Below are 72,089 nucleotides of genomic sequence, written 5' to 3' on the forward strand. Positions count from 1 at the left end.
TTGGTTTTTTTACAAAATCAAATTTCCCTTCAAAGAATGGGTTTGCTATCACTGAAGATATTCATAAGCCTGCTTGGCAGGCCTAGAATAAAGATAAGAAGCAGTTAGATGAATTCCTGAAATACTCTGTGCTCTGACAGGGCACCGTGATGCTGCACATGGACGGCCTTGCTCGTCTGCCTTCTCCTGGCCCCTCCTTGTTCCTCCAGACTAAGTCCAGCTATGCCCCCTAAGAAGACCCCCTCCTTCCCTACCATGTCCCCTACACAATCGTGTTAGGAGCTCCCAGCGTGTAACTTTCCATGCTATATAATAATTGTTCTCGCCAATAGACCGTGAACTTATCCAGAGCAGGAACCATGTTATTTTTGTGTCATTTTGCTTTTACCTTTATCTCCTTCAGGACTTAGCACAATACATGGCATGTAATAGTCACTCAAATATTTACGGAGTAAAACTTCATAAATAGAACAGCCCTAGAATACTGGTCCGGGAGCTAGAGATTTAGCATACAGGTTTTTCCATGGCCAGCAGAATCTACCAATTCTTACCTCCAGCACCACCTTCTTAGCAATCCTTTCTGACTTTAACATATTTTTTTTTTGTCTAGGCTTGGTGCTCCTTAAGAGGCACTTCTTTCTTTTCTTTTCCTTTCTTTCCTTTCCTTTCCTTTCCTTTCCTTTCCTTTCCTTTCCTTTCCTTTCCTTTCCTTTCCTTTCTTTTCTTTTCTTTCTCTTTCTTTTCTTTCTTTCTTTCTTTCTTTCTTTCTTTCTTTCTTTCAGTTAGTTAACGTACAGTGTAGTATGGTTTCAGGAGTAGAATTTAGTGATTCATCACTTATATATAACACCCAGTGCTCATCACAACAAATGCCCTCCTTAATGCCCATCACCCACTTAGCCCATGCCCCACCTACCTCCCCTTCAGCAACCTTGTTTTCTATAGTTAAGTTTCTTATGGTTTGCTTCCCTCCCTGTTTTTATCTTTTTTTTTATTTTTCCTTCCCTTCCCCTGTGTTCATCTGTTTTGTCTCTTAAATTCCACATATGAGTGAAATCCTATAACATTTGTCTCTCTCTGACTGACTTATTTTGCTTAGCATAATACACTGTAGTTCCATTCACATTGTGGCAAATGGCAAGATTTCATCCTTTCTGATGACTAGCATTTCATTATATATATATACATATATAATGCATGTTATAGATGTAATACATACATGTAAAACACACACACACACACACACCCACATCTTCTTTATCCAGTCATCAGTTGATGGACATTTAGGCTCTTCCCATAGTTTGGCTATTGTTGATAATGCTGCTGTAAACATTGGGGTGCAAGTGCCCTTTTGAATCAGCATTTTTGTATCCTTTAGATAAAGACCTCGTGGTGCAGTTGCTGGGTCATAGGGGAGCTTTATTTTTAGCTTTCTGAGAAGCCTCCATACTGGTTTCTAGAGTGACCGCACCAGTTTGCATTTCCACCAACAGTGCAAGAGGGATCCCCCTTCTCCACATCCTGTTGTTTGCTGGCTTGTTGATTTTAGCCATTCTGACAGGTGTGAGGTGATATATCATTGTGGTTTTGATTTGTATTTCCCTGGTGGTGAATGATGTTGAGCATTTTTTTCATGTGTCTATTGGTCATGTGTATGTCTTCTAGGGGGCACATGTTTCTAAAGAGAGAATGCTATGAGAACATGAAATATTTGGGCCTAAATCCTACTCTGTAGCTAGTTTCTAGCTGTATTACTTGGATTCATTTATTTAGTCTGAGTATTGATTTCCTTCACTAAAAATATGACAATAGTACCACAGGGTTGCTGGGAGCACTACATGACATATAACCTGACAAATAGTAAGTACTTAATAAATGCCAGTCTGCACTCCCCCTTGCACTTCCTCAGCACTCTGCACTTGTCCCATCATCTTCCTTATCTGCCTTCCCTTGGATTCCAAGTCAAAGATTATATTTTTCCTACCTGAGGACTCATGGGGATTATTCAATAATTCCTCCAGAATTGCTTGTTCACTGAATACAATCTCCCATTTTAGAAGCTTAGAATGTTAAAATGACCCACTCAACTCATAGGTAGGAAATTGCCAAGCCAAGGACCACAACACAATTCTAATGCTTTTCTAAAAAGTATTTATTTATTTATTTATTTATTTGTTTGTTTTTTTTATTTATGAGAGCAAGCGAGCGCATGAATTTGGAAGAGGGAGAAGCAGACTCCCCACTGAGCAGAGAGCCCAATGCAGGGCTTGATTCCAGGACCCCAGGATCTGACCTGAGCCGAAGGCAGAAGCTTAACCAACTGAGCTACCCAAGTGCCCCACACAAATCTCATGCTTAAGCCAATACATTCTGGTCCCACTGCATGAAACCATGAAATTAATGTATACACATATCTGTGAAATAGGATCTGTGCACACCTACACATGCACATCTTCACAAAGACTGATCAAATATTAAGCACAATCTAGCTTCCCTTAATGGAAGAAGAGGAGTGTATTTATATTCATTACTACCACTTCAATCTACCATATACTTCACTCTTTTTGTTCTGCTATCTTCCTGAAATAACTGTATCATAATTTTGCTGAGCAGATAGTCAGAGTTTATATTGTGTTGTGTAACTACTATTCCCAACTTAGTCTTGTAGAATTCCATAATTTCCCCATTTTCTGTGCAAAATTTTATTCTCCCTGGTCTGAACATTTTTGTTTGGATGGCTTGATTTTCTAAGGTCTTATTTATTCAACCCCAAATTCTCTGTCCCGGCCTCCTCTCAAAATACTTGAATATACCATGTCCTGCCAATCACATTTTCTTGGAGAAACTTCTTCCAGAACATTCTGACTTCTCCAATCTGACTGATTAGAGAAGTAAACAAGTGGAGTGCTGGGTGGTACCTCACCATCATCCCTCTTTCCTGTGTGCAATGATTTGCCCTATGTTTTCTTCTTTTGTGGTGTTCTCCCTTGTTTTGATAAAGTCTTTTCCCTAATAGTTTTTGAGACAGAGCCCATGGGGGGAAAATGTCAGAGACCTCTTATACCTGTAATTGACTTCGATCTCCAATTGCATAACCCTTCAGGGTGTATAGGCATTCCTCCGTGGTCTTACAGTTTCCAGTATTACATCTGAAGTACAAAGACATTCTCATTCTTGTATAATGTGTGCAACTTTTTCTTTGGAAGATTTTTCGGATATTCTTTTTGATCCTAATAGTCTCAAATTTCACAATAGTTTACCTTAATATAGATCTTCTCTTCATCTCCTGTGCTAGATATTCAGAAGGCCCTTTCAGTCTACAAACTCATGCATCTCAGTTGTGGGGAAGTTTCTTGGATTATCTTGTGGATGGTTTTCTTTCTAATCCTCACCCCTCTTTGCTCTGTTCTCTCCTGTTAGAATTTATTACTTGGACATTGGCCCTTCTGGGCCTGTCCTCTAACTTTTATCTTCCTCTCTAATTCTCTCTTTGTTTTGCTTTCTGGGAGATTTCCTCAACTTTTTCTTGCATTCCTTTTATTTTATTTTTAAAACTTCTATAATCACAATTTTAATTTGCAAGAGTTCTTTTGCACTGTCTTGTCTCTGTCTCAGGAAAATAACTATAATTTTTTAGGTTTTCTTTTCCCTGCATGGTCTGTGTTTCCTCTATATTTTTTTTAGGGTTTGTTTTTGTCTTCATATTTCACATTACAGGTTTTCCTCTTATGATATCTTCTGACTTTTGGTTGTCAGCTCATGTTTAAGAGTGAATGAAGCACTACGGAACTGATTGGAAACTCCAAGTGTGTGAGTGGGCTGACTATGGGTTTCAGGGTAGGGCAGTGCTACTGGCATATGGTAGGTGGATCCCAGGGAGGCTGCTATACATTCTTCATGCACAGGACAGCCCCCACAACAAAGAGTTCTATCCAAAATGTTAGTAGTTTTGGTTGAGAAATCCTGAGTATCTCATAGAGCGATTTAGTTAAAAACCTCTGATTTGGGTACTTTTCTTCCCCCTCTTTCTCCTGGGCTGGTTAGATTCTGTCAACAAGAATCCTTCCTGGGGGGGGGGGAGGTTTAGACCTGGCTTCCAACATCCTGGGTGCCAGTAGACAGCTGGCGGTTTTAACAGTCAGAGTGCAAAGGTCACTTAATCACTCCATTGGCAATATTGTCTCCCCGTCATCATCTATGAGTAAATTCTCCCACTCCAGAGACCCTCTCCAGAGGCTAAGCATCCAGTTTTCTGCCAGAATGGAGGAAAGGCAGTTACTCAGCTGTATGGAGTGGGGAAGGAGACAGTAGAATTTAAATATCTCCTTAAATAGACTTTTAAGTAATCATCCTGATTTCAGCATCCTTTACCCCCTCTTGACTCTCAGCTCCTAAACATTTATGAGGCGGAGAAGAGAGGTGAGTTTCTGCTGAATAAAAGAGTTGGTGCTCAGTTTTTTCTACAGCTGACTGCTAAGATATTATCACTTGACTATCTGCTTTCCAGTTTTCAATTCTCTTTATCTTTATAGATTATGTCTTCTTAAAAATCCCTTTACTGGGCAGCCCGGTGGCTCAGCGGTTTAGCGCCGCCTACAGCCCAGGGCGTGATCCTGGAGACCCAGAATCGAGTCCCACATCAGGCTCCCTGCATGGAGCCTGCTTCTTCCTCTGCCTTTGTCTCTGCCTCTCTCTCTCTCTCCTCTCTGTGTATTCTCATGAATGAATAAATAAAATCTTAAAAAAAATCCCTTTACTATCTCATTAGTGAGGTCTCAAGAGTAAATGTATGTGCTCCCCCATCTATTATGTGGCGGTTTCACAATTGTCTTTTTCATGTTGAAGAATTCTCCTGTATTCTCCAATAAGAAAATCCCACAAACAATGCATCTATACCGAATTCAAGGTAAAATGTCTGCATTCTGTTAACTTTTTCATGGCCAGTTTGCAGGACATGTTACCAAATAAGTTTTGATGTCAGGACTGGTTTGGCTGGGTTCTTTTTCTCTTAAAGAAATCTACTGACTACAAATATGAGAACCTGATTTAGAGCTCACATTATCTACAGGATGCAGTGTGATAGGAGCCAAAAAAAAAACACAATTTTTTAAAACCTAAACCCAAGAGAAAACAGGAATCTAAACATAATCTGCTAAAAATAAAATACCAGTGTGGTTTAATTGACTAACTGAAATTCTGTGTGAAGAGAATTCAGATTTCTACAGCTGACCTGCTCCTCAAGCAGCTGGAAAAATGATGTTAACTCAGTGTCACTGGCTGCGATTTCTCCTGGAAATCTAATTTTCACTGTTGTTCTTTGAAATCTGGTGACTCTGGAGGGGACCTGGATTGTGCTCTGGATTTCTATCCCATGCACAGATGCTGCTTTCACTGCCAACTGGAGCATCACTTGCATTTAAAAAAAAAAACCTGCTTTGGAAGCAGAGGGAGGATATAGCCACATTTCCTAGGTACAGTGAGTGCTGGCTATGATTCTTTACACTTCAGCCTCAAGTCTCACATGAAGGCAGACATTCATTCATTCCACCACTAAGGAAAATTTCTAGTATCAAGTAGAAAGCAGGATTAAAGACACATTTGCATTGAAGTTGTGCAAATAAATGCAGCCCAAGAGTAACTGAAGCCGGAGCCTAGAATGAGGTGACTCTTCCATTTTAATATCTAAGGGAACTACTTATATGGTGCCATGGCAACAGCATCACCTTCAGTGGTTCTCCTAAAAAAAAATCTTGCAAAAACATGATTAGAATACATGAAGATTTGGCATTGATTTGATGAGCCAGTGGTCAAAGTATTTCGTGCCTTACTGTATTTCATTGGGTACTTTTTAACTTTTGAGAAACTACACAAAAAATATTCAGCTTAGAAAAATTAGAATATACAAATAGCTAAAGAAAACTCCCAGTAGTTTCTTCATTCAGATATGAACACTGCCTTGCGGTGATTTTTCTATGCCTATATACCCAACTATATATAGAGAAGTATGTTTTTGAGACAAAGAATGAAAGGGCTTTCTCTTCATAGACCTTCACTGAAAAACTATGAAAAACTATGAAACTATGAAAAAATTTTAAAAACTATCAATCAAGAAAGAAATTAAGTCCAGAGTGGAATGTGAGAAAAAAATTATGAAAAAAATAGTTTTGTTTATAAAGGTAAGTACATACTGTAAATACTGTGGAGTCCAGGATCAAGCTACCAGTCTATTCAGTTCCTAGGAAGGGCTCTCCTTCTGGATTGCATATGACCACCTTCCTGCTAACTCCTCAGATGGAAGAGAGAGAAAGCAGGCTCCCTGGTGTCTCTTCTTATAAAGGCATAAATCACATCATGAGGACCCCATCCTCATGATGTCATCCAAATCTCATTACTCTTAAAGGCCCTATCCCCAAATACCATCACACTGGGGATTAGGGCTTCTGTATATGAATTTTGGGAGAACACAAACATTAAGTCTATAATTGTCAGTAAAGGAAGACAAGGAAACTAAACAAAACAAAAAGCATAGTAAATGTAAAAAAAAAACCCCACAGAATTCAATGACAGAAGCATCAAAATGTGATTTAATCATTAGATGCAGAGTATCTAGTAGAAAAAAGGAAATAAATTGATTTTCATCTATACATCTCAATAAAAATAGATCTCAAAAACTAAATGTTGAATGAAAAAAGCGAGATGCTGGGTGATAAGTGGAATGTGACTTAATCGGTTTAAATGTTATGCACAGGAAACCATAGCCTGTGTTTTCTACAGGGATATTTAGCAGATAAATGGATATTTGGGAAACCTATAAAAATCATAGAATCAGAGGCACCTGGGTGGCTCAGTCAGTTAAGCATACAACTCTTGATTTTGGCCCAGGTCATGATCTCAGAATTGTGACATGGAGGCCCATGTAGGGCTCTGCACTGAGGGTGAAGCCTGCTTAAGATTCTCTCTCTCCCCCCTCTGTCCTTCCCTGTATCCCCCACTCAAAAACAAACAAACCAAAAACACAAATTCATAGATCAGAAAAGCAGGCATCAGTTTCAAGAGAATGGAAACAAAACAAAACAAAACTGAAGAAGAGGGCTGAAAAGGAGTACAAAGGAACTTGGTACTGAAAAAAATTTTTTTATGTGAAAAAAATTTAAACACCTGTATGGTATCCTGTTAAGGGTCTGTCAAATGTTAAAGATGATATAATGAGCAGAAACAGACAGATTTATTGTCCTCACAGAACTAATGGTCTGAAGGGAAGGCAAATAATTACTCTCAAAAACATAAATCATAACTGTGGGTAAGCTCAAGGAGGGCAATAGGGGAGTGCAGGAATGAGGAGGAAGGCAGCACTCTCAGTAGAGAGGCCACCATATGCAAAACCCTGGCAGTGGGAGTAGACATATACAAGGCAGTGGGGTTAGAGCTGGGGAAGGGGTACGAGAAGGGGTTAGGACAGGAAGAGAGAGCCACTCTATTTTGGTCTTCCAGGCTGCTTGAAAGGTCTTTATCTTGAAAGCAGCAGAAAGAAAGCCATCAAGAGGTTTTATGTGGTAGGGGGAGATTAATCAGAGTTGCAGTATTAAAAGATTGCTCTTGGTTCTGTGTAGAGGGAGGATAGAGGAGCAAGAGAAGATATGTGGGAGTTACTGTAGTGTCAGGTGAGCCTGGGACTGTGAGTAAAAGGAGAAGAAGGAGATGAAATTCATTCCACCAGAATCAAGAGATTTTTAGAAGAACATTCAAAAAGATTGGCTGATAGGTTGGCCATAAGAAGTGAGACAGAAAGAGGTGCAAAGATGAGTCCCTGGCATCACTGTATGGACTCCTGCCATTTAGAGAGATGAGAATAAGGCCAGTTTTGGAGGTGAAGATTTTGAGTTTGCTTTTGGACAAGTTGAATTTGAAGTGCCTTTGAGACCCAAGTGGAGATTCACGGAGGTAGCTGAATATAAATGTTTGGAATATAAAGGTGGGAGTCAATCCTTGGGGGCATGAATAAAGTAACTTGGGGACACACTGGAGGGGAAGAGGACCTGTATAATTGTCCTGACAAATTCTGTTATGGCTGGTAGGTGGAAGACAGACCTGCAAAGGATATGGAAAAGCTACAAGTTGGAGGAAAACTAAGAGTAGAGCCAGGGAAGAAGATTTTTCACCAAGAGGCAGGCGTCACTTGTGATGAGGGTTGACAATAGCTCTCTGGACGAGGCACCATGGAGGTCATTAGAGATCTTCACAAGAGCTGTGTTGGGGGGTGAAGTGAGAGATTGGAGTGAGCACTAAGGAAAGAGAGGCAGCCCTTTGGAGGTGTCTGACCTGTGGAAAAGAGAAAGAGAACAGCAACTCCAGTGGAATGTTGGGTTGAGGCCACATGGTTTCTAATGGAAAGATTTAACTTTGCATTTTTGCTGAAGGAAATTGAGAGAGTTTCAGTCTCTGGCTTCTCTTTTCTTTTTGAAGTTGGCAGAGCATGTCAGGAAGAACAAAGAAGACATGGAGAGAGCAGTAGGAGTAATTGTTCATAAACTTAAGGCATCTAAAAAAAAACACAAACAAACAAACAAACAAACAAAAAAAAAACAACCTTAAGGCAGAAGGTTTAAAATGGCTCCCGGTTGCTAAATATGTGCTCCATATAGGCACTTCGCCAGTCTATAGCCTTATAGGCATTATGTCCTTACATAGGGGCACAAATGATTTCTCCTACATTATAAGGTCTTCATTTAATTCAGTTGACTTTGTTTCCTCCAGAGGAGCTCAGTCCCTAGTTCAAATTCTACACTGCACTTAGAACTGGAGTTTGTGAAGGGATGGCCAAGTACTGTATGCAACTTCTGAAACCATCTAGAGCATTCTTGGGAACACGCTGGGTGGTGTGGTAGTGGAGCAAGGAAAACCCTGAATGTGAAGAAGGGTATGGAACAACACTGATAATGCAGCAGGTCACTGCTGTCTGGAAGTGACCTCGGAGAGAGGGACAGGGACCACAAGGGAAACTGGCGACTCCCCCATCCTGGTCCATCCCTCCCTCCCCACATGGAGTGTGTACTCCATGTAAATGTTGACAAAAATGTCAAACATTTTTTTCACCATGATCCACACACATATACACAAAGAAACCATTTATGTTGCAACCTAGTGCATACACATATAGACTACAACAGAATTCCACAAAACATTATCTACCCTCACTATACACAGTATACTCTGGTATTTTGTTTTCTTCCCTGCTTGGTTCCTTTTTTTTCAATGTTGATTGGAATCTACTCAACTAATTTCAAAATTCATTTAATGGCTCATGACTTAACAGTTTGAAAAACATGGTTCTAAACAGCATCAAATCATTCTGGTGGACAACTGAATACTTGCCTGTTGGCCTGAGCCAAGAGAAGGTAATGGCTATTTGGGGAAGAATGGAAGAGAATAAGCAGTTATGGGTATTTGTCCAGCCTTCCTAGGAAACTCTGACCCTGGTCTGGTAAGAGTGTCACCAGGGCTCAGTAAAATGAGAGAGTTTCATAAGCTACCACTTCTGTGTGTGGCCCAAGTTTTCTTATGTGGGTTTGTTTCCTTCTAGAATTTGTACTACCAACCAGCGGTCATGGTCTAGGCAGCTTCCTCCCCTCTCACCTCCTGTTTATGTATTCTCTAAGGCACAGGCCAGTCTTCAAGCATTTTTTTTCTAATTTTCTGGGGTTATGAATTTATATCCTGTCCTCTCTCTCCACTGCCCATCTCCCAAATGGTGACTGCCCCCTAAATTCAGTGTCATTGGCACAAGCCACATCTTCCAAAGAGAAGGGATGAGGACAGGGCTAAGATTTGTTTGGTACTTAAATCCCGTTTGAGGACAGGTCAGGCCCAGCAAGCAGAGGACAGACAGGCTCTGTCTAGAAAAGAGAAAGGCTAGGGTATGTTTGACTTCAGTATTTAAGAATGAAGTACCAGCTGTTCAGTTCTTCAACAAATAGCAATCGAGTGTCTGCTGTGGAGGAAGGCAAGAATTTCAGGAGGGAGTCATTAATTCAAAGGACATCCAGAAAATACAGAGTAGATGGCACCTTGATCTGCTATAAAAAATAAATAAATAAATGACCCTAGGGATGAAATTTAATAACTTTTTATAAAAAAAGGTCTACAAATCCAGGGGCATCATATGTGGGAAATATTCACTGACTGGAAACAAACATTTATATTGGATAAATTAGGTCCTAAAAAGTCCATTTCCTCTGTTCACGCAAATGTTGCTCTTTGTGCTGAGTGGAAGGGCATTTCCACTTCTCCCACCGCAAAAGCTGTATTTCTTTCAACATTAAGGTTAATGAGGGCTGGGGCCCCCTAATCTACATGAGTAGGTTAATTCTCATGTGTCCCAGATAGTTGAGAGAGAAAGAGATTTAGAACTTCGGCTGAAGGGAGATGCACACACTGCCCACAGCGAATGCACGCCAAGAAGCCAGAAAGAACACCCCATAGAAGGGTCTCTGTCCCACAGTTCCTCCATCTACAAGGTAGGGGTGCTGAGCCTGACCCCACCCTTCCCTGTGTGTGAATGGGAGGCGCCAGTTCCTAGGTATGTGCTTCAAGGTTTGATTATATTGTAGTAACAAAAATATTTGGTCAAAAGTTGGGGTGCCTGGGGGCTCAATAGGTTAAGCGTCTGACTCTTGATTTTGGCTCAGGCCATGATCTCAGGATCCTGAGATAGAACCCCTTGTCAGACTCTACACTCAGTGGGGAATCTGCTTGAAGATTCTCTCTCTCCGTCTGTCCTTCTTCCCTGCTCTCTCTCTCTCAAATAAATAAATAAATAAATAAATAAATAAATAAATAGTCTTAAAAAAAAATCCCTGATTCCCCCTCTTTGGGTAGGCAGGATTTTAAGAACTATTTTGTCAAAAATTAACAGAGCTGCCATGACATTGCTGGTAGGACACCAATCTTCAGTGTATTTTCAGAAGTAAGGATGTGGTTTGAGGTGGTCTCATATTCTGTTGTCAAGGGCATGGATGGATTTCCAAAAAGCCCTTAGAAATGTCTTCATTGACTTAGTTGAAAGTTCAAAGTTGAAAGTCACAAAACATTACCAATGAGTGAGGCTATTCCAATCCTTTCATTCAAAATGATAACACAGAGGTGCCTGGGTGGCTCAGTCAGTTAAGCATCTGCCTTCTGCTCAGGTCATGATCTAAGCATCCTGGGATTGTGCCCCATATCAGGGTCTGCTCAGTGGGGAGCCTGCTTTTCCCTCTCCCTCTACCCTTCATGCTCTCTTGCTTTCTCTCTGTCAAATAAATAAATAAAAGCTTTTTAAAAAATGATAACACATTATGTCCAAAGGCAAAAGAATGCGACTTCTACACCGCATTCTTGCCCCCCTCACCTTTGGCTACTTTTGACATTGTTGTGATAAAAAAAAGGGGGGAGGGCAGGGAGGACAAGAAAGCAAAAGAGATGACTAAGAGACTCCTGTTTGTTAGCCCTCACAAAAAAGTCCTCACTGTTACCGTCAAATACTCAGATGCTTCAACATTTAAAAAAAATTTAAGTTGATAAATAGAATGATTTGGGATTCATTCATTCTGACACTGTCTGGCTCTGTGCTAGACATGCTGTGCTAGAAAATGATGGTTTAAAAAAAAAGTCTAGTAGTAGAGACAAAAGAAAGAAGTAAGCTAACAAGTTATGATCAGTATGAAATTCAAGAACAGACAAAACTAATCTATAGTGATAGAAAGGGTCACCTGGGATGGAGGTGGAGAGGGCTGTATTTGGAGGGACAACAAGGAATTTGGGGGGAATGGAATGTGTGATGTATTTTGATTGAGGTGGTCGTTACTGGGTATACACATTTGTCAAAACTCATTGAATTGCTTGCTTAAAATGGGCATGTGTTATTGTACATAAACTACACCTCAATAAAGTTAAAACAAAAGATAATATAATAGGTGATACAAAGGACATGAACCAAGGGTGGAGGCGAAGGCAGGAGGAAAGAGGCCCATGTGGAAGAAATCCCATGAGCAAAGGCCTGATGGTTTTCCTTATTTTTCTTGCAATAGAGGACTTTATGAAGACAAGGTCATGATTTTACTCTTCAAGAAGAGTAAAGGAATATGAAAAGGAATATGCAACTGAATCATCCTACCAGTCCTTCTAAATGTAGAAATAAGAGATAAAGGGCATGAGATTTCTTTTTGAGATGATGAAAATGTTCTAAAATTGACTGTGCTGATGGCTGCCTCTGTCCGTGAATATACTAAAAACCGATTAAATTGTACATTCTAAACGACTGAACTGTATGGAATGTGAATTATATCTTGAAGCTTTTGTTAAAAAAAAACAACAACAACAACAAGATAATTTAATTCAATGATGAGACAGGTTTGGGAGGAAACTTTGGACATGGATTAAAGCAAAGTAACCTAGATGAGATCCTTCATGTTTACTTCCTTAGCCTGCTGCTCACATGTTGAACAAAAAAAGAGGTGACTTCTGATAGATCTTCAACTTCATTCATATGCTAAAGAAAAACACTGTCCCCCCACCCCTTCCACCACTAAATAAAATTACCCAATACTAGACTTCCATTTCTGACAGGGTAGCACTTTGGATACCAAAAAACTGTCCCATGTAAAATAACAGAAATCCTGGATTACAGTTATTTTTTTTCTTAAAGATTTTATTTATTTATTCATGAGAGACACACAGAGAGAGGCAGAGACACAGGCAGAAGGAGAAGCAGGCTCCATGCAGGGAGCCAATGCGGACTCCATCCCGGACCTGGGATCACGCCCTGATGGACCTCAGTCGAAGGCTCAACCACTGAGCCACCCAGGTGTCCCTACAGTTATTATTTTAAATGTATTGTTCAGCTGGCATAAAGTCACCTCAGAGCCCTAAAGCCAAGTGAAGTCCTGGGGAGGTCAGTGCGAGAAGCTGGTGCTAACAGTCAGAATAGGCTTAGGTTATTCCTGAGGCAAATAAGCTTATGGTTAACACTTTATTTCTCATTTATGCATCGTGTCCACAGGAGGCACTAATCCTAATCCTTGTGGGGACTCCGGCCTACAGAGGCTTCAATTCAGAATGTGAGTGTTGTAGTAGATTTTCAGTTCCTTGTATCGTGCTTCTTTCTCTCTAGTTTCTCAAACTATTAAGTTTGGGTATATATTTTATATTTTATATCTTCCCTATTAAGATTTATATTTGGAGTAAACACTCGTCAAGTTCTTCCTGCTGAAACCCTCATTCCTACCAACCTACGGTTTTCTTTTTAAAGACTGGAATCCTCATACTGTATTTCAGTGACGGAGCTCCCTTTTATGTATTAAAATCAAACCAGTTATTATAACACAATGAAATTGACACTTCAGAGTAATGGGTATAAAAGAGAACATGACTTCGCTTTACTGTAAGGTTCAAACAGATTTAAAATAAGTTGCTTCAACTTGAGAGGAGGCTCAGTGTGGTACAAAAAGGGCTTCCTACACGAGAATTCAGGAAGCCAATTTAGATTTTTTTTAAAAGGCCCTGTAATGTAAGGCCATGGTGATTATTAGTTTAACTCTTTGAACCCTGTGTCCTGAAGTTGTGACGTTATTTAGGTCCATCTGTCCTTTGGCAGAGGAAGGGGAGTGTATAGCTTCACATTCTCAGCCTTCAGAGTAGTGCTCCCTGAATTCTCCAGTTGCTCTTGGATTACTATTGAGTTGCTCAACAAAGATCTCTGCTCACTAGACCCTTCTGGATCCAAATGCCAGAGTTCACCTTCTTTAAATATTATTCAGTGGATCACTTCTCAGGAAGCACATCAGGAGAGACCACATGTTCTCTCAAGTCAAATCCAAATTTCCACATTTGTCTTTCAATCATGTGCTCACACACACACACACACACACGTATGTATAATGCTTATTAATATACTAATATATAAATGTATGTAAGTGTGAAAATATTAATAACAGTGACTATAGAGCACTAATTAAGGTCCTCCTGTGTGGCCTGAGCATAGTATCCCATTTCATCTTTCTCGCAACTTTGTAGGGCCGTTTGATCATCATTTGTGTTTATTAGGCAAGAACACTGCCCTCCTGTGGCTCCAAAACCCTCATTCTCCTGGGTCCCAACCTACCTGACTGCTGCCTCCCTGAGCATACTCTCTGCTCTAGTCGAGTCTCCCCACCACTTTCATGTTCCCCAAACCACTCTACTCATTCAGTCTCCCTTCCCTCTCTCCCAAACCCTAAACACTTTTCAAGACTTAGGGCAAGTCCCATCTTTCAGTGATGCCTTCTCTCCAGTGTAGGACTGGAGCTGCATTTGAATCACCTTGAAATTGTAATTTCCTTGAAAACGCATAGTCCGTTCAAGCTGGCAGCTCAAAGCTTGAAGCTTCAGTGGTTCTGTCATCTTCTCGCCTGCCCCATCCAACCCACAGCACCTCCTGGCATTGCTGCTTGTGAAACCCATCTTGACTCTATCTACACTTCTCTCCATCTTTACAGTTTCCTTCATATCCAAGACCCAGCATCTACTGCCTGCATAAATCTAAGGAGTTCTTAGTGGCTCATGTGACTTCACTCTTGCTTCTCCACTCCAGTCTCACATGGTACTTAGAATAAGGTTTTAAAATATGTTTTATAAGTTTAAAACCCTTTGACATCATTCTGTTACTTTTAGAACAGCATCCAAACTTTTATCACTGTCCAGAGGCCCTGTATGATGGGTGTTAGGACTACCTCTCCAGCGGCACTTACTCCACCAACCCCTTTACCCTCATCACTTTCCATCCACCGGTTATTCTCACTGTTTTGAACATGATAGACTCTTTCACATCAGAGTCTTTGCAGATGTTATTTCCATTGCCTGCTTTTCCCATTTTTCAGGTCTCAGATTTAATGATACCTTTTCAAAGAGGCTTTCCCTGATGGTCTTACCTAACTAGAATCTTCCTCTCTGCTAGAATCTCCTTTCACTGCACCATTATTCCTTCCATGGGCTGGGATCAAGTTCTATCTGTGTATTTGTAGATTTAGACATTTGTGCCTCCCCCTTCCCTACCCCCAACACATACGCACTGGACCACTGGACTGTAAGCCACGTGAGTACTGTGGCCATGCCTGTTTTGTCTCCTGCACTCAGTAGAAAGACACCAATAAGCATATGTTGCCTTAATCAATCAGTCAATCACAAATCAATTCTTCCAAATAGAGTTAAACTTTTTGACAGTATTATATTCTTTTTCTCCTTAAAGCTCCCTTGTAAACACTGAGAATATGACAGGAACTCAACTTCTTACCAGTGGGTTGAATACACACTGAAAGCATGCCCTCGGATTTCCAGCTATTGTCACTGTAAATGAGATCCACTGGGCTGCTGACAGAGATGGGGAGCAGCCTCAAGAGCTCTGACTCTGCCACTTATTAGCAGCAGGATGTAAGGCAAATAGCCTCTTGAGGTCTCAGTTTTCAACGATAAAATGGGGATAGTAGCCAATGGGCTGGGTGCCTAAAATGATACTGATATTAATAATATTATTTAACAATGCTTGAGCACTTGTACTGCACTAAACCCTTCCAATATATTATCTAATCTAACAAAATAATGTAGTAGGGTCTACTATTAACCCTTACTTTCTGTTTTCAGATTCTAGGAGTTCCTCTATACATTTTTAATAAACTCCCTTCCTAACTTGAGATAGTTTGAGGAAGGTGCTGTTCCCTACGACTTGAATAGCACGGATCAGAAACTAGGGCCAAAGAGCATAGAACCCAAGGCTCCAAAGAAGATGAGAGATTCGGGGAGGTGGACATCAGGCTCAGAGCCAGGAAGCTGAGTGGGAATGGGGCAGGGACAATGTTTCTCCCTAAGTGCCCACTCCTACACCGGCCTCGTTGGTAAGAAATGAGTTAACTGGGAGACTTAGACTGTGGAACCAAATTCTCTCAGGCCAACTTTACTTGAAACCATTGTGCATCTGTTTCTCCATCTATGCTAATTTCATAGATGCAAAGTGAAAAAGGGGGAAAACCAGGCTCTTGAACAAGAATGAGAAAAAGAGAAGGGATCATGGTGAGAATCAAAAAGCACAGAAGACAGGTGCCTGGGTGGCTAGTTGGTTGAGCATACAACTCTTGATTTCTTCAACTCAGGTCATAATCTCAGAGTTGTGAAATGAAGGCCTACATCAGGCTCTGCATTCATCGGGGAGTCTACTGGAGACTCTGTCTCTACTCTCTCCCCTTCTGCCCTTTCTCTCTCTCTCTCTCTAATAAGTAAATAAATCTTAAAAAAAAAATAGCACAGAAGAACAGAAAGGAAATCCTCTTCACATGGCCAAGGGCCCAGCTCTCTGTTGATGGTGCAGACCTGTGTTCTCTGTGGGAGTACACACACACACATGTACACACACACACATTCGTGATGTAGCCTCTTCCCCCTGACACCACAACTTGCTTTGATTTGTCTTCAAGGTCTCCAAGAGCTTGATTTGTCTTCAAGAGCCTTGGTTTCCTCTTTGCCATCCTTCATACAAATCCGCTTGAACCCTTTTCTTCCTCCCCAGCTTTTGATTCCTTCCTTTGTCCTATTCTTATTCTTTGGCTCATGAAAAATTCAGGATCTATGGAGAAAGCATTTCAATGGGATTTGAAGGGACCCTTACAACTCATGTCCCCCTCTGTTCATCCCTTGGGGCCCAGCTTTCATAATCTGATCTAGAAAGAAAGTAAACGGATAGAGAAGGGAAGTCAGCAGCTAGGTTGAAGCTTACTTTGAAGCACAGGCATCCCTGTACCAGGCACTGTGCTTGGCGTCTGAAGTATGTGATATCACTACAGTTGCATGACAACTCTGGGAGCATGATTTTAGTTAGCTTCTTTGTTCTGACGTTCAGAGAGGCTGAATTATTTACTTATAAGCCACTCTACTAGTCAGTGGGAAAACCACGATTTGAACTTAAATGTTTTTGACTGAAAGCCCATGCAACATCAATCCTTCAGGTTAGTATAATAATAATAATAATTTTAAAAATTATAAACAGAAAACTATTGTTAAATTATAGGTGTGTTCACTAGTGGGAAAATATGTTCTAGTTTTCCCCCAGGAACATAGATTAGGTAACTGGCATGTTAATTAGTATGATCTTTTCTCTAGAGAAATGCAAATAAATTTAAGTGTCATCAAGATATGAATGGTAGGGAGAATGTCCTGGATAGCCAGCATTGAGTCAAGACCCGGGAAAGAAGTCCAAAGGGTAGATTCCAGAGTTAAAGATGTCTTAGGAAAATTTCACTATTGTGCCTAAGTCAGATTTTTAAAAATTATTTTTTAAATTTAAATTTAATTAATTAGCATATAATGCATTATTAGTTTCAGAGGTAGAGGTCAGTCTTATATCACACCCAGTGCTCATTACATCATGTATTCTCCTTAATGTCCATCCCCCAGTTGCCCCATGCCCCCATCTTCCTCCCTTCCAGCAGCCTTCAGTTTGTTTCCTATGATTAAGAGTCTATTATGGTTTGCCTCCCTCTCTGATTTCGTTTTCTTTTCTTTTTCTTTCCCTTCCCCTATGCTCCTCTGTTTTGTTTCTTAAATTCCACATATAAATTAGATCATGTAATAATTGTCTTTCTCTGATTGACTTATTTCACTTAGCATAATGACCTCTAGTTCCATTCATGTTGGGGCAAATGGCAAGATTTCATATTTTGATGGCTGAGTAATATTCCATTATATATATACACACATATATATATATATATATATATACATACACATACATATCTTCTTTATCCATTCATCAGTTGATGGACATTGGGTCTCTTTCCATAGTTTGGCTATTGTGGACATTGCTACTATAAACATTGGGGCACAGGTGCCCCTTCAAATCACTACACTTGTATCTTTGGGGTAAATACCCAGTAGTACAATTGCTGGGTCGTAGGGGTTCTATTTCCAACTTTTTGAGGAACCTCCACACTGTCTTCCAGAGTGGCTGTCCCAACCTGCATTCCCAATAACAGTGTAAGAGAGGGCCCCTTTCTCTGCATCTTTGCCAACATCTGTTGTTTCCTGACTTGTTAATTGTAGCCATTCTGACCCCGTGAGGTGGTATCTCATTGTGGTTTTGATTTGTGTTTCCCTGAAGGCAAGTGAGGTTGAGTGTTTTTTCATGTGTCTGTTGGCCATTTGTATGTCTTCTTTGGAGGAATGTCTGTTTGTGTTTTCTGCCCATGTCTTGATTGGATTATTTATTCTTTGGGTGTTGAGTTTGATAAGTTCTTGATAGATTTTAGATACTAGCCCTCTATAGATTTTGGATACTTGCAAATATCCTCTCCCATTCTATCAGTTGTCTTCTGGTTTTGTCGACTGTTTCCTTTGTTATGCAAAAGCTTTTTATGTCAATGAAGCCCCAATAGTTCATTTTTGCCTTTGTTTCCCTTGCATTTGGAGATGTGTCTAGCAAGAAGTTGCTGTGGCTGAGGTCACAGACATTGCTGCCTGCGTTCTCCTCTAGGATTTTGATGGATTCCTGTTTCACATTTAGGTCTTTCATTCATTTTGAATATATTTTTGTGTATAGTGTAAGAAAATGGTCCAGTTTCATTCTTCTGCATGTGTGCCCAAGTCAGATTTGCTTTTAAACCACCTACATGATGGCTACCCTGTCAATATCCAGTGATATTTCAAAGTTCTTCAAGTGAACCTATTGACCGAAGGTCTTGCTTACACTTGACTGCGGAGTCCATTTCTCATCTACCGCTAATGTAGTATTGTACTTCAGCTTTACTGTAACCTTCCCTTGTGTCTGTTTTCTCTCTGTCTTCCCTCTCCAACCTTGATTCCCATGGAAGCTGCAGTAAAAGAATGCAGAGCCATAAGCAACAACATTGCTGGGAGTCCTGCAGACCACCCCTCCTTAACTCTTACTTGACTCAGCTCTCCTTTGTCAAGCAGCGGGGAGGACCCAGAACCCCACTGAGAGAGCCATTCTTTATCTGCCTGGTCAGTCTTACTCACATTCATTGCATACAGAGCTGATGACTGAACTGCTTCTACCATAGGAATCAGCAGTAACCAAAAGTATACTTCTGCCCAAGAGTTTTTATCCTGTAGTTTCCTAATGGGAATTTGGTTGCTATAGCAACAGCCAAGCTCTGCCAGAAGGAGAAATTCCTTGTATAAAGAGCCCGGAGGACCTTGTGAAAATAAAGGAAATCTTTAAAATGGAGCTGGGAAGCCCTGAAGGGGGAGCTCTCCTACACATACCACCACTCGTGGCAGCCTGGGTAACCAAGGGAAGAAGGAAGATGAAAATTATTGAGGCAAGAGAGGACATTTTTCACATAGGAATTTTATCTCCTGCTTTTAAGAGAAGGAAGGAGGATCCCTCCCAGCCCCAGCAGCATCACATTAACCCCCACTTGCAGCAAATGAGAAACTACAACCTCAAACTCTTGTTCTTCTCCAATAAACTTTTGTTCTAAGCAACCCTGCCCAATTTCCTCCTAAAACCCAATAAAAGCTGACCTTCCCTTTGTCCCTTTGGACTGGCTGATGGTTCACCATGGCTTGTTTGTCCTAAATTGCAATTCCTCTGTTATTGCTGAATAAACTCACATTTTCTTGCTTAAATAAAATTACTCTTTCCTGTATTTAAATTTAACCTTGAGTATCAATCTTTGCTGATTTTGACCTGAAAGATTCAAAATTTCTTAGTACCTGTCAGTTACTAGGAAATATTTATAGCATTTATATCATGTTAATCACAAAGTGAATCTAACATTTCTTTTTATACACCTGACTAATCTGGTCATAGAGAGATCATTGGGTTTCTGGGTCCCTGGGCCATGCTGGAGTCTGGAAAAAAAAATCTGGGTACTCACACATACCACCAACCAAGTTTCTCAGTCTTACCTCAGTTTTGTTTGAGTGAAGTCATTGCTCTTCTCAAGCCCTTCTCATGGCCTGTTAAATCAAATCAAACTTCCAAATGGAAATTGGAGCCTTTGCACACAAATTACCATATTTTCCCTTATGCTCTAGCTCACTGGGCATGGTGTTCATGCCATTTTGTTCTCTTCCATTGGAGGATTACCCCTCCCTTACTTAACATTGATCAGTCCCCATGGTGAGGATGGTATGACCCAGTTCTCAAAGCTGACCAGACTGAGACTTTCCTGGAATTTTTTCAGAATGATAAAGGGAAGACACTCTTCTGCTCCAGAAGCTGATAAGTTGGTAGACTGTGAATCTTGGACCATCATGCCCAACATGTGGGAAAATCTTGTATTAGTTTGCTCAGGCTACTATAACATAATAGCACAGACTGGGAGACTTACACAATAGGAATTAATTTTTGCTAAAAACATTGGGGTGCAGGTGTCTTGGTCTTTCACTGCATCTATATCTTTGGGGTAAATCCCCAGCAGTGCAATTGCTGGGTCATAGGATAGCTCTATTTTTAACTCTTTGAGGAACCTCCACAGTTTTCCAGAGTGGCTGTACCAGTTCACATTCCCATCAGCAGTGCAAAAGGATTCCCCTTTTTCCACATCCTCTCAACATTGGTTGTTTCCTGTTGTCTCCAATAAAAAAAAATATACAAAAAAAAAGGAATTGATTTTTGCACAGTTCTGGAGGTCAGAAGTTCAAGATCTAGGTGCCAGCAGGGTTGATTTCTGATGAGACCTCTCTACCTGGCCTGCAAATGGCTGCCTTCTTGCTGTGTCCTCACCTGCCCTTAGTCTGTACATGCACCCTCCTTGTATCTCCTCTTCTTATAAGAACACAAGTCCTATTGGATTAGAATCCCACCCTTGTGACCTCATTTAATCTTAATTACCTCCTTAAGGCCCACTGTGTTTGGACACAGTCCTATTTGGGATTAGGGTTTCAACATACAAATTTGGGGCTAAGACAGTCCTGTCCATAACAGATTCCATAAAAGAAATGGAGAGAGAGTGGAGCTTCAGTGACATTGTCTTAGTCAACTGACCCTACTTCTCTAAATATTCCATTTCCTTTAGTACTTTTTCTTTTCTCTGTAACTCTACTCTCTTGGTTATTTAAATATATCTACATAATGTCCATTGCTAAGAAATGACTATTGTTGAGAAGAATGAAGAAATGGTGTTTGGGAACATTAGAAATTAACAAAAATACTGTTTTCATTATAAATGGAGAAGAAGAATCATGATCTCCATAGGTTATTTACATTACATCTTAACTAAAGACACATTCACCGTAGACCTCTCAAATATTTTACACTGCTGAAGATGGCCTTAAGAAAAACCTCTGTTGCCTTAGTATCTTTCTTAAGCACAATTATGAGACTATGTAGCTGTTCTGATATTTTATACCCCATCACCAAGCAGAGACGAGAAAACCAGAATTCAGCAAAATCTGTGTGCTTATTGTGCTTTATCACTTCTTCTACATATATCAGATGTTGAAGTTCAAAACTTCTACTTTTAAATAGAATAACAATACCTATTCCCTTTCCAATCCTACGTGAAAGGAACCATAGATGATAGCTCAGCCAGTTGTCTAAAGTTGAAGTGTTCATGCTATATTCCAAGGATAAAATTCATGATACTTATGTACTCAGTTTGAGAGATGAAAGGGAAACAGAGACTAGCTAAATCATATCTCCTCATATATGCCCCAAATCCATCTCCTCGGCTGATACCTAGCTTTTAAGCCAATCTATCTGTGCTACACATACAACTGGGGACAGAGGTGGGAGTTGGGAGGAAATTGCCACTGAGTCTATTATTTGATGCTTAATGCAGAAAAGGACTTCTATTCCAGTATGCTAAATATGGAGCTCTAAACTCTGAACTCCTTAAGCACAGAAGATGTACAATAATCCATCTTTGTGTCCCCTGCACCCACTACTGTGCTTGACCTGGAGTCAGGGATCAAGAGATACTTTTGGAGAGATGCCTGGATGGCTCAGCAGTTGAGAATCTGCCTTTGGCTCAGGGTGTGATCCCGGGGTCTGGGGATTGAGTCCTACATCAGGCTCCCCGACAGGGAGCCTTCTTCTCCTTCTGCCTATGTGTTTGCCTCTCTCTCTATGTCTCTCATGAATAAATAAAATCTTTTAAAAAAAGATACTTTTGGAATGAATAATATAAAGATACAAGTATGAGCTTGAGTAATGACATTGGCAATTTTATTAAAGATGTCTGATGAGCCCTACATACTCAAAATTTTGAACCCACTCAAAAGGGTATGTGATAGAATGCACTAAGACCATGACTACAGTTTTATATCTCTATATTTATGTTTATTAACTTCATGAGTATAGTTTAAGATTCAAATTTTATGACTAAAGATGGTTTAAGAAGCACCAATAGATTAGATGTCAGAAAATGTGGCTTCCCATCTTGGACAGTCCACAAGTTGTGTAACGTTGCACCACTTGTTTCATCTTTCCAGAAGTCTTGATGCCCTCATCAATAGATAAAAGTTAAATTACTTTCATTCAAATGCTCCAATGGTTCCTGAACAATGAACTTGAAAATGAAACATCTTAGAGCTTCTGCAATCGCGTGGAAATCTACCTTTGCAGATTGATTTCCTAAGTCATCAGCTCCCACCAGCCTGCCCTGTGCCTTGTTTGCTGGCTGCTGCCCCATTTCCTTCTGCTGAAATTTCCGGCCCGCTCTTCTCACCACTGCAATTCTTTACCATTCTTCAAGACCCAGACCCATGTCCATCTCTTGAAGACTCCCAGACCACACACACTGGGAGTTTATGGGTAGTGTATGAGAGCCCGTCAAGGACAGAGCATGACTGATTTCTTTCAGATGCTGCACCCAGCAGCCCCCACAGTGTAATTTGCAGAGAGTCCAGCATGGAATAAAGGGAATATTGTGGCTTCCCACTCTCCTTGACCTCTTGGTGGACGTCAGAGCCTTCACTGCACTCAACCCCAGATCTCAAGATTTCAAAGATCAAGAAGAGTCCAAAGAAAGATCTTTGTCCCAGAAGTTAGTTACTAATGAGGCAAAAGGATCTGGTGCCTGTTTCCTCACATTTATTACAAGCACAATGGTCTTGGTCTGTTTAGGGAGTACTTGGAATGGGAGATGGCTGGGCTCAACGGTGAGCCGGACTCCATGTTTCATCATTAACATGCATAGTCCTCAGGAAGACAACTGAGAAGTCTAGAATTGATAATTTAGGCTAAGTTATTTAAAGTAATCTTTGAGGGATCCCTGGGTGGCGCAGCGGTTTGGCGCCTGCCTTTGGCCCAGGGCGCGATCTGGAGACTTTGGATCGAATCCCACGTCGGGCTCCCGGTGCATGGAGCCTGCTTCTCCCTCTGCCTGTATCTCTGCCTCTCTCTCTCTCTCTATGTGTGTGTGACTATCATAAAATAAATAAAAATAAAAAATAAAAAAATTAAAATAATCTTTGACTTTCTCACTACTAATATATATATATATATATATATATATATATATATATATATATATATATAGTTTCTACAAAGTTACAAAAAAAAAACCTGGAACATGTGCTGAAACAACGTTCATTCTCATTCATAATAACTAATCTCAAAGAATCCTGAAATCCAATTTTGCATCTTTGTTTTTGTGGAGTGAATCTAATCTATCTACTTTTCAGATGTGAAAAATATTCATGATTCTATTCCAAAGTGTAAAACTGCTATTTAGTATTGTAACTCCTAATTAAATGGCACACCAATTCTTCTGATGAACTTTGTGGTACTGTGATCTTACAGTGCTCATGGGGGCAAAGCTGCTGATACATGAATTCACAGACTGAAGTAAGCATACACTGGCCCCACCCTCCCATGACCACCAGGAAAAGAAAGAAGAGAGGCTTTTTTTGGTAGGTTGCAAGTCCTGGTCTGGTTTATTTATAAAGCAATAAATATTAGAAGCACAAATAAATTGCACATGTGTAAACAAACTGTACAATGATTGATGAGAGATAAGGAAGGGTGGTTCGGGAGATTCCAAGAAGCAGAATACTGTCATCCTGAATGTAAAGTAGACTAAGAGAGAAGCACCTTAGAAGCATTTGCGGTGGACGATGGACGGGCCTGCCTCATCATACTCTTGCTTACTGATCCACATCTGCTGGAAGGTGGACAGGGAGGCCAGGATGGAGCCCCCAATCCAGACAGAGTACTTACGCTCAGGGGGAGCAATGATCTGCAGAAAGACAACAAAAGCTTCCAGTGAACTCTGACATTCCAGGCAACAGATTATGTTGGTGAGATTCACAGAACAAATCTTAGATGTTAATTCATTGTAATGTAATGACAATTACATCCTCAAAAGTATTATGGCTGAATCAAGTTTTATGCACTTTCCTCTGGTTCATTATATCCAGTATCAAAGACTCTACAAAATAGAATTGCCCCACTTTTCTGATCTAGAGTATAATGTGGCAACAAGCTAAATGTCTGGTGGAGGCTAGCCTAAAAGTTGGAGCCTTTTAAAATGTGTTCGAAGATGTAGGGTTTTTTTTTTCTTCCAAGATCTATTATTATCCATTGCTTGAAAATATATTTAAAGTCTCCTATCTTGGAAAAAGTGCTAAAAAAGCTAAGAGGTAAAGTGTAGAGGAGACAGGAAACAAAGAATGAGTTCTGCTTGCAATACTGAGACCCGCCTTGGCTCTCCCACCCACAGGAGTTCTTTACCTTAATCTTCATGGTGCTGGGAGCCAGGGCAGTGATTTCCTTTTGCATGCGATCAGCAATACCAGGGTACATGGTGGTACCTCCGGATAGCACGTTGTTGGCATAAAGGTCCTTGCGGATGTCAATGTCACACTTCATGATGCTATTATAAGTTGTTTCATGGATGCCAGCAGATTCCATACCTAGAAATAGGTTTAAAAAAAAATCACAGTGCACTCAGGCCAGGGGCCCAGGGTGGAGGGAAGAAGAAAGGATTCCTTTGTGTTGATAAACTGTCACCCATTTGTCTCTGAAACATATGTTCTTCTTTAAGATCTACTGCAAGGCGTTTGTGGAGCAGGTGTCTCTAACAGTGCTGACAGTTAATCCCCAACTGCCAAGACACAAACAACTGTGCTCAGCACCTGCTGGGAATGAACACTTGAACACAAACATTAGACGTGCGAAGTTGGAAAGGGTGAGACATGCATTAGAGTTAGATTAATGCAATTTTTATTTATAGCTAAGGTAAGATTCCGACAAGCTTCCTCTTAGAAATCATTCGGAGGCAGGATGTTTGGTAAGATACAGGGGTCCAGTCATTCCTACGAGTATGATTACTGTTTCATTCAATGATGAGTAACTTCAGAGTAAGTCCGGCGACTCGTAATGTACTTACTGGAATAAGTCAGCCCTTCTGACTAATCATTCCTTTCCTACAGATACAGGTTATTCAATTACTACTCTGTCTCATCCTTTATTTTGACATGAAGTCAATGTGTCATCTTTGTCGTATCACAGCGACAGAACTGTATGGCCCTCCCTTTACTGAGTCACCAGGATCTGAGGCTGAGCTGTGTGGGACCTTAAGCTATGACTTCTTTTAACTCAAGGGCTCCTTAATCCTTCTTGATGATAATAGATTTTGCTCTGGGCCACCCCTAGATTTCCAGGGAAAGGCTGTACCTCTGCCCCAGGCCCTACCACTCACCGATAAAGGAAGGCTGGAATAGTGTCTCAGGGCAGCGAAAGCGCTCGTTGCCAATAGTGATGACTTGGCCATCGGGCAGCTCATAGCTCTTCTCCAGGGAGGAGGAGGAGGCAGCTGTGGCCATTTCATTCTCAAAATCCAGGGCAACATAGCACAGCTTCTCTTTAATGTCACGGACAATTTCACGTTCAGCTATAGAAATAAAAGGTATCACAGTCAAGCTCCGAAGAAGGAAGTCAACCGTGGGGAGTAGATAGCTTCTCTGGTTGTGGAAGAAAGCAGACACGTTGCTGTGGCAGATGACACACACACACACACACACACACACACACACACACACACACTCACCAGTGGTGACAAAGGAATAGCCACGCTCAGTGAGGATCTTCATGAGGTAGTCAGTCAGATCCCGCCCGGCTAGATCCAGACGCATGATGGCATGGGGCAGGGCATAGCCCTCATAGATGGGAACGTTGTGAGTGACACCATCCCCAGAATCCAGAACAATGCCTGTCAGGAAGAAACAGATAGGAGCAAAGTAAATCCCTGAGGACACCATCCCCTTAGCTGTGTCAAAGCCTACTTCCAATCTTGGCTAAAAGATACTAGCACTGGGCATGGATCCAGATCAAATTAGGTTTCTTACACACAAAGAATAAAAATGAGCACAACGAGGGCTAAATCTGAAGCCAGCAACAGCTCACCCTTTTCAATATTGTAGTAGAAAAATTTCCCCAGGACCCTTTCAAATGACCATCGCTTTCACCAGCCATTCGCTCAGTATGGGAACATCCAGGCGTGTTTTTCTTTCCTCCCATCTTACTTGCACGTGTTCTCTCTTTTTTGACTCAGACCCTGTAGGGACTGTCGGTTCTCCTTGAGGATGTTTGCCCAGGCGCTGTGTGGGCATGAACACATACCAGTGATGGTTGCGTTCCGGGTTTGTAACATCATGTGCAATCTTGATATGTGACGTCACCTACTTTAGGGTGGGTAGGGATCTACCTCCACGGGCTTTCAACACGTGGAGAGGTATGTGATCTGAAACTATTGTCACCTCCCTCTCTTCTCTGGGACACCCTCCCAGGGAGCGCGAGGGAAGCCGATTCATGGCAAGGTCAGTGACTGTGTCCACAGCCCAAACATACCGGTGGTACGGCCAGAAGCATACAGGGACAGCACCGCCTGGATGGCCACATACATGGCAGGGACATTGAAGGTCTCAAACATGATCTGGGTCATCTTCTCACGGTTGGCCTTAGGGTTGAGTGGGGCCTCGGTGAGCAGAGTGGGGTGCTCCTCAGGGGCCACGCGGAGCTCGTTGTAGAAGGTGTGGTGCCAGATCTTCTCCATGTCATCCCAGTTGGTGATGATGCCGTGCTCGATGGGGTACTTGAGAGTCAGGATACCTCGCTTGCTCTGGGCCTCGTCACCTACATACGAGTCCTTCTGTCCCATTCCCACCATGACTCCCTGTAAGAAGAAAAAAGATGGGGAAATCAAGCTTCCAGCATTTTAGGAATATAACGGATGCCTTATAAATTTACACCTAACTGCCCAAGTCGAGGAACACCCTATAAATACCAGAAATAAAAAATACAATTTTACCCCGATTTAGAAATATCATTTATAATTAATCAGTCTAGTCCCTTCCCCCACCCACCCCCACCCTCCCCAGGTACAATTCCATTCTCTTTTTTTTTTTTCAATTTTTTTTAAATTCCATTCTTTAGACTATAACTGGGGCCGCTTCATCAAAGAAGTACAGCCTCACCTCATCTTAAAAATACATAATGCCTTCATTAAATGATTAAGTTCATCACCCATGTCAACTGAAATATAAATGACGACATGTGGAATGACTGAATTAATGACACATTGTATTTCTCCCAAGAAAAGATTTTGACATTCATCACGTGAACATGAAAAGATGGGCTAATTTGCCATCACCGCTCTGCCCCTGAAACACAGCCTGCCAGGCGCTGTCCTGCACTGCCCGTCAGTCACGTCAGGGCCCATGAATGCCGCTCTCCTTCCTGGCAGGGCATGTGGCAAAGCCCAAGAGCATGGCACTTCTTTTAATAAACAAGGTGACATGTCACCGTCACGCCTGGCTCCTAAAAATGCAACAGCCAGGAAGCAGATGGATGGCATCCTTTGGGAGCCGCGTAAGCTGGCTGTGAACAAGGGTTGGGTGTGGGTCGGGTCCCTCTGGTTGAGAGCAGTTCTGTTGTGCCACGCCGGGAGCAGGCCTAGGGGACCAAGGCCAAGTCACGCACAGAAGTGTGTAAGGGGCCAAGGAGACACTGGCAGCTAAGCATGCAGGTCAGGAGTGGAGGAGAGAGGCTGCCGACCTTTCCCACGGGGAGGGGACCCTGGGAGCGCCGCGCCCCAGAGAGCGGCAGGGGGACAGGTGTCCTGGGTGGTGTGCTGCTGGTGGGGGGAGCATGGCTTGTCTGCTGGGCTTGTCCGCGAATCCGTCCTTTCCTCATCTGCCCTGAGCAGGCCCTGGACCGGGCGGTCAGGGGGCCCCCTCCTAGGTTGCCGGCCTGGGGAGGCGCCGGGACACCCCAGGAGCGCAGGCCGGGCAGGGGCGTCTACCTGGTGGCGCGGGCGGCCCACGATGGAGGGGAACACGGCCCGGGGCGCGTCATCCCCCGCGAAGCCCGCCTTCACCAGCCCGGAGCCGTTGTCGCACACCAGGGCGGTGGTCTCCTCGTCGTCGCACATCCTGGCTCAGCTCCGGCGGGGTCTGCAGGTGGACAGCGGGGCGGCGCGCGCTCAGCGCCGGGGGCGGGGGGCAGCGGCCTTCCCCTGGCCGATGGAGGGGAGGGGTCCCCCGGGCCCAGCGGGCCAGGAGCTGCCGCCACCCCTCAGCGAGCCCTCCCCAGTCCGTCACACGTTTGCCTTCCCCGACCGGGAGCCCCCCAGGCCCCAACCGCACCCCCTGCCCGGGCCTAGCTGGAGGGACCCCGGTGACCGCGGGCGGGGGGCGGGGCGCGCACGGATCACCACCTGCGCGCCCCTCTACTGTGACCGCCGCGGTCAAACAACTTAGGATCACACCGAGAAGTTGGGGTTTTTCTTAAAAAAAAAAAAAAAAAGTAGTGTCGCGGCAGACTGGGGGTTTGGGGCCGGGGGCGCCTCGGGCTGGGGGGCCCGGGCTCCGCCGGGGGGGCGGGCGAGCGCTGACTCACCGTCGGCGGTCGGGCTCGGCTCGGCTGGGGCTGCAGGCGCTGGGTGCAGGGCGCGGGACGCGCCGCTTTATAGGGCGCTGAGGTCCGGGGTCAGTTGCGGCGGCCGGGGGCAGGGGTGGGGGGCCTGCTCAGCCACCTTGCCTTATTTGGTCGCCCTCGCACCACTGAGGAGCGCCGAGGCCATTCATGGAGCCAAGGGCAGGGGAGAGGATGGGCCAGGGGGCTCCCGGACCATGTAAGGAAGGGGAGGGGGCAACCAGGGGGATGGCCAAATAGGGAGCTGGGGAGGGGCGGGCGGTGCAGGGTAGGGGGCAGGGGGAGACTCAGCGACGCCAGCTCCCCTCCTACCCCCTTGGATGGAGGTGCGCCCTGGCTGAGCTGTGGCCTTCTCCTCGCAGCCCCGCCCGCCTAAGACAATAAGCCCTGTGCAAGCGGGAAGGCTTGGCCCCCTGCCCTCCGCTGAGGGGTCCTGACAGCTGGACCAGGGCAGCAGGGGAGCGACAGCAGCTTCTCATCTTCCACCACTGCGAGCTGCAGGAGAGCCTTGGCGGTCCTCGGGGACTCAAAGGGCACCACAGCAGCACATTTGGGTGGCCAGAAAGGGGGTCCCTGGGGCAGGTCACCCTGCTGGTCTAGTCTCCACCAGCTCAGGTTGCTGGGGCCTGTTCCTCTGGGTCCGAAAGCAGAGATGAACCGAGGCCACCTTGATCCCCAGCTCATGCATGGCTTAGGGTCTGGACTAGGGACGAGGCTAAGAATTGGAGAGAGAGCCTGGCCAAGTCTTGCTGGAGAAGGAGCCAGGTTTACCCCTCCACGGATATCAGGTAACTCTCCTCATGCTGCCAGGGTTTTGCTCCAACTCAGACTCCTGACTTTAGGCCAGAAAAGGATCCCCTGCTGCCAAAGTGAATGAAGGAACAAACGCCAAAAGTAGCTTGAGCACTTGCTGGTGGGTAGAGGAACAAACTGGGGGCAAAGGCCTTAATTCCAAGCAGAGACAAGACTGAAAGAGCAGATATTCTTGTCAAGAAGATAACAGCCACTTCAACCAACCAAACACATCACAGGACAGCAGAGTTAGAAACAGCAGAGTCTCGGCCTCCATTCACCTCTCCCCCCACCCCCACCCCTGAACTACTGATTCAGAATTGGCCAGATGCCCATTTGATTCATATGTACATTAGAGCCTGTGAAGCCACGATAGAAATGATACCAGCTCCTTCATGGAAACAGATTTAGAAGGATCTTGGGGCTTTGGAGAAGGGAGTGGAAACATGCCATGAACTGGGGAGAGAAGAAAGGAACAGAGAGACATAAGGACAGAGATTACTGATTTGCTCTGGGGTGTCCTGCATTCTCAGTTCTTGACTAGCACTTGGATTTTTAATGCTTGTGTTTTCCCTCCTGTTCACACCAGTTAAAAATAGAAAACTGGGCACAGGCACTCATCTCTAGAGTGGTCTTGGATTGATATGCTGAGGAGGTCAACTGATTAGATACTTGCCCAGACTGGGGAATGTTGGGCCCTCACTCCCTGAGCTCCCCAACCATGTTTGGGTTGGTTTGGAGAAGAAACTATGGGGGCAGCTGGGTGATGGAGCCAGGTGAGGGGTCTGGCTGGGGTCACACCCTGCCACACAATAGGCCTTTTACAAAGAAAATGCCCGTTGACAGGATGCGAAGGGCAGAGGGGTCTCAGCTCACACAGATGCAGAAGAACCATGGAAAAGGAGGAATGAGACTGGCATTACAGCCAGACAGCCCTGAGTTCAAATCCTGTTTCTATCGCTTACAAGTGCATGTGGTCTTGGGCAAGTCACTTCACTTTCCTGAGCCCATTTTCCCCTCTGAAAAAGGACACAGTAAGGGTAGCTTTTTTCTGGTAGGGGTTATTAATTATCAAAATAATGAGGGGCCATCCACATAGAAGATACACAAAGAAGAATCCACATAGAAGATACAAAGCAAATAGTCACTGTTACAGTTCAGTAGTTCCGATACTCCTGGAGGCAGCAGTTGCAGTCTCTTTCGAAGAACTGGGTCAATTTCATTCATTTATTGATTCAGCAAATATTTGTGGGACAAGAGCTGTGCTGGTCATAGGAATAAAGCGACACGTAAAGCAGAACAGAGCAATTACAGAAAAGTCAGAGCCGCATACGGCATGTGCTGGGATGAAAAAGTAGGGAATCACTGGGATAGTCATGAAAAGAGGGATCCGAGGAGGGATCAGCGAAAGCCTTCCTGAAGAATATCCTTTTATTGTCTTTAAAGTAGAGCAGGGGCAGCCCCGGTGGCTCAGCAGTTTAGCGCTGCCTTCAGCCCAGGGTGTGATCCTGAAGACCTGGGATCGAGTCCCACGTCGGGCTCCCCGTGCATGGAGCCTGCTTCTCCCTCTGCCTGTGTCTCTGCCTCTCTCTCTGTGTGTGTGTCTCTCATGAATAAATAAATAAAATCTTTTTAAAAAAATAAAGTAGAGCAGGACTGAAATTCATGAACATTTGTGTGAAAGAAGGTTTCAACCTGGGGGTGGCAGGATGTCAGGCTTCCACATTCACTGCCAGAGGGGTGAAGGGAGCAGTCCTGGGAAGTCCAGTGTATCGCTGAGTGCTGAAACTATCGGGGTGATTCCTCCGCAAATCCTTTCGGGGCTCAGGAGGCCAACTCCAGCGTCCCATCTTGGGACCAGCCTGCTCTGGTGGAGAGGGTAGGTCGATGGAGCGTAGATACCAGTTTCATAAGACAATCTAACCCCTTAAAATGTTTTCAGAACAATTTCATTTCCTTCCCACTTAAAACAAAAGGTATTTTCATATGCATCATGTTTATGGTAGGAAAGGACACTTTTTTCCCCTTAAAGCTGTGTGATAGTTCAATATTTGTTCATTGTAATACTGCTCAATTTCTACATTTTAAAACTCTGACCCATATTTTATGTATCTTAAAATATAAGCCAATGGGAAAGTAAGAGCCAGTGACTGGTTTTCCTTTGATACAGTTTTTGAGGGATCTGTTTTTTTTTTAAAGATTTTATTTATTTATTAGAGAGAGAGAGAGAGAGAGAGAGAGCACGAGCAGTGGGAGGGGCGAAGGGAGAGAGAGAAGCAGATTCTCCACTGATCAGGGGGCCCGTTATAGGACTTGATCTCAGGACTCCAGGAACACGACCCGGACCAAAGGCAGACGTTCAACCACTGAGCCATCCAGGTGCCCCTAAGGGATCCATTTAATTTGAAAATTAAGATTGATTCTGTCACATTTACCCAAGTATGTAAAAATGAGGTATCCTCTGTGGTGCTGTCCAGATATGCCTTTCTTTAAATTTAAAAAAATCTTAAATAGCTTGACATTTACCATGTTAACCATTTAAAATTGTGCAGTTCAGCAGTAATAAGTACACACACACTGTTGTGTAAATAATATCCTGATTTCATTTTTTGATGCAAAGTTTGACTGAAGTGTTCAAAGCGAGGAATGGCTGCCCTTGAGCCTCGCAGCGGGTCGGTGACACGGGGGGGGGGGGGGGCGTTCCCTGGGGTTCCCGAGGCCCCTCCAGGCCCCTCCGGGCAGGGACAGGCCACGGGGAGCAGCGTAGAGCGAGCCGAAGGCACAGAAGCTGGGCCCTTCCCCTGCCCTTGCCTCGAGGGAAGTCTGTTGGGTCCCCCATCTGCTGGGATCTGGAAGGGAGGGCCAGCCTCCTCCGGCCCTGGGGATTAGCAGTCACTCATGTCAGCTGTTCCCCCATCGGAGGTGTCGCAGTATTTACAGAGAAGCCAGAAACACACGGAGCCACACGTAATTCCTCCCTGGAGCCCCCCCCTCCCCTGCGGCCTGGCCTGCGGTGGGGCTCAGCAGGGAGGGCCAGGCCCTCTGTAGCCCAGACCAGGGGTGGGGGGCCAGCCGGCAGAAACACTTCTGTTCTCCTTCCCCCTGCACATTTGTTCACTCCCACCGCCCTCTGGCTGGAGCTGGTTTGGGTTTTCAGTAAAAGAAGAAAGTGACCTGACTGCCAGGATGCGGCCCCACACATCCTGGGGCCCGGAACTCGACACCAACGCGCCTCCTCTGTGCCTGGTGCTTCCCCCTGTTTCACACGCACCCGCCCCAGAGATTAACCCAGGGGGAGGGTATTTCAACTCCAAATGGATTCGGCTCTGGGCCCATTCTGGCACCAGCTGCCTTCTGACATGATAGGACCAACGGTGGTGAACCGTTTAATGAGGTTTTGAAAAGGAGGACAAAGCAAGGAGCAGGAGCAGAGAGGGAAAGCAGGAGGTAAAAGGAGGATTCTTCTGGATCCTGGAGTCACATGGCATAACCATCTATAAGCTGCATTTTCACTCTCTTTCATCCTGATGTAAGACCAGGAAATCACAAAGGATTTCTAATAGGCTTTTTAAAAATTCCTTAAAAGGACTTCGCCCTCCAAGGATAAAATGCTGATGCTCACAGGTTTCTGCTTGGAAGGTGTTCCTCTTAGCTCAGATTTGGCTTGCTCCCCCACACCGCCAATAACTCTATTTATGGAGTTTCAGTTTTCCGAGCATTACCTGGAGTGAGCCTGCTTTTCCTGGAGCCCAGATGTGGCATTGCCCAAGCTCAGTCTGGCCACGTTTCGTGCTCACACAGGTGCCAGACTATGTAGGCTACTTTCACCCCCTGCCTACTATGCAGCCCAGCTCCTCCCCAGAAAAGGTGGGGCACACATCTGACACATGGGAATAGTAGTAGGAACACTAACCACTGGCATTTATTGAGCACTTACTAGGGACCACGTGCTGCTTTGAGACTTTATATGGGTGCGTGGTCCAGGTGGCACTTTCTAGGTGACTGCCAGCTGCAGCGTCTGTAGAACTGCTCTTCCATGTGATGTCACCAGCCTATAATGAGGGGCCACGTGAGAAGAACACCATCTCTGTCACAAACGAAGGTACTGCTGCCTCTATTGCAAAAATGTCACTGGTGTTCGTCGAAGGACATAGACTTCTTTATGAACCTCTTAGTAAAACTTCCTTGCTGGCTCTAGCACCAAGAACAGTAGCACTGCCATCAAGTAACCAGTCTGTGTTGGATCCTATAGATCCGGAATCTAGTGACTCACCAGGTTTTTCTTTGGTAGGGGCTAAGAAAAACCCTACAAAACCACCCACGTGGCCCATGTTAAAATCATTACAAGCCATTATGATCCCTTGTACATACCCAGCTCAACTTTTCATTTTTCCTTTGTCTTCCATTTTTAGCTGTGTTTCTCTTTGTAAGCTGCTGTGAATCTTTCGTGAGGCAAAACAAAGGATGGATGAACAAACAGGTAAGATTGAACTCTGCGAGATAGTGAAGATAATATTTGAAATTATAATTAGAGTGATCACTGCACATGTAGCCAAGAGTCCCAGGTGACTTGCATAGGTCTGTAGGTTTCTTTCATCCAGGTGTGAGCACTCCATATTGTTTTAATTTTCTTCTTAACATCATGATAGGTATTACTGGAAATACAGACTTATATTTCCCCCCTGCAAAAATAATACGTGTTTATTGTGGTAAAGTAGAAAACATTGACCAGAAAGTACAAAGAAAATGATGTATCTGGTTGAGTTTTCTAAGCCCTATAATTTTAACCTCCTTAAAATAAAACTTAAATGTGATATAAAATTCACGAGGCCTTGGCTTCCGTATCTACTTAACAGCCGCTAGACTGAGGAAAGCTGGTCTCCTATTCTGGTAGTTTGCAAGAATGTCCACTTGTTCTTCAAAGAGAGACATGCAATGCAAGGAATTTACATTTAAAGCATTTCTTGATTTTACAGTTGTGACCTAAATTATCCCTAGTCAACAGCTGGAACCAAAGAACACCAAAGGAGCAGGGTCTGCCCTTGAAACTACACCATCCACATCTCACTTAAAAATTTTAGAGGGCAGGTGGTAGTTTCCAACTCAGCTGTTGAACTCTCTCAGAATTGCTGTCTAAAAACAGAGATCTATTGCTAACATAAAACTAAACCATATAAATACATTGCCAAATGCTTTGTCTTTATGTGGGGAGTTGGGAGCAGTTCTTTTGGACAACATGTTTATAGTGATTGTATGATCAGTATTTCCGAGTTCCTCTTGGTTAGGACCACAGATAACCAATTTGCCTCCCTCCCCCATCCCCCCCCACAGTCTCTAATTTAATTTCATAAATTAGAAAAGTAATAAAGATAAAGGCTTTGCCTAAAGCCAGTGAGCTGTATTAACTCGGGGAGGGAAACAGATCGTGCCTCCAAAATGAAAACAACTGAAAAGCCATCTCAAGTCCTTACACAGAGTGTGAACGCTGGCACCCATACAAGTAACTAGCACTGGGACTGGGTGCTTCTGGCATTTCAGAGAGAAGAGCCGGCCTTCAGTCGCTGAAAAGGGAAAAGAATCAGCCGTTAAACCATGATGTGGCTTTGTAAAATGATCAGAAAAATCTTGGGTATGTCCCGAAGGATGTAACAGAGCATTACATCACCAAAGAAGTACCTGCAAGAACTGGAGAGACCTCAGGTGAGGATGGATGAACAAGAAAGGTGTCCTCTGTTCAGTTAAATTCTGTTGGACTATGCACTTTTCTGGGGAGAGATTCTAGCTGCTGTTTAATATTATAGCTCAGTATATCTGTCACAAAATGTTCATGCTGGGTCCGTCTCCCCACCAGTGGATATAGCCATCATCTTTCTGGGCCCAGTGTACATTGAGAAAAGGGTCCAGAGGTCTTCTCCTGTGGTGCAGAAAGGGACCTCTGAAACCCTAAGCCAAGCTGATCCTTTAGACTGGTGCACTGGGTCCATTTGTGGTGTCCACCCAAGGATCGCATCCTTATGCTGCTGACTCACAGTGGTGGTGGGGATGAGGAGAGTGACTTGCAACCCCTTTCCCCCCTTCCCATGAAACCCCACAGTGTTAAAGCAGAAGCACATACACACACACATATATATATATATACCGTTGCAAGGGCTGACACTTTGCTTCCACAGTGGGTAGTAGAAAACCTTGGGTAAACGGTGCTCATTTTGTCCAACTCAGGGACGTAGGCCCCGAAATGGCAGTAGGAAAGTCAAAACTGATCCCAGGAGGCAGAAAGTTTTGTTTATTAGAAGAACTCTAGTGTTGTAGAAGTGCTCCTACTGCAGGCTTAAATAGCAAACCCTAAACTATGGTTCTGTAACTTACAGCTTTAGGTGGTCAGATTTTCCTTTGATCTGAAAGCTGACCTTTATTCTGACCACCTATGGAAAGTTAAATGTTAGGCTTGCCTATGTTCTCACCTGGAACATATTTGTGTGAATCTGAGAGAATCAGTCATGAGTAAAAGATTTATTGCTTCTGTTTTCTAGGTTTCACAGAGATGTCACCTGGATAGGTGAAATACACCTTTCCAAAGCATCTGACTCTGTCGCAATCATGACAGGGTTTCGAAACCTCAGAGTCAGTGTTGGGCAGCAGCTCGAATGAGCAGATGCTCTGTGTTTCTTCAGATATCTGTGGGTGGAGAAGCTCCAGGTAACATTTTGTAAAGTCACCACACGGAGACTGTGATGCAAATGAATACACATTTTCCCCCAAAATGGGACGTGCTAGAAAAACATCGTACCTGGTTATTGGAGCTGGTATAATTTCCAGTAGAACATCTTTTGCCCTCTTTGTCTCTCTGAATAGTATTTTCAATTCTCAGCATCAACCAAAAAAGCATCCTGTTCTCAGTAACTGGCTATGAACGAAGGGTTTTAAGTAGTTTCCCTGGGAAATTCAGGCTTGCTTTCACCTATGTAGAAACTTAAACATGCCTTTATAACGCTCATGTTGCCAGTCACTTAGCAAAATTTTTCAGGTGAATTCACTCATTGATTTGAAAAAGCATTATTTTTAACTAAATAGAATCAAAATTATGGTGTTTGTTGTGCAAATGTAGCTATGAACAGGAGGAAAAACTCCAATTTTGTAGCTAAATGGGGTTCCCTTGAAATCAAGATGTGGCATATTCAATCTGCTCAATCAGTATTTATTACGTGCCTTCTCTTTGTGAGGCATTGTACCAGGTGGAGCAAGGGATTCTACGATGAGCGAGACGATGCCTCCACACCGTGGAATGTGTACACTATGTTAGGCGGTGCATAAACCCCACCATCCACCCATCCACCACAAAGACCTGTGTTAAGCATAAAAAGGTATGGAGCTAAGGGAGGGGGGTTGGGAAGAGGGAGAGAGTCCTTGTCATGGTGCCTGGGCAAGACTTCATAGTCCACGGATTTTGAGCTGAGCCGCTATGGACTAATCAACAGTTTCCTCTTACTCACCCCGCACCAACCTGGCATAATTTTGCAAATGAGTTTCAGAGGCAGACTGGGCTACTGAAGGATGGTATTTGAAGATTCAAAAAATGTTTTTAAGGGTTTTTATTTATTTATTCATGAGAGACACACAGAGAGAGGCAGAGACACAGGCAGAGGGAGAAGCAGGTTTCCCCCGGGGAGCCCGATGCGAGACTTGATCCCAGGACCCCGGGATCACGCCCTGGGCCGAAGGCAGACGCTCAACCACTGAGCCTCCCAGGGGCCCCAGGGACTTGAAGATTTAACAAACAACAACAAAACTGGAGCTTTAGTATAAAACTGGCGAGCTTTAGTCTGTTGTGCTATTATTTGTGAAATTAGTTTCTTTACTAACCATTGTTTAAAGTGAAGGCCATGGATGAAGATACGTTGTCCTCTCTTGGAATAACTCCAGTGTGTCCAACAGGCACCCCCTGAATGCCCACCACACCCCCCATGCTGTACTTCTGAGAAGGTTCCATGTAAAGTCGGAAATAAGCCCACTACGGTAGGCGCAACTGAAATCGCCTTTTCAAGTGAAAAGCGTGTGTGCCTGTGCTGGAAAGGGCCGCATCTTACTCCTCGGGAGCAGAAAGCGGGAGCAGACCTGGAGAGAGAGCTCTTACCCGCTTATCCCACGTCATCTCCTGTGCCCGATTGTAAAACTCTTCCAATTTGAAACTGAGAAGTTTTAAGTTTGCTTGTACAGGAAAAACGTCGACTGCCGAAGCCTGTGCCTAAAGATCTCTGCAAACGCACCAGAACTGTTAACGGAGGGGAGGGTGCTGAAGGGCAAGCGAGCAAGGGACCTGTCACACTTCCTATTTTGTATTTGTGTGCTGCTTAATATTATTCCCAAAATGTGTATTACTTTTTATAAACGTCAGGAGGAAACCAATATAATTTCACATCCTGTTGCTTAAAGCCTGGCATGGTTTTGTCTTGCTTACCTTCCGGGGGTTTCTACCTAATAACCTCTGCATACTTGAAGAAAGACATTGCATCACCAATAGATGTTTAGGATCTTTTCCACCAGTGGTGCTGGTTTTTTTTTTTTTTTTTTTAAGATTTTATTTATTTATTTATTTGAGAAAGAGAGAGCATGTGTGAATTTGTGGGAGGAGAAGCAGGAGAGGGACAAGCAGACCCCTCCCTGAGTGTGGAGCCAGACGCCAGGGCTCAATGTGGGGCTCCACGTGGGGCTCGTCCTGTGGCTGTATCCCAGGACCCCGAGATCAGGACGCTTAGCCCACTGAGCTACCCCAGCGTTCCCCAGTGGTGCTGTTTTTAGAACTGTCATCATATTTGGTCAATCATCTAACTCTGCTTCAAGATATCTATATGCAACAACATGTCTCTTAGCCAGATGGGTTAGGTATTGAGTTTCTGACACAGTGGAAAACAACCATCGTTTAGAGAATTAAACTCATCTAAATACACCCACACAAAACGACAGAGAAGATAATTTCATTTCCTTTGATGCTTCATAAGCCATTTACAGAATATTCTCATTTTGAACACAAATTCTTGTTACCCACATGCACATCTCTTTGTCAGACATAGAATATTGACAGATGCAGAATACTGAGCTAAACTAAAATGATCACATCTTGAAAAGTCGCTTACATGAGTTAACTGTCGGTGTCAGCATCCCTGTTTTAGCTCCGCATTTCTCTAGAAAACCGAGTAAGTTCAGACCTCTGGTGCTAGCCAAGGTGGAGCACCCTGCTGCCTCCACATGCTCCCTATTACAACCGTGGCTGGGATATATCAAACATAAGATGACTCAAAGGAGGAAAGAAGAAGGTCACCTGCCTGGGGACTTTGGGACTTGAGAAATAAAATGGTGATGAATCTAGATTTCCTCCCGCCTCCCATATATCCCAGGCTGGGTGCTCTAGTAGCCTGCATCCTGGAACTGCCAAGAGACATGCATATACTAAGCTACAAGAAAAACCTATTCTTTCTAGTCAAAGAACCAACGAAGGAGTAGCCCTGCCGTGGGAGCCTTGTTAGCAACCTGCCCTACTCTGACCAAATATGAATGCATTCATGAGAAAACTGCATCTCTCTCTCCCTAGTTTCAGCCCAGTTCTGCCTACTTGTATTGGTGGGACCAGTCTCCCATTTCCTGCCAGTTGGAAGCAGGCAGTGCTCCTCATCTCCCACCGAAGTGGTGTGGTATGAAGGTTCCTTGTGGTGGAACTCTTCTGTATTTTGGTGGCCACAGGAATCTGTGTAGGTGATAAAATCACCTGGCACTGAATAGACACACAAACATATACATGAGTGCCTGTGACAAAACCTGATGGTATCTGAATGTGGTTGACGGATTATATCAAGGTCAATTGGCCAGTTGTGATATTGTACTATAGTTACACAAATTGTTATCATTGGGGGGAACTGGGTAAAAGTCTATGGGATCTCTGGATTATTTTGTATAATTGCATGTGAATCTACAATTATCTCAAAATAAATATGTATTAAAAATGAACTATACGTTGTGCAAAAAATTAATTTCTTTGAGTTTGATTGAGTCAGTTTGATTCTGAATGAATTAGTTCTTAAATCCAGGTGATCATAGTCAATGAAATTTAAATAGTTACACTAAATATATCACATTCCCTATATTTATAGCAGGAGTACTGGCTGGCCCAGTATAGGTCTGGCATGTGGAGTTAGGCGCCGTTGGAGCTGAAGAGGTGTCCATATCCATGGGCATGTCTGATGAATCAGGTGCTGATGACAGTGGCAAACCGCAGGGTGACGAAAGAGCCCCAGAAGGAGAAGTGATATCTACTTAAGGTGGAATCTGGCAGGGCAAACTCAGCAACAGGACCAGAAGATTGGAGAGGAGGGATGCTTCTGATTAATAGCATGGTAGCTGCTTACGACATCCCAGACTGGGGATCCCTGGGTGGTGACGCAGTGGTTTGGCGCCTGCCTTTGGTCCAGGGCACGATTCTGGAGACCCGGGATCGAGTCCCATGTCGGGCTCCCAGTGCATGGAGCCTGCTTCTCCCTCTGCCTGTGTCTCTGCCTCTCTCTCTCTCTCTCTCTCTCTCTGACTATCATATATAAATAAAAATTAAACAAAAATGACATCCCAGACTGAACTATACCAGGAGCAGGTGAACATTTTGAACCAAAAGGCATATTTTGTAAACAAAGAGAACTATCTCACAACATTCGGGACCTAAAGGCCTCAGCTGGGAGCACATGGTAACAGAACAGAATTTAAAGGATGGAAAGTTAGCTTCCTGCTCTGGTCCAGATCCACAGCTGAACAGTGACTGATGCCTAGCCTGAGATGCAACACCAGAAGATGGCTATGAGGCCTGGATGTTGGCAGCCAGGAGCAAGTGGCCACGGCAATGCAAATGATGGCCAGAGTGGATGGGGCATGGCCACGGCCAGAGTAGTACCATCCATACTTCACCCTGAGTGACTGTGAGACACCCCCCAGGGACTTCTGGAAATGCAAAAGAGTTGGCAACATCAAAAAGGCAGGAGTGTGTGAAAGCAGGGAAGGGGCAGTAATACTCAGTTATACAGATAGGGGTTACCAAGCAAACAAAACTCTCAAGCAAAGAAACAAAACGTTCTCAACCTTGGCCGCACATGGGGCTGGGTCGGGGAGAGACAGAGCTGGAGTATGAGGTCTGCCAAGAAAGAGGGGCCCTGGGAAACAGTCGAGGCCTTCAGCTGAGACCCACAATAATCTCCACCTTAGGGGTTAAGACAGATGGACAGTCAACAAACTTTGAGTCAGCTCAATCCCAGGATAGTTTAGAGCAATTGGCCTCACCCTGTCTTCCAAAATCAAAAGTAAGTACCCTCTGGAAGAATATAATATCCTACAGAACTTTAAGTTATCTCTACAGTTTTTCATACACCATGTCTGGTGTATATATATATATATATATATATATATATATATATATATATAATTACTTGGCAAAACTACATGATTGAAAACCCACAAGAAAAAAATGGACAATGGAGGAAACTATCAAAAGATCTGGATACTGAACTTATCTGACATACATGTTATATGTGTCCTAAAAAAGTGAGCAATATGCTCAAGAAAGTAAATGGCAAAATAGAAAATTTCATCAAAGAATTAGAGTCTGTTAAAAAAAATCACATGAAATTCTAAAACTAAACATAACAAATCAGTAACTCAATAGACGACTTTAAGAGCAGATTGACACAGTTGAAGAGAGGATTAGTGAGTTTTAGGGTCGGTTAGGAGAATATATTCAGATTAAAGCAAAGAGTATGAAAGAATACATGGCTGATTAACATTTAAAATTCAGTTCAAATAGAATTTAGCAGAATGATCATACGATCCATCCAATATGTGGAAAACACTTTGGATAGAAGTTAACGCCTATTCGTAATAAAAACTCTTAGCAAGCTAGAGAAAGAAAATCCTTGATCTAATAAAGAGTATCTACAATAAATCTACAGTAACATAATATTTTATCTCTCTTGTTCCCTGAGATTATGAATAAGGCACAGATGTTTGCTATTATCACTTCTATTTTACATTATACCAGTGCTCCTCAACAGTGCAGTAAGGTAAGAAATATAAGCAAATGGTGTACGCATTGGAAAGGAAGAAACAAAGCTGTCATTAATTGTGAGTGTAAAAAATACAAAAGGATTTATAGTCAAATTATTTAATTTAGTAAGTCAATATAACAAAGTGAATTAAGGGACAAAATGCAAAAGTTAACTTTATCTCTACATGCTCACAATACACAAGTAAAAAAGATAACGTTTGAAATATATCATTTAAAATAGCATCAGAGGGGGGCACCTGGGTGGCTCAGTGGTTGAGCGTCTGCCTTTGGCTCACGTCATGATCCCAGGGTCCTGGGATCGGGTCCCACGTCGGGGTCCCCACAGGGAGCCTGCTTCTCCCTTTGCCTGTGTCTCTGCTCTCTCTGTGTCTCTCAAAAATAAATATTTTTTTAATCTTAAAAAAATAAAATAGCATCAGAAAACATCTGTACTTGGATTAAATCCAATAAAGATATATAAGATCGCTATAGATGAAACTACAAAATATTAGTGCAATAAGTTAAAGAAGACCTAAATAAATGGAGAGATATGTCACGATTCAACATTATAACACTGTCAATTCAATGTAAATTGATTTTTAGATTCCATGCAATCTTATCAAATTATTAGGAGTGTGTGTGTGTGTGTGTGTGTGTAAATGCTCATTCTAAAATTATATAGGAATGCAAAGGGCCAAGTTGCCTAAGATCACCTTTAAGAACAACAAAGCTAAAGGACTTACACGACTGGATAGCAACAGTTATGATAAAGTCATTATAAAAGAGTGCTGTATTTATGCAAATTTAGACAAATAGTTCAGAAATTGACCACACACAAATGTGGCATTTTGACAAATGCTAACTGGAGCAATACGGAGAAAGTGATGATCTTTTTAATAAATGGTGCTGGATCAGTCAGGTAACCATAATGAAGAAAACAATAAATATTGACCCCCATCTCACACCATACACAAAATTCAATTCTAAGCAAATTGTAGCTTTTAATGGATGAATTTAAAGAATTAAGTTCTTAGAATATAAAATAGGATAATATATCGATTACTTTGGGATTGGCAAATATTTCTTCCTTCCTTAAGATTTTTTTGTTTATTTTTTTGAGAGAGAGAGAAAGCAAAGAGACAGTACACGAGTGAGAGGGAGGGGCAACAGAAGGAGGCAGAAGCAGATTTCCTGGTGAGCAGGCAGCCTGATCCAGGACCCTGGGCTCATGACCTGAGATGAAGGCAGAAGCTTAACTGACTGAGCCCACCCAGGTGCCCCTAAGCAAAGATTTTTTTTTAATTTTTTATTTAAATTCAATTTCCCAACATACAGTATAACACCCAGTGTAGGCAAAGATTTCTCAAACAAAAACACTAACTATAAAGAAATAACAAGAACTTCACTTCAACAAAGAATCTATTAGGGGAGAAAATATTTGCAATACCTACATCCCACAAAGGGCTTAGATTCATTCAGGCGATATAAAGAATTCCTATAAATCAAGAAAAAGATAGATAAGCCAGTATAAAAATGGACAGGAGACTTAGAGAGACACTATGCAAAAGAGGGCATCCAAGCAGCCAATCAATATTTGGAAGTGCACTCAGTCTCCATAGCAATAGGGAAATGCAAATAAAAATTAAAATGAACTGGGGGGCCTGGGTGGCACAGTCCATTAACCCTCTGACTCTGGGGTTTGGCTCAGGTCACCATCTCAGGATCTTGAGATCAGCCCCACGTGGGGCTTCTTGCTCAGCAGGGAGTGTGCCTGAGAGTCTCTGCCCCTCTCCACCACACTCTCTTACTCTCTAAAATAAATAAAAATAAATCTTAAAAAAATAAAAATTAAATTAAATTCAAATGAGCTGCCATCACAGAGCAGTAGAATGCCTAAAATATAAGACTGACAATACCAAATAGGGTGAAGGAAGTGTCCTGACATCACATTTGCCTCATTATCCCTTATTCTCTATCCCTTGACGTCAGGATTTCACCTCTTTAGCCAGTAGCCTTCCCAATTTAATCTCCAAGACTATCTCTTTCTTTCTCCCTCTTTCTCTCTCTCTGCTCAGAATATCATCTCTAATCTTTCCTGTCAAATCATGTTTCTCCTTTTTTTCCTAATCTCAGTCGCCATTCCCTTTTAAAAGCATTTTCCAACCCAGTGCCAAGCCAACTTGACTTCCAAAGCAACAAGAAAGTCCTTTCTGTGCCTTCGTCCCCAGCCAGTTCCTGCTTTCCCCAGCTCCCATCTTCTGAGTAGATGCGGGTTGCTTGTTCTCTATGCTGCAAATGATAAACACATGGGCTTCCCTCAGGTGTCTTTAAAGTCCTCTTTGTGTTTACCCTTTCTCTACTTCTGAAATGGAGGCTTCCAAAGGCTGGGAACCATAGAGTGTATCTCCCCTACAGCCTATTAGTGAGTGACCATTTTGATTGAATAAAGGTAAAAAATAAAAAAGTGAAATGTTTTTAAGAACTTTGTTTTATCCACTTTAAAAAGGAGCAATTATTATATATTCTAGATCTTGATTATTAAGAGTGCTTGTGTGCAGAAAGACCAAACAAACTACAACAAAACCATAAGAATTTGGCCTTGAAAAACAAAGGTTTATGTATTTTCTGAGCAATGAACTGAGAAAAGATTCTTACTCTGTGATGAATTCTGATGTCACACTGAAAAAAAATTAAGGTACATGTAAGCTGGGGAAGGGGAAAAAATAAGATACATAACTTCTGCCACGGGCTTAGGATGCTTACGTATAACAAGGGTCAATACAATGGAAAATAATGCAACCTCGGCCAAAAAAAGGACGGAAAAGTGGGGAGTGTATCTGAGACCTATGCTGGACATGTCACTCAGGCCTGCCTTCATAGTCAGGTCCAGATTCCTAGCCTGTGCTGATTTATGGATTTTTTTTTTCTAGTAGAAAGTAGGATATGAGTCTCACCTCCAAAGTGAATTTGAGATACTTGATTTAGAAAATTACATGGAAACAGAGATAAAGGGCAACCAACTCACAACCAAACTTCTTTTCATTAAAGTATCAGCAAGCCTTCAAAACCGGTATCTCGTATTTCATATAAATGAAAAGAAAGTCAGATGATACAGGGCCAGGAAAATAAACAGCATGTTTATAATTAGAAGCTCTTTCCAAAGATCTGGTCATGTCTGTGTGTGATAGGATAGAGTACGAGCATTTCATGAGGCACCAGAAGGTAAAAATAAATAAATATAAATAAATAAATAAATAAATAAATAAATAAATAAATAAATAAATAAAATCCTCTCTTCAAGGAAAAAGCCCGGCATGATTCGGACACCCTGCTACCCAGCTGTGCTGCCCCAGGTCCTGGAGTGTCCTGGAGTGGCAAGGAGGGTCCCTGGATATTTGTTTTGCTCCCTTCTCCTCAGCTCTGTTCAGCTAATTAGAGACTCCTTTGAGATTATCAAGATATTTATTTTTCCCTCCACCCCAGGAAGGGTAAGCTTATTGCATTATTAATGCACATTATTTGGTTACTTAAATTAGGTTTTCTGCAATTTGATCATCTAAAGCAAAGATTTAAATTGGAACCAAAGTCGGTTGATCCTTTCGGCTGGCTTGAGCTGGTGACATGATGAAAGAAGGGGCACTGGTGCCATTGCTATTTCTCAATATCTAGTTTTAGAACAAAGAGACAGAAGAATGCAAACTGGCACAGGGGAGGCATGCTTAGAAGACTACTGAGGAATTTGACAGTGGAGAGAATATTTATCAAGAGGAAAAACATGTATTATTTTTATCAAGTGTCTTTATGCAGATGACTGTTGCCTGTCCTGTCTCCACAGCAAGAACTCTGCAATGGAAAGACTACATCTCCTAAGATTGATTTGAAAAAAGTGTAAGACAATCTCCCAGGACTTTGTCCAGACAATTTGTGTTGAATAGAGAAAGAGGTTACTATAGGCAGGAGTGGTCAGGGAAGGCTTCCTAGAAGAGGTAGTTTTGGTCTTAAGGTCTGAGTAGGGTACACCAGGCGGACAGGAAAGAGAATGGCATCCCAAACAAGAGGCATGGAAAAAGCAAAGCCACAGAATTATGAAAGGTCAACATGCTTTCAATGGAAACTAATGAAAACGGCCTGGCTGGAGCAGAGACATTCAGGGATATAGTTTATTAAATACATTTAACAATTTGATCCAAAAGAGAGAGATGCCTTCCAACGGTACGCTTCTTTATCAGAAACTTGTTTTTCAACCAAAGATAATGATAATGTCAAAAGCATAAGGGTAGATCTAAACCACCAGAGCTATCATTATTATTATTTGTTAAAGATTTTATTTATTTATTTATTTATTTATTTATTTGAGAGACAGCCTGCATAAGCAGGGGTAGGGAGAGGGACAAGCAGATTCTGCACTGAGTGCAGAGCCTGACTTGAGCCTCAATCTCAGGACCCCAAGATCATGACCTGAGCTGAAATCAAGAGTTGGACACCTCACAGATTGAGCCACCCAGGTGTCCCTATCACTATTATTATTAAATGCAATATCCATGTGATTCAGAACAAACCCACCCTGGATGAACCACCATCCACCTTGTCTAGACTTATATCCCAACAGATGAAAACTCTTAAGTTTTTTAAGTAAGAGCCATCTTACTCCAATGGAGCACCAACTACCCAGTCACCTTTATAGATTTCTCTAGTCAGTTCAGAATTTTATTCTGCACATTATTTCATACCTTTTCTATCCTCTTTGAACATTCAATGAACTTCCATTCTTGAGATAGACCTGTGTAAAGGAGTTTTAGAAGGTGTCGGATGAATCCTAGTCCCTACCAGGAGTTTGGAATGAAAGATCCCTAGTAACATTTTCTAGCCTCATTTTTTAGGAATTCACTTGTCTTTTCCTTTACTAAATTTCTCCTTCCATACTTTACACATATTGACTCCAGGGCTTTCTTCTTTGATTTGTCTATTTTCCCCCAGTGGTTTGCTGCTAAATTGGCTCTTTGAAAAAAAAAAAAAAAAAGCCTGGATTTGTATTTTGTTGACTTCTGTAGTATAAATACTTCCACCATGGCCAATTTCAAGCTACCACCAGCTTGAAATATTTTACAACCAACCCGAGAAGCTGGGAACTTGTTCTAGCTCTCTAGGCTATGTGCCTTGTACTGTGCTCCCTTCTCATTCTTCAGATGCTCTTCCCATGGGCCTCTACTCTCTGGCCTTTGTAGGGATTTTATGCTTGATAATGACAACAGCCAGGATCAGCTGAATGACCTTTTTTTTTTTTTAAAGATTTTATTTACTTATTCATGAGAGACACAGAGAGAGAGAGAGCAGAGATATAGGCAGAGTGAGAAGGAGGCTCCCTGTGGGGAGCCTGATGCGGGACTCAATCCCGGGATCACTCCCTGAACAGAAGGCAGATACTCAACCACTAAGCCCCCAGGCGTCTCTCAGCTGAATATCCTTAAATCACTCACCTTAGACCTATGGGCTGCTAAACCACATATTCCCCTATTCCATGTGTTAGGCTCACCTTTCCTCTCATGAAGGTCCATATTTTAACAGTACTGGGTAATGTTAGGGAAGCACAACAAGCATCAAAAAGCTTCTCTCTTCAACAAAATCCTGGTTCCTTAGCATTCTGGGCATAGTTCTCTTGCACACTCCACAAGAGACAACTCTTATCCCTTATGCACTCCCCTTCAGTGATAAACATCAACGTATATGCAAATATTCAGGTATCTTGTCAAAATGAAGATCCTAATTCATGAGTGAGGTGGGCTCCAAGAGACAGAATTTTTAACAAGTTCAGAAACCATGTGTGTGCTGCTAGTCCAACGACTATACTTTGAGATCAGACATGATACCCTGTAAGGCCATTCCTAACTCTGGTTGGAGAATACGGTTGCTCATCTCATGGGGTATCTTGATTCTATCTGCCTTTTGGGCAGGGTTTTTCATCTGCACTCAATAGTTCTGAGGATGCTCCCAGACTTTCAGCTCTGTGGCCCCACTGTCCTCATCTTGTGCCATATCTTGACTCAGTTCTCAACTGCATCCCATCCTGGCAAAGTCAATATCCTCTGCTCCTCACATGTCATCTTCAAAGCATCTCTTCAAAGCATCCCTTTCTTTCCCCCTAACTCACCTCCTTTTCTAGCTCATTCTCACTTCCCAGGCTGACATTCCCTGCCTCCAGGTCCCCAATCTAGTTTCACCAGTGCTCTTAGCATGCCTGAGTTTTTCATTGGGTCTCTGTTCTCATGTCATTCCATTGACATCTTCAAGAATAGAAGTCATGACTTTTCTTCCGCTTTCCCTCTTCTCTGAGTCACGTAGGTCCCCCCATGGAAGCAACACTCCTAAGTATCAAGCAGTGTCTTCTGGTGTCTCATCTTCCCTGTTCCTAAGTCCTTCCTTGATTAAGTGATGCATCTTTCTCTATGCTGCAGACTTCTCTTTCCTCTGTACCTAATATAGACCTTAGTCCCTCTCAACTTCATCATATGAGGGAGCATGGAGTTAAGAGTATAGACATTGGGGTGACAAGGTCTTGCCTGAGCTCAAATTCTACTTTCATCTTTTATTAGATATGCATATTCAGGTAGGTGATACTTTGCCTGTCAAAAACTGTTTCTTTGAAAAAAGGAAATATCATGAACAAACCAATCTCAAGAGTCTCCTAGATTTGGGTGGGCACTGGCCCTGGTGGAGACTTCATGGCTTGTGATGGCACTTGCCAGGCAGCTACAGTCTCAGATAGTGGTGGGCCCATTTATTTTTTAATCATGAGGAATTTAGAGTAGCTCAGCATCAAGCAGAACCTCATATCCATGTTCTATTAATAGTGCCTGGTTCCTGGCTTGATTCTTGGAACCGTTTTGCCCAGATCCAGTACTGGTTTTTGTCCTCACAAGTTGCTGGATAATGTTGTACTTTCTTCTCCTGAGTCCTCCCATTCATTTATTTACCTACTGTATATCTGCTAGTATTCTAGAAACAAAGGTTTAAATCTTCCTCTTGAGTCCTATTTCAAGCCTTAGTCCCCCTCCTTCCACAGCCAGATTTCCCTAATGACAACTACTGAGCACGTGACACCTCTTATCACTCCAGGTGAGGATTCCCACTCCACTAGGAGCAACAGTTCAAGATATCAACACACTCCATGATGGAAAGTCTTCAAGAAAGATGCAACTCATCTAGGCACTGGATGGAACAATGTGTTATGCCCATAGAGAAGAGACAGAGCAAGATCAGCTTCAGTTATGGGTACTGTTCCATCATGGCCAGCAGATCTCATCCTGTAGCTGATGCAGGGAGATGGTCTGCATGAATCCTTCTCATGCTGCGGGTCAAGGACCTGATTCCCTCCCTACCAGGAATAAATATAATAGTGGGGTTGACCAGGTGCTGTATGACATGCAGACTTAAGCAGAACAATGAAGGCATATTTATTCTAAAATAGGAAAAGATATTCCCACATGATGTGATAAGCTCAGCACAAGCTGTAGGTACTCTTTATCTCCTGGTAAGGAGGTCTTCCAGGGCCAAGGCCTATTCTTACATGACCATGCAGGACTTGAAAGACCACATGCCAATGACTGCCTTTCTCCATGACTATCTCCCAGAATCATAAGATTCTTAAAGTTGAAGGAGGTCTTCAGGGTCATTCCATCTACTTCCCCATCCATACAATTTGCCCATTGTCTATCATATAGAATTTGGCTGCCTGGCATCACGATGCTGCCCCATTAGCTACCCAATTCCTATGCCATGTCTCCATAACCGAACCCACCCAGCTACCAGCCATCCTTGCATCTGGTGAAAACAGTAAGCTCACTCTCTGCTCCTCCTCGTTCAACAGACAGCTGCATCTTCTGGTGCAGTGCCAGCTGCGTCCCTGAGACACGATGGTGAAGGTTGGAGTGAACGGATTTGGCCATTTTGGGGGCCTGGTCACCAGGGCTGCTTTTAACTCTGGCAGAGTGGATGTTGTCTCCATCAATGACCCCTTCATTGACCTCAACTACATGGTATACACGTTCCAGTATGATTCTACCCACAGCAAATTCCACCACACGGTCAAGGCTGAGAATGGGAAACTTGTCATCAATGGGAAGGCCATCTCCATCTTCCAGGAGCGAGATCCCGCCAACATCAAGTGGAGTGATGCTGGTGCTGAGTATGTTGTGGAGTCCACTGGGGTCTTCACCACCATGGAGAAGGCTGGGGCTCACTTGAAGGGCAGGGCCAAGAGGGTCATACTCTCTGCTCCTTCTGCTGGTGCCCCCATGTTTGTGATGGGTGTGAACCACGAGAAGTATGACAACTCCCTCAAGATTGTCAGCAATGCCTCCTGCACCACCAACTGCTTGGCTCCTCTGGCCAAAGTCATCCATGACCACCTCGGCATCGTAGAGGGCCTCATGACCACTGTCCATGCCATCACTGCTACCCAGAAGACCATGGATGGCCCCTCTGGGAAGCTGTGGCATGACGGCCGAGGGACTGCCCAGAACATCATCTCTGCTTCCACTGGCACCACCAAAGCTATGGGCAAGGTCATCCCTGAGCTGAACAGGAAGCTCATTGGCATGGCCTTCCATGTCCCCATCCCCAATGTGTCAGTTGTGGATCTGACCTGCCACCTGGAGAAAGCTGCCAAATATGACGACATCAAGAAGGTGGTGAAGCAGGCATCAGAGGGCCCCCTCAAGGGCATCCTGGGCTACACTGAGGACCATGTTGTCTCCTGTGACTTCAACAGTGACACCTGCTCTTCTACCTTCGACGCCGGGGCTGGCATTGCCCTCAATGACCACTTCGTCAAGCTCATTTTCTGGTCTGACAATGAGTTCAGCTATAGCAACAGGGTGGTGGATCTCATGGTCCACATGGCCTCCAAGGAGTAAGAGCCCCCTGGACCACCAGCCCCAGTGAGAACAAGAGGAAGAGAGAGGCCCTCAGCTGCTGGGGAGTCCCTGCCCCAACTTAATCCCCCAACACACTGAGAATCTCCTGACCTTCAATTTACATCCCAGACCTCCTAAGGAAGGGGAGGGGCTTGGGGAGCCCTACCTTGTCATGTACCATCAATAAAGTATACTGTACCCAGCCAAAAAAAAACCCTCCAAAAAAAAAAACCAAAAACAAATACCACTAAAAAAAAAAAAAAAAAAAAAAAAAACAAATACCACTAAGCTGAAATTCTGACACAGGAGAGATTGAATATGCAGATAGGCAATGATAAGACCATATATGACAATAGGACACTAGCCCACAATTTCTGCAGCAGCCAATCCAGGAAACTAAATCTCAGCCTATGTCACAATAAGTCCAGAATGATTGGGTCTTGGTCAGTGACTACCAACTCCCCTATTTTTTTTTATATATCCCTGTTTCCAATTCAGAACCAATCAGGGTTTGCTAAATATGCTTTCCAAACCAACTTCATATCATGGCCCACTTCTGGTTAGCTAGCCTCTAGCTTTCCCATGCCCAAACACTCCGATCAGAGCACTTCTGAAGACTTCTCTCTATTAGACTATAAAGCTTTTCCATTTCCCCACCTGCTTTGAGTCTCTGCCAAATGCCAGTGAAGGTGGCTGACTCTCTCCCTATAGCTAGCTGTGGATAAATAGTGTCTGTTTGTTCTTATTTGGGTGGTCTTCATTTGTTTCTATACATTAGTGGACAACAAGTTAAACGAATTTGCAATCATCTCATAGGTTATGGACCTTGTGAAATGAAACTCATAACTAAAGCATCTTAAAAGTAGTCTGAGGGGAGTAGAAGTGCATTTTTAGATTTCTTCCCAGATTCATGAAGTTGTAATTGACTTAACACATTGCATTTGTTTAAGATTTACAACATAATGATTTGATGATGGTATATGTTGCAAAATGATTATCATAGTAAGTTTGGTTAACATCCATCACCTCACATAGTTATGATTTTTTTCTTGTGATGAGAACTTCTAAGGTCTAATCTCTTAGCAACTCTCAGATATACAATACAGTGTTGTTGACTATAGTAAATATTGCATATTTGAAAGTAATGTACATTACATCCACAGAATTTTTTTTTATCATTTAACTGGAAATTTGTATTTTTCGACTACCTTCACTTATTTCCCCCACCTACACCCCTGTTTCTGGACTTCCAATCTGTACTCTGTTTCTGTGAGTTCAGATTTTAAAAATTCCACACAAAATTGAAATCATATAGTACTTGTCTTTGTATGTCTGATTTATTTCACTTATCATTAATGCCCTCAAATTCCATCATGCTGCAAATGACAGGAATTCCTTTTTATGGCTGAATAATATTTCATTGTATAACTATACCGCATTTTCTTTATCCATTCATCTATTGATGGAGACTTAGGCTATTGCCATGTCTTGACTATGTGAATGATGCTACCATGAGCATGAGGGTGCATATATCTCTTCAAGATAGTGATTTAATTTCCTTCAGATATGTATCCAGATGTGGAATTGCTGGATTATATTATAGTTCTTTTTTTAAATTTTTTGAGGGATATTCATACTGTTTTCTATAGTGGCTGCATCAATCTACATTCCCATCAACAGGGCACAAGGGTTCTGTTTCCTCTACAATCTCTCCAACACTTGTTATCTCTTTTATTTTGGATAATAACCATTCTAACAGGTGTGAAGTGATCTTGTTGTAGTTAGGATTTGTATTTGTCTGATAATTAGTTGACGTTGAGCAACTTTGGATGTACCTGTTGGATATTTGTATGTCTTTTTTGGAAACTGGCTATTAAGTTCCTCTTCCTGTTCTTTTAAAAAAATGATTCATTTATTTATGTGAGTGGAGGGGTGGAGAAGGGATAGAGGGAGAGGGAGAGAAATCCTCAAGTGGACTCCTTGCTGAGGGTGCAGCCTGACTAGGCTCCATCCCAGACTCCTGAGATCATGACCTGAGCTGAAATCGAGTGGGACACTCAACCAACTGAGCCATCTAGATACCCCTCTTCTCCCTATTTTTTAATTGGATTTGTTTTTTGCTGTTTTTGTTTATTTGTTTTGCTATTTAGTTGTATAGAACTGCATTTAAAAATTATTTAAGTTGTATAGAAATTTATGGTAATGTGAATAGCCATACAGCAGAGAAAATCTGGCTAGTGGTAAAACGAAAGAAAAAGACACATGCTGTTTCTGAAGGATATGCTATATATCACCAAGCCAGATTAAACATAAGGATAATATTTTTGTAATATAGATTATAAAACTGGCAAAGAGATAAATTCTAGTAAAAGATGTAACTATGAAATATCTGCTAGAAATCAAATTCTTTTCAAAGTAGGGAATCAGATGCATTTCCACTTGCTTTGCTAATAAAACTATAAAACCCAAAGATTGTGTGAAAAGGGGAGGAATCAAAGCTAATAGTTACCTTCTTCTTAGAAAGTTTTGAAAATATGGTAATAACTGATGAATTGAGTTGAAGTGAACTGGAGAATGCTCAGATTTGCAAGCAACAGACTAGGAAAAATAGCTGGATCTAGGCAACGCTTTTCTACAATAGTCTTATAAAAATTAGTTCAATCACCGTTAGAGATTTAACAGCCCATTTTTTTCTTCTACTGAACATTACAGCTAAAAATGTCCTTACATTTACATACAAAGCATTGAGGTGTAAAGTCATGTTATTTTAGCATATGGTCCTATTTCTGAAATGCTAATTTGGTAGATATTTTAGGCAGTTAGTGCAAATACTGAAATAAGAAAATCTATCACCTACATTCTACAACAGTTATAGTTCCCACTTAGAGTTAATGTTTTCAAATTGTCCGCACTTCATTTTAATCAACTTTTATTTTCTATTTTCTTATTATCACTTTACTGAGTCAACGTATGAAGTTTGTATTTATTTATTTATTTTTAAAATTTTTATTTATTTATGATAGTCACAGAGAGAGAGAGAGAGAGGCAGAGACACAGGCAGAGGGAGAAGCAGGCTCCATGCACCGGGAGCCCGACGTGGGACCCGATCCCGGGTCTCCAGGATCGCGCCCTGGGCCAAAGGCAGGCGCCAAACCGCTGCGCCACCCAGGGATCCCCTGAAGTTTGTATTTAAAAAACAATGTTGCTCATGATTTTAGTAGCTTAGTAATCAGTCCTCTCTAACTAGATGGAAAGAAATTAATCTCGAGATCAGGGACCAAGTCTTAAAGGTCACCCAAATGCATCTCTCAGCATGCATACATTCCCGAATTTCAGCTATAATTGCACTTTAATGTAACAGTTACAGATATGAAGAGAAGATATTACGAAAAGCACCTTAGGTCATATCTGCACCAAGCAAATTACTAGCATTGCCGACTGAGTTCTTTTTTTCACTGAAAGATCAAAATTATTCTATTTTTTTGGACAGGTAAATACAGTTCACCAAAAAAATATTTGCAATCATTAAATAAATATTTAACTGTCAACTATGCTTGCTACTATAAAACAGGCTGAAGATGGAAAATTTGTTTTCCAAGTTTCTCAAGTTTTAAAATATATTATCTATAAATGTTTCTCTTAAAGGCATTCAATCTATGTATCTTAGAATGCCATAAAAATGGTTACGGTTTTGTTCATTTGGTGCAAGTTCTGTGAAACTTCGGCCAAACCAATTCTACTTTTTATTTTTTAATTTTTTTCCAATTCTACTTTTTAAAAAAATTAAATATTTCTCCAATATGTTTTTTGGGGGCTTAAGTTATCTGAAAAATATGTTTGAAGCAGTGCCCAGAAAGCACAACCAGACAAACAGAAAACATTCATTTTGTGAATAGTTTCCTGCTTATTTAGTATGTGGGCAGCTGGGTATCTGATGAAATGCACATTAAGGTATTACCCTCTCCATCAAAGTCTCAGTCCTGTGTGTGTGCACACAGTACTTCCAGGACTGGGAGGCTATTGACTGTGAAATGCACCATTGATTCAGGAACAGAAATTTGGTGAAAAAAAGAAACCACTCTATAAAATGTGTACTTCGTTATAAATATTAAAATAAAGAGAAAGGTACATGTGAGAATGCAGATAATTTAATATTCTCATAAACACATGCATATATATAATCAATTTTTCTCCTAGCATTTCTCTCTCTCTCTATATATATATATATATAGAGAGAGAGAGAGAGAGAGAAATATCTGTTAATGTTGTTCTTTCTCTTTCACACACACACATACACACACAAACACACACATCACCTAAGTCGGAAAACCTCCAACATCACAGTAAATATATTTCAATCTCACATCCTGACTAACACATGCCATCAGTAGAAGCACACTTCTCACCTAAGTGACGCAATTACACAGTTTGGGTGCCATTTATCACTCCTTAAATATTATGGTGCAAACGATGATTTCAGTGTGACAATATCATGCAGAGTTTTAATTTATGGCAGTTGGGAAATTCCCAAAGTATGTGAAAAACTTCTAAATATCACATGTGCACATGATGACTAAGTATAAATAATACAGAACGATCTTATTGATTTTCATTGTGTTTAACAGTATTTAAATTATATCACAAATGAAACTGCATTATTTCTGTTTTGAATTATATAATTTAAATTATTTTTTTATATAATTTAAATTATTTAGGGCCAATCACTTTCTAAAACTCAATAAAGTAAAGAGGTTATATGTGACATTTTGAGGGGAAAGTTAAACATGTCTCCTAACCACAGGAGGAAAATATAAGGCAAAGGATGAAAGATAAACAAGAACAGAAGATGACATAGCCATCTGTCAGCCTCCCAAAGGACATGTTGGTTTTTATGATGGTGCTTTCTGTTTTCTTTTTCAGTGCTTTGCTAGGCAGCATGCTGCTCAGTTAGCAGCAGTCAAGTATAGGTGTAAGACAGACACAATTAATAATAGTTAACTGCTTTTAGGTATCCCTAATATATAACCTGGCTTAGCCTAACACAGTTTGGACAATGCTTACAACTTTGAAGCACAGGGACACCTGGGTGGCTCAGTTGGTTACGTGTCTGCCTTCGGCTCAGGTCATGATATCAGGGTTCTGGGACTGAGCCTCACATCTGACTCCATGCTCAGTGGGGGTCTGCTTCTCCCTCTCCCTCTGTGTTCTCTCTCTCTCAAGCAAACAAATAAAAAACAATGCCCCCCCCCAAACCAAACAATGAGATATCACCTCACACCTGTTAGAATGCCTACAATGAAAAACGTAAGAGACAAGTGTTGGCAAGGACATGGAGAAAAAGGAACTCTTGTGTACTGCTGGTGGGAATGCAAACTGGTGCAGCCACTGTGCAAAACATTATGAAGAGTTCTAAAAAATTAAAAACCGGGTTACCCTATGATCCAGTAATTGCACTATGAGATCTTCTTTTACCCAAAGAATACAAAAACACTACATCAGAGGAATACATGCATCCCTATGTTTGTTAAAGCATTAATTACAATAGCCAAGACATGGAAATAGCCCAAGTGTTCAATAGATGAATGGATAAAGGAGATGTGGTGGCACATATACAAGGGATAAAAAATGAAATCCTGCCATTTGCAACAACATGGGTGATCAAGAGAGTGTAGTGCTAAGTGAAATAAGTCAAAGAAAGATAAATACCAAATTATTTCATGCCTATGTGTGGAATTTAAAAAACAAAACAAATGAACAAAGGAAAAAAAGAGAAAGAAAGAAATCCCAAAACGGACTCTTAACCATAGGGAACAAACAGATGGTTACCAGAGGGAGATGGGTGGGATGATGGGTGAAATAGGTGAAGGGGATTGAGAGTACATTTATCTTGACAAATACTGAATAATATATGGAACTGTCGAATCACTATATTGTATGCCTGAAATGAATACAACACTGCATGTTAACTACACTGGAATTAATATTCTACATCTACAAATATATATATATATGTATATATATATACATATATATATATGTACATGTAGATAGATATATAAAGAATGTGCTCTGATAAAGGGGCTTTTCTAGAAAACAGCTATTCATTGCAGTAACCTAAGAGCTTAAGTAATTTTTTCTTTTTATGTTGATTTAAATTTCTATAAATCTTATCTTAAAATTACAAATTGATGTGTGTATATTTTAAGTGTGCAATTTGATGAATTAAAAACTGCATATATCCATGTAACCAATCATGATATAGAACATCTCCACCCAGAAAGTTCCTTTAGGCTCTGCTCTCTTCCAGGCAATCTCTACACCCACAGGCAATTATTGTTCTGATTCCAATCACCACAGATTCCTATCACTGTGTTCTTGAATTTTGTATAAATTGAATCATAATGTATGTATTCTTTTATGTATGGTTTCTTAAAAATGGCACGGGAAGATACAGATATCTACCAGTAACTATGCCCAAGGCGGTTGCTTAACTCTTAACAAAATTTCATAATGACTAAGGGTTTTTTTGAGAATGGTGATCTTACACTCTACTATACAGGGAATTCAGGGGATCCCATATCAATCTCCCATTCCACTTCATTAAGAAGCTGTTAGAACCCTTAACCAGTGTGCATGGAGAATAGCATCCATGTTGGTCCCACCTTTATGGTGTACGTGATCTGTGTCGCACAGGTATGGATCTTTGTGCAAATGCTGAGTTTCTCTTCAAAGATCATAGTTTCAAGATTTGGTCTTTGCAGGATGCATATTCTTATGAATTGCCCTTAAGCATGGAGCCTTTATTATTTAGCTAACCTGAGAATTCCTGCAGTTATTTCTAACACAGGTTTGCTGTCTTCTCTGGAGCTGGGGATGAGGTAGGTTTCATTATGTTTTCCTGGGACAAAGGAAAGCCTTTGCTATCTAGTTTCCTTATAAAATATCTTACTGCTCGAAGAAGCTTTTGTGAGACATCTTTATGCTTCCTCTAATCAACAGCTGCACAGAATTTCTATTTAATTAATTTTCTTCTGAAATTGTATGGGTTACCTACGATGCAAGAAGCCTGGAGCAGTGGGAGGCTGTGAGAGGGACCCAAGTCTGGGTCTTTCTAAAGACGGTGGTGATGATAGTGGCCTAGAAATGTTATGGCATTTCTTTGGCTCTCCAGATATGAGAATGAATGAATGAATGATTTTTAAATAATACCTGTGAAGATGGAGTGCCTGGGTGGTTCCGTTGTTTCAGCATCTGACTCTTGGATTCCTTTCAGGTCATGAGCTCATGGGCGTGGGATCCAGCCCCAGGAGGGCTTCATGCTCAGGACAGAGTCTGCTTGGGATTCTTTCTTTTTCCCTCTCCTTACACCTCTGCCCCTCTCCGCAAGCACACACATACACACACTCTCTCTCTGATAAATAAATGAAACCTTACAAACAATGATTGCAGAGGTACTAAGATACCCAACTGCAGATTCCCCCACCGTTAAGCTATTCTTCTGCCTAACAGTACATTCAGGTGAGTGAGCGAGTGAGTGGCGCTTACTAGATGATGACTGATGCCTACCCTGAGCTATGAGCTACATATATGCTCCAAACAAGTGAGCACACGATCAGTAAACTGCCCCCCTGCTGGATTGTTAAATAGGGCTGTGTTAGCCTCCCAGACTTGAAAAGAAATGCAGGCAATAACGTCCTAGCGAAGCTTGGCCCATGTAGCAAGCGGGTGACCTTAGCTGATGAACTCTCTCTCAGCTCCTTCCCCACATGAACACCTGTCAACACGTGTGCCTTTTTTCTCCCAGTGGTCAACTTTTGGATATTTTAGTTAGTCCGTGATGGCAAAGGTCTTCCTTGTTTGAGGCTCCAGGCAGAACTTAATCACAGCAGCTCAGGGCTGGAATGGCCTTAAAGGTCTGGTTAAATCAAGGCTGCTGGGATTCAGATTTGTGCTTTGTGACACCTCAGTCTACAATGCCACTGGACACCCTCTTTATCACAGTGGTTGAAGGAGGGAGAAAATATTTCACTTGGTTCAAAGTGGGAGTGGGAAGAAAAAGGGAGGTAAGCGGGCAGGAATGGAGGCATCGAGGCTTAGGAGGAGAAGATAGGCCTGTGAGGACAGGAGACTGGGACAGATCTGGGGAGGGCAGTGAGAAGCTCAAGACCTCTGACCCTTCACCCACAGTGAAGACTGATGAGAAGGAGGAGATCAGGACCCGGGGGAAGAACGTGGGCCATGAGCCACAGGCAGGAGAGAGGTCTGTGAGCAGCCTTCCCCCAGCGAGCACCACCTTGGCATGAGGTGGCTACTGTGCAGATGCTGAAGGCCTCTTTCGGCTGGCTCTGTGGCAGTCATTCAAGCTTTTTTTTTTTTTTTTAAAGAAAAGATTGTATTTATTTATTTATTTATTTATTTATTTATTTATTTATGAGAGACAAAGAGAGAGGCAGAGACACAGGCAGAGGGAGAAGCAGGCTCCCTGCAGGAGCCCGATTCAGGACTCAATCCCAGGACCCCGGGATCACGACCTAAGCTGAAAGCAGACGCTCAACCTTTGAGCCCTCCAGGCGTCCCATCATTCAACCTTTTTTTTTTTTTTTTTGAAGCCAAATCTCTCTAGTCATTTCTGAAAGAAGAAAAAAATTGACGAGGAGCTGTGCTTTTTCCTTCAGAACTGATATGAGTGAACCTGTTATATTTTTCATTAGTAAAAGCAACCACAACCTAAGAGCAGCCAGTGTGGGGTTGAGGAACGAATGCTACTTTAATACATTTTGTCCATCTGTGATGTTGTTGACGATATTGGCAAAGGATAGGTGTGGTCTGTCCAGCAGCGACACATAAAGATTTGTCAACATACCACTACCCCCTAGACATACATTTCAGAAAGTTGCGTGGGGCCTTCACTCATTTACAAGGCCAAAGAGAGCTAGCTCACGAACTCTATGTGTTTCAGGAATAGATACAGACGGATTTCTCAGCAGGCGACTCTTCTGGAACTGCTCATCCCAGCCAGGCTCTCCCCTTTCTCAAAACCTGGGTCCAACCTTCTGGGCAGTACCTGCATGCATGAACCAGTCATAGGCGTATGTCTGTATTCAAATATCCTGGTTGAAATCCTGCTTCCACCACTTACTGGTTGTATACACTTTGGATGTGTTTTTATTGTTGTTTTTAGAGAGAGTGTGGGAGAGAGCGTGGTGGGGCAGAAGGAGAGGGAGAGAATCTCAAGCAGATTCCACATGCAGTGTGAAGCAGGATATGGGGCTGCATCTCATGACACCGAGATCATGACCTGAGCTGAAACCAAGATTCGAATGCTTGACCAACTGAACCAGCCAGGTGCCCCAAGGATGTACTTCTTCTATTTCTTCATCTACAAAACAGAAAATATGGTACCACGGGGTCTTTGTGAGAATCAATTTTTTTTCAATTTTATTTGAATTCGGTTAATTGACATATAGTGTACTGTTAGTTTCAGAGGTAGAGGTCGGTGATTCATCCATCTTATATCACACCCAGTGCTCATCCCATCACATGCCCTCTTTAATGTCTATCACCCATTGTCCCTCTCTTCCCCTATGATCCTCTGTTTTTTTTTTTTTTTTTTTTTTCTTTTTTTTTTTTAATTTTTTATTTGTTTATGATAGTTACAGAGAGAGAGAGAGAGAGAGAGAGAGAGAGGCAGAGACATAGGCAGAGGGAGAAGCAGGCTCCATGCACCGGGAGCCCGACGGGGGACTCGATCCCGGGTCTCCAGGATCGCGCCCCGGGCCAAAGGCAGGCGCCAAACCGCTGCGCCACCCAGGGATCCCTGATCCTCTGTTTTGTTTCTTAAATTCCACATATGAGTGAGACATAGGATGATTGTCTTTCTCTGACTGACTTATTTCACTCAGCATAATACCCTCTGGTTCCATCCACGTCATTGCAAATGGCAGGATTTCACTCTTTTTTGATGGCTGAGTAGTAGTCCATTATAGATATATATGCCACACCCTCTTTAATTATTTATAAAACACATACGACAGTATCTGAGGCTCAGTAAATATCATCGTCATGATCATTGTCTCAGGTTTTTTCCCCACTCGGTTTCTGTTTTCTCTGTCTTTTGCCCTCAACTCACAGGGCCAGAACTGGCAGCAGCAGCCCCGTCTCATGACTGACATTGGTATGCTAAACCAATGTATGCCCGAAGCACAGCATTCCAGCAATACCAGGGCTAGAAAGGACATCCTTCACCAGATCTTTTTGAACATTTTATTTTACTTTTTAAAAGATTTTATTTATTCATGAGAGACACACAGAAAGAGGCAGAGATACAGGCAGAGGGAGAAGCAGGCTCCCTCTGGAGATCCCCATGTGGGACTCAGTCCCAAGACCCCAGGATCACAACCTTGGCCAAAGGCAGATGCTCAACCACTGAGCCACCCAGGTGCCCCCATTTTATTTTATTTTAAAGATTTTATTTATTTATTCAAGAGAGAGTGATCATGAGTGGAGGGAGGGGCAAAGGAAGAAGGAGAAGCAGACTCCCCGCTGAGCAGGGAGCCAGAAACAGGGCTCAAGCCCAGGACTCTGGGATCATGACCTGAGCTTCAGCTCAGATGCTTAACCAACTGGGGCACCCTTTTCAAACATTTTAAACCAAGCAATAAAGCAGGTTTGGATGGTACATATTTATTATACTATTAGTCTGATGGGGGAGTGGTACCCAGTTAGGGTACTCTAGACTAATTTTTAGCTAAATAATGACACCTGGGAATTTTCTGAGTAGCACATCAAGTCATATGCTCCTTCTTCATATCAGGTGGCTTGTAAGCTTCTGGAAACAGGAAAGCCACTCTGGTATCCAGTCTAATGTGGGAGAGAAGAACATGCATAGGCAAGTGATGGTAACATCATGTGGTCATGCTTCCATTCAGACAGATGATAGTACTGGCTGTGACAGATACTGTTGACTGAGTTCCTGCTCTGTGTCTGGCATAATACTAGTCAGTTCCCAATATGAGACATATTTAATTTTCATGACTACACTTCAAGAGAGTGCTTATTACCCCAATGATGTAGATGAGAAAGCTAATGCAAAGTGGTTCCAGGTCACTGACCTACCAAGGGACAGAGCTACTGTGGCAACTTTTAATTTAGGTCTGTCTGACTCCAAAGCTACTAATCCACACTGGGTGCTAGGAGGCTGGGAGAGACATGGTAAGGGCATGAAGAGTGATGGATTTCACAAGGAAGAGAAGTAGGGGAAGCCTCACAAAGGAGATGGATTTGACCTGGTAGAATAAGGTCAAATAGGAAAGAAAGAGCATTTTAGCAAGAGGCTATGTAAGCAAAGATACGGAAGCACACTGCATCTGGGAAACTGTGACACAGAGGCACAGTGTGATGGTGACACTGAGCACATGGGATGGGGCTACAGTCCCTTATCACTGGAGTAGCATGTCCTAGCACTGGAACTAGCACCTCACTTCACTCACGACCTCCAGTGTAGATCGTGTTGCCTTGTCCCATCTGGCACCCCAGTTCCAATCTGTTTCTACTTTCCTCAACTCCCAGGTCTGTGCGACCAGACACTTAATACTGCCCTTCTGAGACAAACCCCTTACTCTTTTCCTGATCATCGTCAATTCCTCCAACTAGTCTGCTTCCAGAAGTTCAAGCAATTGACCCATCCAATCTACCTTGAGAGTGAAGACATTATCCATGTGCTATTTCTTAGACCCAGAATTGGGCTTGGATTTTACCCTGTAGGCCAGGGATTCTCACTAAGGATACATGGACAGGCTCCAGGGAATACTGAACCACTGGAATCTAGGAAAAACACTGTAAATGAACTATTAAAGGGATACGAAGCTTTCCTTAGATTCCCAAAGGGAAACATGACTTTTGCAGAAGATCAAAAACCATAGAAATGCTGCACTGTTCAATACTGTAGCCACTAGCTACATGTGGTGATTTAAATGATCTAAAATTAAAAAAAAAGATCTAAAATTATATAAAATTAGAAATTCAGTTTCTCAGTCTCACTAACCACATTTCAAATGCACATGTAGACATCAGCCAGCAAAGATTACAGGACATTTCCTTCATTGCAGAAAGTTCTATTGGATAGTGCTGGCATAGATAATGAGGTGGCCCTGAAGATGGCAAAGGGGGGGGCACCACCTGTGGTGTACCTGACAACAAGTGGAGGACAGACCTGGGGAAGGAAAAGCTATGAATGAGTCTGGGAGTCTCTGGGAAGAATCAATCTTATACAGTAGTGATGGGAATGGAGAGGAGCTCACAAGTATGAGAAATGTGTCAGAGCCCTCGGTGAAGGACTGGATGAGGGGATAGAGGCAGAGAAAGAAGTCAAAGCCAACTCTAAGCTTTCTAATTTGGAAAATGCCCACATGGGTTCCTCTCCAGCTTCCCTCTCCTACTGCTCCCTCCTCATTCTTTTTCAACACCCTGGGTCAGGTCCTGGGTCAGGGCCCTCACCCTGCTGTTCCCTCTGCCTAGAAATATTCTTCTTCTTCTTCTTCCAGGGATCCAAATGTCTTCTTCCCTCACCAGCATGAGTGACTAGGAGACAGGGAGACAGTGACTGTCACAGAAGCAGGTGTGAGGGTGAAAAAGCTGATGAGTCATTCTGCTGATGGGAGTCTCAAGAGGCCAACAAAATGCTGAGTCACCACGGATCAGTGATGCACATTCACTAAAGAAAGGCAGATGGTCACTACCAGGCCTGGCAGTGCACGGCATCTGCAAACTGCTCTCTTACTCCAGGTACCCAAGGCCCTCAAGCATTCACCATCTTTTCAAATCTTCTCTCAGGAAATGTCCTGATACATGTATCAATACTGAGTTCTAGAACACTAAGATGTACAGTCTGTGAGCCAACCCCTGTGCTTTTCATTTTAATGTGGGAAAGGTTCCTGGGCCAGAAGACTGAGTCTCTAGTGGTGGATTCTCATGCATTGTTGACAAATCTGGTGAGAACATACTTCCCCTACTCCTTCTAACCCTGATACCTCATAGGTGGCCTTCTGATCTCCTTAGGAGCTGACTAAAGCCCCTTTTTGAAAGGCATTTAGCAAAGGGTGGACAGAAAAATTCTTTGTGACTAACTCCCCATTACTCAGAAAATGTAAGTGGATCAAACGTCCCATCCCCTCATCCTCTGAGCATGTTGGTAATCACAATGTTACTGTATAATGTGAAAATTTCCAAATAGAACTAAACTCAGGTCTATAAATATACATGATTAAGGCTTCAAATATAGCACTGCTTTATTTTCATGGGGGCTATTTCTGTGTGGTGATTGCCTGGCTGATTTGCAATTTCAGAATACAAATGGCTTTTCTCCATAACTAATGGGAAACTTGGCAGGGTGCTGCACACCCAGGCCCTCCTGAAAAAGTCTGTTAAATGGTGGTAAGTGCTCTTCTTCTGAATTACATAAGCAGAGCTGACAAAAGGCAACAGTACAACTCCAGAGCCTGCTAAAGTGAAATAGTGTTTGTTTGGTTTCCCTTCCTATGCTAGAAGAATACGGACTCCTCTGGTAATAAATAATGAAATGATTATGAGCACATAACCCTATGATAGTCTAAATTAAAAATACTATGGTACTGATGAGGAGTAATGCCAACGGAGATTTCTCCAACACTGGATTTACCAGTAGCTAAAAAAATGTTTAAATAAGAATGGGGTAAATAAATTCATAACCTTGGGACAGAACCGAAAAGGGAATGCCTGAAGCCACACTCTATGGCTGTGGCAAAACACGGACTAAAATGTTTATTATCTCCATCTAATAGGGAGGACAGTATAATTATGACCTTTGGTGATCTCAATACCATAAAGCAGCTTTTCTAATATCATCATGGACAGTACAGCCTACCTCTGAGCCAGGCCCTTGCAGATAAATATAACAAAACGGTTATATATTTTGCAGCAGTTTAGAGGATGAGGTACTTTGGAGTCAAAGTTCAAATCCCAGTTCTCTCACTTACGCGTTTTCTGACTTTGGAAATTAAGGCTTAGAAGAGTTTTCTCAAATATACAATGGGGATTTTAAAGTAATACCTGCGTCTTAGGGTTATTGACAAACTAAAATGAGAGAGCATATAAAGGCACAGTAAATACCTGGTAAACATCTTTAATATTTTGTCTAAAAGTCTATCTTCAGTGTCTCTCATTGATTTGTGAGCCTTCTCCTGGCTCCGTTGTCCCTCTTCCTGGAGAACCTTAAAACATTTGTTCCCGCCAGGCACTTTTAAGGATGTAGTCAGACCAGGTGTTGAATTAGAACTCAAGTCAATTGCAGGGCCCCAAACCTCGTGTGGAAGAAACAGACCTAGCTACAGTAGTTGTTTTCATTCAGACAGGACTTTAGGTAAGGAGGCAGAATTAGAGAGAAGTTAATAAAGTTTAGGTTTTAAGACTTTCCTCTCTTGGATGGCCCCTTGTAAGACATTATGCCTGATTTTGTATTAATAAATTAGCATCCTTTTTCTTAAGGATGGCCCTTAAAATTGTATATGCTTTGGGCTCACCAAGACTAGCAAGTGCTCCTATCTATTGCATAAGTTCCAAGCACACCTGGCAGCAGGGCTGACCTGAAGCTGTGGATCACAGGGCTACCTTGGGTGTCTGACTTCCACCTTTTGCTGTTGAGTCCCACCGATGGTCAGAGATCAGGGATAAAGCCACGCCTGCAGGCGAGGTCTAGGTTCCTTGAAGCAAAGATGAATCAAGTGGTATCAGGAATGAGGCAGGGTCTGACCACGCTGAGGATTAAGGATAATTTTTCTGCAACAGTTCAACTCCAGAGCCTGCTAAAGTGAAATAGTGTTAGTTTGGTTTCTCTTCCTAATACTGACTCATAAGTTAAAGTTCAGTAAAAGAAATAAGATGTTACAAAAATAGGTACAATAGGGTATTAAATCAGTGTTTCTCGGGGATCCCTGGGTGGCGCAAGGGGATCCCTGGGTGGCGCAGGGGATCCCTGGGTGGCGCAGCGGTTTGGCGCCTGCCTTTGGCCCAGGGCGCGATCCTGGAGACCCGGGATCAAGTCCCACATCGGGCTCCCGGTGCATGGAGCCTGCTTCTCCCTCTGCCTGTGTCTCTGCCTCTCTCTCTCTCTCTGTGACTATCATAAAAAAAAAAAAAAATCAGTGTTTCTCAAATGGGATCCAGTCCAGCTCTGATGCTGTAGCCTGACCAAAACTCACTGAGAACTACTTAAAATGCTTGATTAAAGGGAAAAAAAAAATCTGCCAGAGGCACTAGAAATCTGCTGAGATACCCAGGATGTGAAGGAAGGGAAGCTAACTGAGGAAATCCTCACTTTTTGCACAGTGATTTTCCTCTAGGGGCATGTAGTGGACTGAACGTTTGTGTCCTTCCCAAATTCACATGTTGAAATTTGAACCCCCAGTGTTATGGTATTTGGAGGTGGGGGCTGTGGGAGATGATTAGGCCATGAGGGTGGAGCCCTCATGTATGAATTAGTGCTTGCAGAAGGGACCACAGAAAACATTCTTGCCCTCTTTCCAATAGTGAAAAGATTGTACTTTATGAAACAAAGTGAGTTTTTACTGGACCTGGATCTGCCAGCACACAGATCCTGGACTCTCTAGCTCCCAGAACTGTGAGAAATAAAGATTTGCTATTTAAGCCTCTCAGCCCATGGTATTTTTGTCATAATGCAATAAAATAGGGCATTTGGCAATTCTTGGTGCCGGACAAACAGCTGAGAAGTCAGCAGTAATTTAATGGGACTGGGAAGATAAATACTGAAGTTTGGAGCTGCCAAGCCATTTAGGACTTGGAATTTAGATCCTAGAGAAAACTGGAATGCAAGAATGTGAGCCCACCATCAGCATCAGTTTTCCCCAGGTTATTTACTGATTAAGTTATGTAGGACAAGAGTCTTGGAAGCCAAACAGAAACTGGGTGAAATAGCAAAGTGGAGTTTTGGGTTGTTTCAAAGTGCTACGGAAACCAAAATTGGATTCAGGACTGGCCACAGAGGACTGGTTCAAAAAATATCCCAAGCCTTCAGTTGGGACCTCTAGAGGTCTATGTCCTAGGGCTGAAGGTGAGCCAGACCTTCCCAGAGACAGCAAGCCAATCTGGGAGAGGTGTGGTTCCACCTAGATTGAAGCAATCTAACAGAACAATTTTTACAAAATATTATGTAAAAACAAAATGTAGAACAGCAATAACACAAAGCGGGAAGATTGAATGTAGTTAACATCATCTGGGAAATGGAATAGGTATTAATTCTTAGTAGACTATAATAAGTCAAGAATGTGGGGTGCTTGAGTGGCTCAGTTGGTTAAAGTGTCCAACTCTTGGTTTTGGCTTGAATCATGATCTCAGGGTCTTCGGATCCAGCCTCACATCATGCTCCCGTACCAAGTACAGAGTCTGCTTGTTCCTCTCCCTCTGCTCCTTCTCCTACTTGCTGTCTGTCTCTCTCTCTTAAATAAATAAATAATCTTTAAAAAAATGAATGTCTTTTGTAATCTTTAGGATAACTGGTAAAGAACGTATTACTAATAAAGTAATGGAATAAGTAAACTAAAATAATAAAAATTGCTTTCTATATACAAAGGAAGTCAAGAAAGATGAGAAAAAAAGAACACAAAACACAGGGAAAATTAAAGGGTTATAATAAACCCAAATATATCAGCAATTATATAAAAGTAAAATCATTTACTCTAATTAAAAAACAAAAATTATTAGACTAATTATATGTGCTGCTTACAAAAGAAAAATCTTAAATATATGGATGTAGAAAGATTGGATAAGAGGATGGAAAAAGATATGGCATGGAAAATCTAACCAAAAGAAAACTGGTACAGTTATATTAATAGAAGATAAGGTAGACTTTAAGGCAAGAAGCATTACTAAAGTTAAAGAGGAACACTTCCTCATGATTAAAAAAAAAAGCCCATGAACCAGGAAGGTATAATAATTATAAATTTGTGTATACTTAATAACATGGCCTCCAAATGCATCAAGCAATAATTGACAAACTATAAGGACAAAGAAATAAGCACACAATCACAAAGTACTCCTACCTGCCCTGTTGGTTGTGCCAAGAATCCAAGACTGCTCCTTATTCAGGCCATTTCTCAAGATTGCTGAATCTGCAGCAAGCAACCTTGAGGGATGAGGTCAGGTCTCCTCCTGGGACAATAAACAAGCTTGCTGCTGTTTATTGCTTACTGCTTGCTGTGTAAGTGGTGGATTCCCCAGTGTTCCTCTCTATAACACAATCCACTGACTATGCAAGCATCCCCCTTGGCCTTTCATCTCACCTCTCTGGGACTTGGGGAGCAAGAGGAACTGACACAAATAGACATGCTGATGCCCATGCTGCTCACTGTGCTATGAGTGATACAGCCTTCTGTGTATCACCTAGGAGCTTTATGTTGTCAACGTATTTGCTTATAAGTAGGAAATTAAATTCTAAACCCAACAATATGCTGCTTATGACAAAAACATCCTAAGCATAAAGACAAAGAAAATTTGAGTAAGAAAATGGAAAAAAAATGCCATGCAATAAGCAACTAAAAGAAAGATGATATAGCTATGTTAATATAGAAAATGTAAGCTTTAAGGGAAGAAGAGTATCTAGACCTAGAGAGACATTTCCAAATAAGTTTTAAAAATTCATCTGCCAGGAAGGTATAATAATTCTGTTTGTATGCTTTTAATAACATAGCCTCAAAATACACAAAGCAAAATTTGTTGAAACTAAAAGAATAATAGGGACGCCTCATTGAGCATCTGATTTGGCTCAGGGTGTGATCCCGGGATCCGGGATGGAATCCCACATCAGGCTTCTCACAGGGACCCTGCTTCTCCCTCTGCCTGTGTCTCTGCCTCTCTCTGTGTGTCTCTCATGAATAAATAAATAAAATCTTAAAAAAAAAAGTAAAGCTAAAGGAATAACATGCTAGGATTTTGTTTTAAACACACCTTTCTCAATAACTGATAGAACAAGCACACCGTACCCCCCCACAAGTAAGAATATAAGGGATTTAAACAAAATAATTAACAAACTTAACCATATATATTTAATATATATTATTATATCATATATTATATAAAATGGTACCTAACTACTATAGACTATCTTCTCAAGTGCACATGAAACATGTACCACAGAAGTCCTGACAAATTTCAAAAGATTATTAATGACCACAGTGAAACAAAGCTAGAATTACAAACAAAAAAGATAAGAAAAATGCCCAAATATTTGGAAATGAAGTAATCCACTTCCTAAAAAATTTTTTCTAATTGAGGTAAAGTTCACATAATATAAATTAGCCACTTAAAAATGAACAATTCAGTGCATTCACAATGTTGTGCAACCACCACCTCTACTAAGTTCTAAAACATTTTTAATAAAAATGAAAAAAAATTGATTAAAAGGAAGTTACAATGGAAATAAAAAATGTTTGAATTGGAACAATGAAAATATGATATGGGATGTAGGGAATATATAGCTAACGCTGTGCTATGAAGATATTATACATTACTTTTGGCAATATAAATTGAACAAATTTGTAGAAAAATGCAATTTACCAAACAACACAACAAGAAACAGAATAGTCCTATACTATTAAATAAATTAAATTTGAAATTAAAAACCTTCCACAAAGAAACCCTAGGTTTAGATGATTTCACTGAATTGTTCCAAATGCTGAAAAAATAACACCAATTTTAGAAAATCTTTTCCAGTGAATAGAAAAAGGGGAAAACACTTTCAAATCAATTTATGAAGTCAGCATAATCTTGATGCCCAATCTGACAAGAATGATACCATTATAATAATTATAGACCAATCTCTCATAAATATAAATGCAACAATTTTAATCAAATTATTGGCAAACTTAATAAGACAATTGTTTTTTTTTTAAATTAGGAATGTAAGATTGCTTTCATATTTGAAAAAACAATCATTGGAAGACTTCTGCTACTGTGCATGAAACAGTAACTCATCAACCCACTATAATCAACTAGAAAACTGGAAAAAAAAATGAAGCAATTATTATCAGACATTAAGCAACAGGCAGCACGGTCTGTGATCTCCAAGAGAAAGGAACAAGACAAGGTGAGCCCAAATAGCAGCACAATGAAGAAGAAGCTAAGTAGAAGCCCAGCAGCCCCACTGAATTTAGGACCTAGAATTGTGGGGAGGCTGAGCTGGCTAGAATTTGTATATGAGAAAAGAGAGTCACGCATACAAAGAACTGTAGAAATCTGAAGAGGGATCCCCTCAAGTCTTTGACTGATACAAACCTACATGAACACAGGGTAGAACTCCATGAGGTCAGGTGAGGAACTAACTGCCTATAAACTATAAGCTACACAATTTCCAGAGCTTACACAAGAATAAGAAATGTTTAAACTTCTACCAGCCTGAGTACAGTATCTCATTGAACACCTGGGGCAGTGGCCATAGGAAGGGTCACAAACTCACTGAACTAAACTAGCCCTAGAGTTAAAGGTACTCTATACCAGTGCAACAAAGCTTAAAAACAAACATCAAAAAAATTGATCAAAAAAATACACAACTGCCTGTCAAAACAAATTTCACCACTCTTTAAATGAAGACCACAAGGGGCATCTAGGTGGCTCAGTGAGTTAAGGAATCACCTCTTGGTTCAGGTGAGGTCATGATCTCTGGGTTTTGAGATCAAGCCCTGTGGTGGGCTTCGTGCTCAGTGCAGAGTCTGCTTGAGGTTCTCTTCCTTTCCCTCCCTCTTGGGCCCTGCCCCCACTTGTACACACATGCCCCCCCCTCTCAAACTAACTAACTAACTAACTAACTAACTAACTAACTAAATAAATAAATAAATAAATAAAATCTTTTAAAAAAGACAACAAAATCCAAATATGCAACAACATAGCATTTATAATTTCCAAGATCCAATAAAAAAGTACTAGGCATGTAAAGAGTAGCAATTTTGGCACATAACCAGAAGAAAAAAAAAGCAATTAATAGAAGAACACATTGATGCAATTCATCACATTAATAAGAGAAAAGCTTATAATCATCTTGATGAATACAGAAAAAAATTTGTAAAACTTCAACATTCATTCATATTGGAAAAAAAAAACACTTGGCACACTAGAAATAGAAGGAAACTTCTAAAATGTGATACAGAGCAACACAAAACCTATAGCAAACACTGACTAGTGAAATATTGAAAGCCTGGTCCCTAAGATTGGGAAGAAACAAAGATACTCATTCTGATGGCCTCTACTCAACATTGTGCTGGAGGCCCTCAATAGGTCAATAAGCAGAAAAGGGAAATAACAGGTATATAATTAAGAAGGAAATAAAAACTATTAAAATTATAAATAGAGATCAAACTGCCATCATTCATGGATGACAAATTATGTGTATAAGAAATCCAAAAGAAACTACAGTCAAATTATGAGAAATAGTTAGTGAATTCATCAATATCACCATGTCCAGGTCAACATACAAAAATACATACAAAAATATATTGCATTTCTGTACACCTGTAACAAACAATTACAAAATATACTAAAAAAGTACCATTTACAAAAGCATAAAAGAATAAAATATCAACAAAAGATGGCCAAGATCTTTGTATAGAAAACTACAAAACATTATTGAGCTTAAAAGGCCTAAGTTAATAGAAAGAGATGCCATGTTCCTAGACTGTAAAGATGTCAATTTTCCCCAAATTGATTTATAGATTGAATGCCATCCCAGTAAAAATTCCATCTTGTTTTTTGGGGATTTTTTTGTTTGTTTGTTTTTGGGTCTTTTGTTCTTTTGTTTTTAGAATTGACAAGATGATTCTAAAATTTATACAATTTATACAAAGATTAAGGTCTTGTAGAAGAAGAATATAGCTAAAGGAGAATATCTTGAAGAAGAATATAGCTAAAGGATAGACACATCCAAATTCCAAGACAAGGTATAGTTACAGTAGTTAAAGCAGTGAAATGTTGGCAAAAGAAAACTATACAAATGAAACAAGTTCAGAAATAGACTCACACATAAACTATCACTTGATTTATGACAAAAGTGACATTATAGTGTCACATGAAAAACGATGGTCTTTTAATAAGTAGCGCTCTATCTTGATTCCTACCTCACAACATACAGAGAAATCTATTTGAGAAGACAGACACAAAAAAGTACATTCTGTATGATTCCATTTAAATAAAGCTTGAGGGGATCCCTGGGTGGCGCAGCGGTTTGGCGCCTGCCTTTGGCCCAGGGTGCGATCCTGGAGACCAGGGATCGAATCCCACGTCGGGCTCCCGGTGCATGGAGCCTGCTTCTCCCTCTGCCTGTGTCTCTGCCTCTCTTTCTCTCTCTGTGACTATCATAAATAAATATAATAAA

At 42.0% G+C, this 72,089-nt stretch overlaps 2 protein-coding genes across 2 annotated transcripts; one reads left to right on the forward strand and one right to left on the reverse strand.

The window, feature by feature from the left end:
• Nucleotides 1-23,872: 23,872 nt before the first annotated feature.
• ACTC1 (actin alpha cardiac muscle 1) lies at nt 23,873-29,005 on the reverse strand. Its single transcript, XM_055316919.1, has 7 exons — nt 28,868-29,005; nt 28,272-28,422; nt 26,819-27,143; nt 26,019-26,180; nt 25,671-25,862; nt 24,701-24,882; nt 23,873-24,206 (listed from the first exon to the last, which is right to left on the reverse strand). The coding sequence occupies exons 2-7, from the start codon at nt 28,398-28,400 to the stop codon at nt 24,063-24,065; spliced, it is 1,134 nt and encodes a 377-aa protein (XP_055172894.1). The 5' UTR covers nt 28,401-28,422; nt 28,868-29,005; the 3' UTR covers nt 23,873-24,062.
• A 20,682-nt stretch (nt 29,006-49,687) lies between these two features.
• LOC129504080 (glyceraldehyde-3-phosphate dehydrogenase-like) lies at nt 49,688-50,680 on the forward strand. The gene has a single exon (XM_055316583.1). It carries the CDS (start codon nt 49,799-49,801, stop codon nt 50,678-50,680), a length of 882 nt encoding a protein of 293 aa, XP_055172558.1. The 5' UTR covers nt 49,688-49,798.
• The last annotated feature ends 21,409 nt before the right edge of the window (nt 50,681-72,089 follow it).

This window comes from Nyctereutes procyonoides, unplaced genomic scaffold (genome assembly GCF_905146905.1).
Source record: "Nyctereutes procyonoides isolate TBG_1078 unplaced genomic scaffold, NYPRO_anot_genome, whole genome shotgun sequence".
Lineage (NCBI taxonomy): Eukaryota > Metazoa > Chordata > Mammalia > Carnivora > Canidae > Nyctereutes > Nyctereutes procyonoides.

What these genes read in the sequence shown, in the direction of transcription:
- ACTC1 (XM_055316919.1), bottom strand. Translation starts at nt 28,400, where the DNA reads ATGTGCGACGACGAGGAGACCACCGCCCTGGTGTGCGACAACGGCTCC. An exon ending in TGGGCCGCCCGCGCCACCAG is followed by an intron (nt 27,144 to 28,271) that starts GTAGACGCCCCT and finishes TTCTTCTTACAG; the next exon opens with GGAGTCATGGTGGGAATGGG. An exon ending in TGCTTCTGGCCGTACCACCG is followed by an intron (nt 26,181 to 26,818) that starts GTATGTTTGGGC and finishes TCTTCCTGACAG; the next exon opens with GCATTGTTCTGGATTCTGGG.
- LOC129504080 (XM_055316583.1), top strand. Translation starts at nt 49,799, where the DNA reads ATGGTATACACGTTCCAGTATGATTCTACCCACAGCAAATTCCACCAC.